The sequence below is a fragment of the Babylonia areolata genome, chromosome 4 (assembly GCF_041734735.1).
Source record: "Babylonia areolata isolate BAREFJ2019XMU chromosome 4, ASM4173473v1, whole genome shotgun sequence".
Taxonomy (NCBI): Eukaryota; Metazoa; Mollusca; class Gastropoda; order Neogastropoda; family Buccinidae; genus Babylonia; species Babylonia areolata.
Window position 1 is genome coordinate 7,244,313 of NC_134879.1, and position 72,089 is coordinate 7,316,401.

The 72,089-nt window shown below is 41.6% G+C and overlaps 2 protein-coding genes across 2 annotated transcripts; one reads left to right on the plus strand and one right to left on the minus strand.

Moving 5' to 3' along the window:
- Positions 1 to 10,782: 10,782 nt before the first annotated feature.
- On the minus strand, positions 10,783 to 20,749 carry LOC143281551 (serine palmitoyltransferase small subunit A-like). The gene is made up of 3 exons (XM_076586769.1): positions 20,622 to 20,749; positions 14,744 to 14,817; positions 10,783 to 12,754 (listed from the first exon to the last, which is right to left on the minus strand). Exon 3 carries the CDS (start codon positions 12,705 to 12,707, stop codon positions 12,450 to 12,452), a length of 258 nt encoding a protein of 85 aa, XP_076442884.1. The 5' UTR covers positions 12,708 to 12,754; positions 14,744 to 14,817; positions 20,622 to 20,749; the 3' UTR covers positions 10,783 to 12,449.
- On the plus strand, positions 16,811 to 24,419 carry LOC143281376 (uncharacterized). The gene is made up of 4 exons (XM_076586581.1): positions 16,811 to 16,957; positions 17,221 to 18,584; positions 20,812 to 20,857; positions 24,300 to 24,419. Exons 1-4 carry the CDS (start codon positions 16,811 to 16,813, stop codon positions 24,417 to 24,419), a joined length of 1,677 nt encoding a protein of 558 aa, XP_076442696.1.
- Positions 24,420 to 72,089: the final 47,670 nt, after the last annotated feature.

The window sequence follows — 72,089 nt, forward strand, 5'->3', positions numbered from 1 at the left end:
CTGAAGTGTTCCCATCGGTCTTGGGCATTTGCAGTGGACGGGCCAGGGAGAGAATCCTCCAACACACGTGCAAACTCCTCCACTTTTCTTTGATCGCATGTTTTGCTGGTGTCGATGCAAGGTCGGCCCTCCTTTCTCGTACGGTGCAGTCTCTTCGCGCAGAGCTTCACACTGCTGCACACCAAAGAGTGGTCAGTGTCATAATCGGTGCTCTGGTAGCTGCGAGTGATCTTGATGCTGGAAAGTTTGACACGTCTGGTGAGGATCAGGTCGAGCTGATGCCAGTGTTTGGATCGCGGGTGTCTCCAGGAGACTCGATGCTGAGGCTTCGTGTTGAAGAAGGTGTTACTGATGCACAACCCATGATGACAACAGAGCTCTAGCAGGCGCTGGCCATTCTCGTTCATTTTCCCAGTGCCGAACTGACCCAAGCAGGTGGGCCAGGAGTTGTGATCGACACCTACTCTGGCGTTGAAATCGCCGGCGTTGAACAGTAGTTCTCTGTCAGGAATTCCCCTTATAGCAGCACTGAGGTCGTCATAAAACTTGTCTTTTGCTTCTGCTGTGGATGCCAAAGCTGGTGCGTAGGCACTGATTAGACTGACTGGTCCTGAGGATGTTTGGAGTCGGAGAGACAGGGTTCGCTCTGTTCCTTCTGCTGGTGGGGTTATGGACCCCAATAATCTGTTTCTAACTGCGAATCCCACGCCGTGTTCTCTGACCTCGTCTGATGGTTTGCCCTGCAAGAACAGGGTGAAGTCTCTCTCCCTCACAGATCCTGTTTCTGGGAGCCTGGTTTCTTGAAGGGCGACGATGCCCATCTGCAGTCTGCTCAGTTCTCTCTATCGATGACGGCTGTCTTGCGAGCATCATTTACATCCTGCACGTCGTCAGAAAAGCCTGGTGTCATTGTCCTTACGTTCCACGTGCTCAATTTCAGGGCGGGAGTTTTCATTTTTCTGTTGCCTGGTGCACAGTTGTCGATCCGCTTGTCGGTTTTCATCCTAAACCCCATGCACCCAGTGAGGCTAACGGCCCCTGGCGGGGCAGCACCTTACTGGCTGGGGACAGCCCAGCTTAAGGCGGGCGGTAGCTGCCCAGTGAGATGCGATGACCTCTCCCACCGTCGGAAGCAGCCCCTGGCGTCTAACTCTACGCCAATTGAGTATGCAGACTTATAACCGGTAAACTGCTACTTCCCGTGTTTTGTCGACGCTGCAAAGCGAAGCTAAAGTGACCTCTCCAGAGCGCAAAGCCTGGGTAAGTAAGTATGGAGGGCAAGCTGTTACCCATGCAGCAGACACCCCCTCTCCACGTCTCTGGAATGGTCCATTGGAAAGGCAAGCGCCGATACACATGGTTCCAGTGCCGTCGCAGGAGTTGCCAGAATGTTGCTGTATACAGCCTCGGGCTGCCTTGGGGACTCCGGCTCCGGATTTTTCCTCAGGGTTGACTCCCGAAGCTTTTCCTATGAGTGGGTATGGCCGCAAGGCAGCGGAAGTTTGAAATCAGAGTTTTCCTTCTCTTAGATGAGCTGTCTTCCCAGACTGATGAGCCTCATATACCCAAAGCACTGGTTTTCAGGCGCCAGGTAACCCGCCTTCGCCCCTTCTCCTATCAGTAGTAGCAGTTCCGCCGGGCTTACATCTAAACCACACGAGCAGTCCAGGAGCAGGACTTAGTTGTCAGAGGCTGTTGGAGACGTGCGCCGTGAGGGGCATTTTATAGACAATGGGAGCTTCTCCCCATTGCCACCTCTCGGCTGTGACAACCTTGGAACCATTGCACAGTGTACCCTCATGTCAGTACTAACAGTACAGGTGAGTATAGTGATGTCAAGACTAAGACTACATGTGTGTATAGTGATGTCAGGACTAACACTACAGGTGTGTGCCATGATCTCAGGATTAACACTTCAGGTGTGTACAGTGATCTCAGACCTAACACTATAGGTGTGTGCACTGATTTCAAGACTAACACTACAGGTGTGTACAGTGATGTCAGTACTAACACTACAGGTGTGTACAGTGATCTCAGGACTAACATTACAGGTGTGTGCACTGATCTCAGGACTAAAACTACAGGTCAGTACAATGATCTCAGGACTAACACTACAGGTGTATGCAATGATCTCAGGACTAACACTACAGGTGTTTACAGTGATCTCAAGACTAACACTACAAGTGTGTGTCGTGATCTCAGGACAAAAAACTACAGGTGTGTACAGTGATGTCAGGACTAACACTACAGGTGTGTGTCGTGATCACATGACTAACACTACAGGTGTGTGTCGTGATCTCAGAACTAACACAACAGGTGTTTTCAGTGATGTCAGGACTAACACTACAGGTGTGTATAGTGATGTGAAGACTAACACTACAAGTGTGTGTCTTGATCTCAGGACTAAAACTACAGGTGTGTACAGTGATGTCAGGACTAACACTACAGTGTCTATCGTGATATCAGGACTAAGACTACAGGTATGTGTCATGATCTCGGGACTAACACTACAGGTGTTTTCAGAGATGTCAGGACTAACACTACAGGTGTGTATAGTTATGTCAGGACTAACACTACAGGTGTGTGCCGCGATCTCAGGACTAACACTACAGGCGTTTTCAGTGATGTCAGAACTAATACTACAGGTGTGTACAGTGATCTCAAGACTAACAATACAGGTGTGTTCAGTGATCTCAGGACTAACACTACAGGTGTGTGAAGTGATCGCAGGACTAACACTACAGGTGTGTACAGTGATGTCAGTACTAACAGTACAGGTCTTTGCAATGTACGGTGATCTCAGAACTAACACTATAGGTGAGTACATTGATGTCAGGACTAACACTACATGTGTGTATAGTGATATCAGGACTACTAACACTACAGGTGTATGCCATGATCTCAGGATTAACACTACAGGTGTGTCCAATGATGTTAGGACTAACACTGCAGGTATGTACCGTGATCTCATGACTAACATTACAGGTGTGTGTCGTCATTTCAGGACTAACACTACAGGTGAGTACAGTGCTGTCAGGAATAACACTGCAGGTGTGTGTCTTGATCTAAGGGCTAACACTACAGGTGTGTACAGTGATGTCAGGAATAACGCTACAGGTGTGTACAGTGATGTGAGGACTAACCCTACAGATTTGTACAATGATCTCAGGACTAACAATACAGTTGTGTGCCATGATCTCATGACCAGTACTACTGATGTCTACAGTGATGTCAGTTCTAGCACCCCAGGTCTATACAGTGATCTGAGGACTAACACCACACCCATGTACAGTGAACTGAGGACTAACACTACAGGTGTGTACAGTGATCTCAGAACTAACACCATATGTTTGTAAAGTCAAGGCTAACACTACAGGTGTGTACAGTGATATCAGAACTAACGCTACAGGTGTGTGACATGATCTCATGACTAACACTGCAGGTGTGTGCCGTGATCTCACGACTAACACTACAGGTGTGTACAGTGATTTCAGGACTAGCACTCCAGGCCTGTACAGTGATCTGAGGATTAACACTAAACGTATGTACAGTCATCTCAGAACTAACGCTGTAGGTTGGTACAGTGATGTGAAGGCTAACACTACAGGAGTGTACAGAGATGTCAGTACTAACACTACAGGTGTGTGCCGTGATCTCAGAACTAACACGACCGGTGTGTAAAGTAATGCCAGGACTAACACTTCAGGTGTATACAGTGATCTCAGGAATAACACTACAGGTGTGTATAGTGATCTCAGGACTAACACTTCCGGTATATACAGTGATGTCAGGACTAACACTACAGGTGTGTACAGTGACGTCAGGACTAACACTACAGATGTGTACAGTGATCTCAGGACTAACACTACAGGTGTGTACAGTGATATCAGGACTAACACTACAGGTGTGTACAGTGATATCAGGACTAACACTACAGATGTGTACAGTGACATCAGGACTAACACTACAGGTGTTTATAGTGATCTCAGGACTAACATTACAGGTGTGTACAGTGATGTCAGGACTAACACTACAGATGTGTACAGTGATCTCAGGACTAACACTACAGGTGTGTACAGTGATATCAGGACTAACACTACAGGTGTGTACAGTGATATCAGGACTAACACTACAGATGTGTACAGTGACATCAGGACTAACACTACAGGTGTTTATAGTGATCTCAGGACTAACATTACAGGTGTGTACAGTGATGTCAGGACTAACACTACAGATGTGTACAGTGATCTCAAGACTAACACTACAGGTGTGTGCAATGATCTCAGGACTAACACTACAGGTGTGTGTGTAGTGATCTCAGGAATAACACTACAGGTGTATACAGTGATGTCAGGACTAACACTACAGGTGTGTACAGTGATGTCATTGCTAACAGTACACGTATGCACAGTGATCTCGGGACTAACACTACTTGTGTGTACATTGATCTCAGAACTAACACTATAGGTGTGTACAGTGATGTCAAGGCTAACACTATAGGTGTGTACAGTGACGTCATTACTAACACTACAAGTGTGTGTCGTGATCTCAGGACTAACACTACAGGTGTGTGCCGTGATCTCAGGAATAAAACTACATATGTGTATAGTGATGTCAGGACTAACACTACAGGCGTGTGCCATGATCTCAGGATTAACACTACAGGTGTGTGCCGTGATCTCAGGACTAACACCACCGCTGTGTACAGTGATGTCAGGACTAACACTACAGGTGTGTACAGTGATCTCAGGACTAACATTACAGGTGTGTATAGTGATCTCAGGACTAACACTACCGGTATGTACAGTGATGTCAGGGCTAACACTACAGATGTGTACAGTGATCTCAAGACTAACACAACAGGTGTGTGCAGTGATCTCAGGACTAACACTACAGGTGTGTGTAGTGATCTCAGAAGTAACACTACAGGTGTTTACAGTGATGTCAGGATTAACACAACAGGTGTGTACAGTGATATGATGTCAAGGCTAATACTATAGTGATGTCAGTACTTACACTACAAGTGTGTATCGTGATCTCAGAACTAACACTACAGGCGTGTGCCAGGATCTCAGGACTAACACTACATGTGCGTATAGTGATGTCAGGACTAACACTACAAGTGTGTGCCATGATCTCAGGATTAACACTACAGGTGTTCACAGTTATCTGAGGATTAACACTATAGGTGTGTGCAATTATGTCAGGAATAAAACTACAGGTGTGTGCAGTGATCTCATGAATAACATTACAGGTGTATGTCCTGATTTCAGGACTAACACTACAGGTGTGTCCAGTACTATCGTGACTAACACTACAGGTGTGTCCAGTACCATCATGACTAACACTACAGGTGTGTGTATTAATCTCAGGACTAACACTACAGGTATGTACGGTGATATCAGGAAGAACGCTACATGTGTACAGTGATGTGAGGACGAACACTACAAGTGTGTGCACTGATGTCAAGGCTAACACTACAGGTGTTTACAATGTACAGGACTAACAATACAGATGTGTACAATGATCTGAGGACTAACACTACATGTGTGTAGAGTGATATCAGAACTAACACTATAGGTGTATACAGTGATGTCAGGACTAGCACTACAGGTGTGCACAGTGATGTGAGGACTAGCACTCCAGGTCTGTAGAATGATCTGAGGACTAACACTACACGTATGTTCAGTGATCTCAGGACTAACGCTACAGGTGTGTACAGTGATCTCAGGACTAAAAATACAGGTATGTACAGTGATGTGAGGACTAACCCTACAGGTGTGTCCAGTGATGTTAGGACTAACACTACAGGTGTTTACAGTGATATCAGGACTAACACTTCAGATTTATACAATGATCTCAGGACTAATAATACAGGTGTGTGCCATGATCTCATGACCAGTACTACTGATGTGAACAGTGATGTCAGATCTAGCACCCCAGGTCCGTACAGTGATCTGAGGACTAACACCACACGCATGTACAGTGATCTGAGGACTAACACTACAGGTGTGTACAGTGATCTCAGAACTAACACTATAGGTTTCTAAAGTGATGTCAAGGCTAACACTACAGGTGTGTACAGTGATGTCAGGACTAACACTACAGATGTGTGCCATGATCTCCTAACTAACACTACAGGCCTGTACAGTGATCTGAGGATTAACACTACACGTATGTCCAGTGATCTCAGAACTAACACTGTAGGTTGATACAGTGATATCAAGGCTAACACTATAGGTGTGTACAGAGCTGTCAGTACTAACACTACAGATGTGCACAGTGATCTCAAGACTAACACTACAGGTGTGTGCAGTGATCTCAGGACTAACACTACAGGTGTGTGTAGTGATCCCAGGAGTAACACTACAGGTGTTTACAGTTTTGTCAGCACTAACACTACAGATGTGTAAAGTTATACCAGTACTAATAGTACACGTATGTACAGTGATGTCAGGACTAACAGTACATGTGTGTACAGTGATCTCTGAACTAACCTATAGGTGTGTACACTGATGTCAAGGCTAACACTATAGGTGTGTACAGTGATGTCAGTACTAACACTACAAATGTGTGTCGTGATCTCAGGACTAACACTACAGGCGTGTGCATGATCACAGGACTAACACTACATTTCTGTATAGTGATGTCAGGACTAACACTATAAGTGTGTGCCATGATCTCAGGATTAACACTACAGGTGTGTAATTATGTCAGGACTAACACTACAGGTGTGTCCAGTACTATCAGGACTAACACTGCAGGTGTGTGTCTTGATCTCAGGACTAACACAACAGGTGTGTACAGTGATATCAGGAATAACGCTACTGGTGTGTACAGTGATGTGAGGACTAACACAAGTGTGTCCACTGATGTCAAGGCTAACACTATAGGTGTTTACAGTGATATGAGGACTAACAATACATGTGTGTAGAGTGATCTCAGAACTAACACTATAGGTGTGTACAGTGATGTCAAGGCTAACGCTACAGGTGTGTGCCATGATCTCAGGTCTAACACTACAGGTGTGTGCCGTGATCACAGGACTAACACTACAGGTGTATACAGTGATGTCAAGACTAGCACTCCAGGCCTGTACAGTGATCTGAGGAGTAACACTACAGGTGTTTATAGTGATCTCAGGACTAACACTACAGGTGTATCGTGATCTCCGAACTAACACTACAGGTGTGTGTCGTGATCTCAGAACTAACACTACCGTGTGTACAGTGACCTCAAGTCTAACACTACAGGTGTGTACAGTGATATCAGGACTAACACTACAGGTGTGTACAGTGATCTCAGGACTAACACTACGGGTGTTTACAGTGATGTCAAGACTAACACTACAGGTGTGTACAGTGACCTCAAGTCTAACACTACAGGTGTTTACAGTGATGTCAAGACTAACACTACAGATGTGTACGGTGATCTCAGGACTAACACTAAAGGTGTGTATAGTGATCACAAGAGTAACACAATATGTGTGTACAGTGATATCAGGAGTAACACTACAGGTGTGTGTAGTGATCTCAGGACTAACAGTACATGTGTGTACAGTGATCTCAGAACTAACACTATAGGTGTGTACAGTGATGTCAAGGCTAACACTATAGGTGTGTACAGTGATGTCAGTACTAACAGTACAAGTGTGTGTCCTGATCTCAGGACTAACACTACAGGCGTGTGCCATGATCTCAGGACTAACACTACATGTGTTTAAAGTGATCTCAGGATTCACACTACAGGTGTGTGCAATTATGTCAGGACTAACACTACAGGTGTGTAAAGTGATCTCATGACTAAGATTACAGGTCTGTGTCGTGATTTCAGGACTAACACTACATGTGTGTACAGTACTATCAGGACTAATACTGCAGGTGTGTGTCTTGATCTCAGGACTAACACTACAGGTATGTACAGTGATATCAGGAATAGCGGTACAGGTGTGTACAGAGATGTGAGGACTTACACTACAAGTGCGTCGACTGATGTCTAGGCTAACACTACAGGTGTTTACACTGATATCAGTAGTAACAATACAGATGTGTACAATGATCTCAGGACTAACAATACATGTGTTTTAATTGATCTCAGAACTAACACTATAGGTGTGTACAGTGATGTCAAGGCTAACACAACAGGTGTGTACAGTGATGTCAGGACTAACACTACAGGTGTGTTCCGTGATCTCAGGTCTAACACTACAGGTGTGTGCTGTGATCAAAGGACTAAAACTACAGGTGTGTACAGTGATGTCAGGACTAGTACTCCAGGCCTGTATTGTGATCTGAGGATTAACGCTACACGTATGTACAGTGATCTCAGAACTAACACTGTAGGTGTGTACAGTGATGTCAAGGCTAACACTACAGGTGTGTACAGTGATGTCATTACTAACACTACAAGTGTGTGTCGTGATCTCAGAACTAACACTACAGGTTTTTACAGTGATGTCAAGACTAACACTGCAGATGTGTACAGTGATCTCAGGACTAACACTCCTGTTGCGTACAGTGATATCAGGACTAACACTACGGGTGTGTGTCGTGATCTCAGGACTAACACTACAGGTTTTTACAGTGATATCAAGACTAACACTACAGATGTGTACAGTGATCTTAGAACTAACACTACAGATGTGTACAGTGATCTCAGGACTAACACTACAGGTGTGTACAGTGATGTCAGGACTAACTCTCTAGGCTTGTACAGTGATGTGAGGACTAACACTGCACGTATGTACAGTGATCTGAGGACTAACACTTTAGGTGTGTACAGTGATGTCAAGGCTAAAACTACAGGTATGCACAGTGATATCAGTATTAACACTACAGGTGTGTACAGTGATCTTAAGACTAACACTACAGGTGCGTATAGGGATCTCAGGACTAACACTACAGGTGTGTACAGTGATGTCAGGACTAACACTACAGGTGTGTGCAGTGATGTCCGGACTAACACTACAGGTGTGTACAGTGATCTCAGGACTAACACTACAGGTGTTTGTCGTGATCTCAGGACTAACACTACAGGTGTGTACAGTGATGTCAGGACTAACACTACATATGTGTACAGTGATCTCAAGACTAACACTACAGGTCTGTACAGTGATCTCAGGACTAACACTACAGGTGTGTACAGTGATCTCAGGACTAACACTACAGGTGTGTACAGCGATGTCAGTACTAACACTACAGGTGTGTACAGTGATCTCAGGACTAACACTACAGGTGTGTACAGTGATGCCAGGACTAACACTCGAGGCCTGTACAGTGATGTGAGGACTAACACTACACGTATGTACAGTGATCTGAGGACTAACACTATAGGTGTGTACAGTGATGTCAAGGCTAACACTACAGGTATGCACAGTGATATCAGTATTAACACTACAGGTGTGTACAGTGATCTCAGGACTAACACTACAGGTGTGTATAGTGATCTCAGGATTAACATACTGGTATGTACAGTGATGTCAGGACTAACACTGCAGGTGTGTAAAGTGATCTCAGGACTAACACTACAGGTGTGTGTCATGATCTCAGGACTAACACTACAGGTGTGTGCCATGATCTCAGGACTACCACTACAGGTGTGTACAGTGATGTCAAGATGAACACTACAGATGTGTACAGTGATCTCAGGACTAACACTACAGGTGTGTACAGTGATGTCAGGACTAACACTAAAGGTGTGTATAGTGATCACAAGAGTAACGCTACAGGTGTGTACAGTGATATCAGGACTAACACTACAGATGTGGACAGTGATCTCAGGACTAACACTACATGTGTGTACAGTGATGTCAGGACTAGTACTACAGGTGTGTACAGTTATCTCAGGACTAACACTACAGGTGTGTGTCATGATCTCAGAACTAACACTACCGTGTGTACAGTGATCTCAGTGTAACAGGTGTGTACAGTGATGTCAGTACTAACACAACAGGTGTGTGCCATGATCTCAGGACTAACATTACCGGTGTGTGCCGTGTTCTCAGGAGAAACACTACAGGTGTGTAAAGTGATGTCAGTACTAACACTACAGATGTGTACAGTGTTGTCAGGACTAACACTACAGGTGTGTACACTGATCTCAGGACTAACACTACAGGTGTGTGTCATGATCTCAGAACTAACACTACAGGTGTGTACAGAGATGTCAGGATGTCAGATTCATGGGGGACTGCTGTTGGACAGATGTGGTGGTGGTCTCCAATCTGTGGGAAACACTCACTCAGTCTGGCTCTGCGACTAAGCCATTATTGTCGTTAGTAGGGGGCTTAGTAGGTGGTGTTCTGGGTACATTAAATCAGAACAGGCACTAGCAAATACCACTGAAGTGATTCAGCAGCAGTGCAGGGTCTCCTCTGGTGTGTGGCCTCCTGGCGACCTAACACTGATGGTTTTCTGTGGACTGCCGGCACTAGGAGTGTGGTAGATGAGCCTGGGTCTGGCTGTGTATGGGAAACTTGGAATGAGCAGCGTGGGAGTAATGCCACTGTAACAGTGCAGATGATGGGGCAATGCAAAAGAATTGTTTTAAAGACACAACAAACAACCAAATTAACATGCTTAAATGCAAATAAAAGCGTTAGACGAGACAGAGCAGAAATCCTGACAAGATAGCATCGACAGCCTGGCCAAAAGGAATAAAACATTGCTTATTACCGTTAATGGCGTTTGATTGTCTAAAGCAATGCATCTTTTCACTGTGTCACCGTGAAATTTGGCCAAACAGAGTAAAACTAGTTTGCATCAGTTTGACATGGTACAGTATGAGAAAAAAGCAACTGATTTTGTCCATATTTTAAAACCAAATTTGGTGTCGACAGAATATTTCCAGAGTAATGAGTTTAACTTTAAGTTTGCCATAGACAAATGCAAGCACACATGCATGCAAGTATACACAGACAACTGAAACACAGGGTTATAGACTCACATTATGTGTAAATACACATGTGAACAAAAAAACTCTAAGAAATACAGAACCACTGGCATGTAAGCATACTCAAGTCATGACATTCACATTAAGACCCCTCATATTAGAATATGATCATAAATATGATTCTGAACCTCCAGATACAACCTGGTTAAGAAAGGAGAAAAAGATTGCAAAGAGAAGAAATATTGGTGCATTTTCAACAGTGAAAAACATGCAGAGTGGTGAATTCTTGTGCAACATACAATAGTACATGTAGATGTATTGCTCTTCATTTCTGCTGCTGTAAAGAGAAAAAAAAGCCAGTTTTTTGTTTGTTTTTTGTTTTTATTGATTGCTGATTCAAATATGCATACTTCTTAAGTGGCACACCCAAGAACACTGTTGGCATTGTGACTGCTGAGGTCTTAGTTATGATAACTGAGAGACATGCAAGATGATATGATGGTTACAGACTATTGCAGATGAAAAACAAAATCCACAATCACATCATGGACAAATAAAACATTGTCAATAATGGCAATGTATTTGAACTGTTGATATGTCTATTTTCCCAGCTGAATTGTATATATCATAGGTACTTCCAGTACTTTCCTATCAACTGTATCATGTACAAGGGTTTGATAACTGACAATAGGTGTCAGACACAAGGTTTCATAGTATTTGTCTCGGAAGATTTGTCCTTGTTGAGATAAAGCCCAAATCCAATCAATAATCCTCCAGTCAAATCCATCAACAGTCTCAATGAACGGACTGTGCAGTCCCATGCAGACACAGAAACAGTAACCTGACCTTTGTTTCAAATACATCTCAAGTTCCAGTATTTAACCTTTTTCTTTCTTTTCTTTTGTTTCCTTTTTATATCAAACAGCTTATCTCAAATTTTAGGGCCTTCACTGCAACTGCCATGGTAGCTTTGAAGCTCATTCTCATTGTGATTTTCTGCTCAATGTAACCCACACAAATCAATGATGCAAACTTTGGTTCTCTCATTGCAAATAACAATAACAACAACAATAACTAAGGAAATCAAAACAGTTGAAAGCAAGAGATCATGATAACATCATCCGAAGAGTGTCCACAATCATCACGTTCATTATTCTGGTCTAAATACATTCAATATATGCATGGGATTATATGGAATTCAAAGAACGGAATTTTTCACTCTTGTTACATTAGTAACATGTAAGCAAAAATAGTAATAAAAACATAATCATAAACCGTTAAAAAAAAAAAAGAGAGAAAAACATAGAGAAAAAAACATAGGGGTGGAGTGGAGGGTGGAGATGCCATCAGGAAAAAAACCCCATCCAAAACGAAATTTCAAAAAAAAGATGGCACTAATATTAACAATAATAGATATAATAATAATCATCAATATAACAATAATAAATATTACAATAATGATGATGCTGTCTGGTTCAAAACTTCCTACTTGTGCCTGAAGCACTGGTCAGCAGAGATTAACCGGCCAGTCATACATCCAGAACTTTTAGAGCTGACGGTTAATTGCTGATTGTCTTCCCACTTGTGTCATAAGGCCTGCTGCCAGATACATGCATCAGAAAATTGCACATCATGGTCAGATGACCTGGCAGGTAAATGATGCTGGTGTAGAGGAAAAGGGAGACAAAGAGGGTGAAGAAAGCATTAAAGGCGTAGCGCTCTACTGGTTCCAACATGACAATAGTGGTGACCAGGGTGTAGTGGAAGTAACAGTAGCGGACGTAGTCTGAAAACCTCTTCCACAGCGACAGAACCATGGTGTCTTTTTCCTTAGTGAGTGTGCAGTGCCTCCGCGATGTCCACTCTGCAATATAATAAGTAGACAGATGTGGTCAATATAAACTGATATTTTCCAATCAGTCCATATCCTAACTTATTTTGTAGTACACTTTCCTCATTCTATCAGTTCTCTGCATAAAGTTCACACTGTTCTTGAGAACAGGTCAATGTGTCCCCAGATCAAAGTGTCCCTGGGTTTGTGTGTCCCCAGGTCTATGTGACCCTCAGGTTTGTAAGTCCCCAAGGTCTGCATGCCCAACCCCCAGGTCTCACCCAGGTCTCAACTCAATTCGTGTGCTTCACTGGACTCTACTCAACTCCACTCATCTCCACTCTTCTCAACTTTGCTCAACTCAGCTCTACTCAACTTTGCTCAACTCAACTGCGCTCAGCTTCGCTCAACTGAATTCTACTCACCTGTGCTCAGTCATGCTAATCTAAACTCCACTCAACTGTGCTCAGTCATGTTCAACTAAACTCTACTCAACTGTGTTCAGCTGTGCTCAACTAAACTCTACTCAACTGTGCTCAGCCGTGCTCAACTAAACTCAACTGTTCTCTCTACTCAACTCAGCAGTGCTAAACTCAACCCTGCTCCAATCTCCCCAACTGAGTTGAGGAAAGAAGAACTGATCAGTGGTGAGTAGACCCGGGTGCAATTGAGTAGAGCTGAGTTGCGCATAGTTGAGTGTAGTAAAGCACAGTTGAGCATAGCTGAGTAGAGTAGTGTAGAGTTAAGGACAATTTTGTTGAGTCAAACACAGTAGCAGAAGTGTGTGTACGCCAGAGAATCGACAGACAGACAGAAAATACAAAAAAACTTAGCCGTATGAAGAGCACAGGAACAGGAGTCATAATGGCTGCCGGAAAAAGAGGGCGCTAGCCAGCGGGACAATGGGGAGGTTACCTACTTCCAGGAGGTTATCGGCCGTAGTTACTTTCGCTTTCTCCGCATAGATGGATAGTAGTTTGCACAGGACAGGAATGTCAGACCCCTGCCGGAGTCTGCACTAGTTGGGTCACGGTTAAGTATGTGTAATTAAAGGGCAATTTTGTTGAGTTAAACACAGTAGTAGAAGTGTGTGTGTATTACATTTGTGTCATGAGACCTCTGTGTGTGTGTGTGTGTGTGTGTGTGTGTGTGTGATATGGGAGACAAGGAATGTAGGTGTGAGTGCATGTGTGTGTGAATGTGTGTGCGTGTGCTTGTGCATGCGTGAGTTCATGTGTTGGGACTTGTGTCTTTTATGTGTAGTGTTGGCCCTGTGCACATTTGTTTGTGGCTTTTGGGTCTGTGACACTGCTAATTGGTGCATATCTTGTGTGTGTGTGTGTGTGTGTGTGTGTGTGTGTGTCTGCATGTGTGTGTGTCTGCAAGTTTGTGTGTCTGTGTGTTTGTGAGCATGCATTTTCAGACTTGGGTTGGTGTATGTGCATGTTAGTAATTCACTGAGTGTAGCCCATTCTCTTTCATATTTCTATCTCAATCTTTTGCACTATATTTTAATCTACTTACCTTTCATTATTATCATTATCACTAATTCATTCATTTATTTATCTATTTATGTATTAATTATCATTATCATTATCTTCTTCCCCCCTCAAAGCATGACTAAGCACATCGGGTAATGCTGCTGAACAGATGTGGTGTAGCATATATGGACTGGTCAAAATGCAGTGACACCTACTTGAGAAATTGAACTGAACTGTATTTGAGTGTCTTCTCCATTTCCTGATTGCTGACAGTCTACCGTGTTCAAATTGTGTGTGAGTGTGATTTTGTTTATTTGCTTTGAAACTATTTATTTTCTCTTAATATTATTCTATTTTTGTCTTTTCTTTTGTGTATGTGGGATGGATAAAAAAAAAGAAAAAAAAAGAAGAAAAAAGTCAATTCTGTTGTGAATTCTTTATCTCTCTGTGAATATGTAGTTATTGACAATACTAATGGAAGATGATGACTATGATAATAATGATTATAATGACTTTACTAAAAAATATTATTCTCACTTACACTTTACAGATATTGTTACTGCTGCTGCTGGTGCTCTTGCCAGTTGTGCTGTTGTTGCTGAACAGACACAGTACCTGTTAACAAACAACTGTGTCAATTCACGTTGTGTACCAACAACAAAGACATTTAAGTAGAGGCGCACAAGCAAAACATTCTCTCAGTAATTTTGTTTGTGTTTTTGGTATACATAATAAAGTACAACATGTGAAACATGTGAAAAGGAAATGAAAAAAGAGCACAAATAATGAAGACCATACCATTGTTATTAATAAAAGTAATATCAATGTACAGAATGCTATTCCAAGAGTTACAACAGTTTGAAGTTGTATATGTACTGATGTTTCTTTTATTTCAAACATACATAACAAAGGGAAGACAACCAACCATACACATACTCAGAGGGGAAGCTAGATAGGGCGAGAGAGAGAGGGAGAGAGAGAGCATATTACAAGATTATTTACATAATGTCATATTACATAAAAAACACATCTCATCATCATTTAGTCGCAGCTTATTGAGAGTCATCCAGTCTGTTAGGTCAGCAACGCACTCCCATGTCTGAGTCACCAGTACATCAATTTGAGCTCTGGAGGCTGACTGATAAAGTCATCAGCAAAGCTCTCATGCTACATCGCATGATGACTGATTAAATATTCTTCACCAATTCTATCAAAACTTTTTCCATACAGGAAACAGGTAAAAAATAAAATGTTGAAAGTCCATTGAGCATTTCAGTTCATATAACTAGGTGTTCATATAATGCAGAAAGGTAAATATGTAAATTTGCAAACCACCTTCTGAATAACAAATAATAAAGAGAGGCAACACTCTCCATGCACAAGGCAACTATGTGTTTGTTATATATTGTCCATACATTATGTGTAGCATATTCAGGATTAAAAGGTTACACCTGTCCTGAATAAAAGCCAATTAATTTGTGTTTGTACATTTCTTCTCTCATTGCTGCTGTGTGCAAATGTCAAATGATCATTATAAGGACAAGCCTGGAGCTTCCTTTTTGAGGAAGTGTCTTGTTTGTACCAATATACCTTACATATTTACCTGTGTGCTAATTGAACTGCCAGCATAAGAAGCATTGACTTGAAGTTGTGTGCCTTGTGCCACTCTTTATTGTTTGTTAATCCTTTACACTCCTGGCCTTATTAATGAGTTCTTTCACCTTCTGAATGGCTTAAAGTACAAATGCCATTTTTTGAAGACATGGGAGAACAGGAAGCAGTGTAAGTGTTAAGGACCTTAGTGTTAAGGACAGAAGATAAGTAAGATGGGAGAGATCCTTCAAACTGGTGAAAGCCAAAATGCCAGTTTTGTACTGAATTCTGTACTGGATGGGTAACCAATTAAGTTGATATAAAAGTTGGAAAACATGCATGATTTTTTTTTTTTTTTTTTTACTTTCTGAAAATGATTCTTGCAGCATTGTTAAAAATGATCTAAAGGCATGACAATAAATCAGAAGACAAACCTACAAGTAGTGAATAACAGTTGTCAGTGCAACAACTTAGGATGAAGGAACAGATGAGCTGAATGGTCACTGAAATAGTTAGATATGGTATATGGTACTGATTTTCCAAAGTTGGAAGTTTGCAGTTTTACATAAATTACTGACATGGTCGTGCATGGACAGAGCTGAATCAAAAACTGAACTCATATTTCTGACAGAACTTTGAAAGTTGATATCTGCAATGCACTTTGCAGATAGTCAAGGTATGGTCTAAAATTCATAAAACTTGGAGTGGGTATGTAACTTTTTGCTACATCTGGTACATATCTGTTAATATGTTGGCGTTTCATTTATCTATCATCAATATCATTATTTTGTTGTTCCAAATCATTGTTATTACAATATTTTTGTGTGTGTGTGTGTGTGTGTGTGTGTGTTTGTGCATCCACGCTCGCGCGCGTGTGTGTGTGAAACCACGTGATGACTCTTGTCTGTGTCAAGTCATGTGATCTCTCCTCGACGGCGGTTGCAAAAAATAGACCCCTGGTGAGTTCGTGACCAAGGCGAGCCACCGAGTTGGAGGATATCGGCTGTGGTCAAGCATGGAGAGGGATGGGCGCCGCCATGCTTCATTTGCCCTGGACACGCCACATGAAGATGACAACCACACCTCAACTCATACCGGATCGGTCGTCGCCCGGGTCACCAAGGGCTGCGCCTTCTGCCACACACCAGGGCAGAGGTGGAAAGTATGCGACTGGTGTGCCAAACAAGATCCGTTCCAGAAACATTACCATTGGCACTTGGAATGTGAGAACACTAAGAGCACCTGGCAGGACAGAAGAAATGGACAGGTACCGTTGGCACATTCTGGGACTCTGTGAAGAACTTCGGAGAAACAACTACCCATGAAGGCCACAAATTTTACTTCAATGGCAGAGAGGACAAAAATGAACAAGGCGTCGGATTTCTTGTTCACAAGGACACCGTGAACACCATCATGGGTTGTCAGCCAATTTCCAGCCGGCTGATGACCATTCGTCTCAGGGCATCCCCTTTCAACATCACAGTAATACAAGCATATGCCCCAACGACAGACTACGACGACGAAGAGATAGAAGACTTCTACAACCAACTTCAAGAAATCCTAGATCAGACACCAAAGAAAGACATCATTGTCGTACAAGGAGACTGGAACGCCAAAGTGGGAGAGGATGCTTGCAAGGACTGGAAAGAAACATGCGGGCGCCACTGCAATGAAGAGTCCAACGAAAGAGGACTGAGGCTCCTGGAGTTCGCCAGTTACAACGACCTCAAACTGATGAACACATTTGGTCCACACAAGGCATCCAGGAGATGGACATGGCACAGCTCAGGAGGTGAACACCACAACCAGATAGACTATATCATGGTTCAACGACGCTTCCAGTCGAGTGTGAACATCGCCAAAACACGGAGTTTTCCAGGGGCCGATATTGGGAGCGACCATGACCTTGTGATGATGACCCTCAGGCTACATCTGAAGAAGATCAGAAAGCAAGGCCACACAAGGATAAAGTTTGACCTTGAAAAGCTGAAGGACCCACAGATAGCAGAAGCCTTCCAAGCAATGATAGGCGGAAAGTTCGCCCCGCTCACTGTCGTTGACGCAGACAGCTCAGACATGGACATGGGTGTGTTGATCGACACATTCAACACAGCTGTGACGGAAACAGCCAAGGAGATCCTGGGAAAACACCGCTCAACCAAGAAGCCCTGGATCACATCTGACATCCTGGATCTGTGTGACAAGCGGAGAGAGCTGAAAAACAAAAAAGGCGAGACAGAAGGAGTGAAGAAGTACAGAGCAGCAAACCAACGAATCAAGAAAAGCATGATAAAGGCAAAAGAGAACTGGATTAAAGAGCAATGCCAGGAAATTGAAGAAAACCTGAAACAAAACAACAGCAAGAAGGCATACCAACTTGTGAAAAAACTGACCAGCACAAAGCAAGAGCGAACCACCACCATCCAGGACAAAACCGGAAAATGCCTCCCTGAAGAACAGGACATTTTGAAGAGGTGGACTGAATACTGCTCCGAGCTGTACGGTCACAGAGCCACGGGAGACCCAGAGGTACTGAATGTCCCTCCAGCAACCAACAACGACAACCACCCCATCCTTCGAGAAGAAGTGGAAGCAGCTGTAAAATCGCTGAAAAAGGGGAAGTCAGTAGGAGTGGATAATATCCCAGCGGAGCTGGTCCAAGCAGGGGGAGAAGCAATGATCACAGCCCTCACAACCATCTGCAACAAGATATGGCAGATAGGGGAGTGGCCAACACCGTGGACCCAGTCACTGATCATCATCCTCCCCAAGAAAGGCAATCTACAACAGTGCCAGAACTACTGCACGATCAGCCTAATAAGCCATCCCAGCAAAGTCATGCTAAAGATCCTGCTAAATAGATTGAAGCCACAAGCGGAGAAGATCATCGCAGAGAAACAAGCAGATTTCAGACCAGGGCGCAGTACAACAGAGCAAATCTTCAACCTCAGGATACTGTGCGGGAGGTACCTCCATCATCAGGAAGACCTCTACCATGTCTTCGTGGATTTCAAGAAGGCGTTTGACCGATTATGGCATGCAGCTTTATGGACCGCCATGAGGTTGTATAACATCAATGCCAACCTGACCCGAGTGATACAGAACCTCTACGACAAAGCCACCAGCGGTCTACTTCAACAGTAACATAGGGGACTGGTTCAGAACCACAGTCGGAGTGAGGCAAGGCTGTTTGCTCTCACCAACTCTCTTCAACATCTTCCTGGAAAGAATCATGACTGATGCACTTGAAGACCACAAAGGAACAGTCAACATCGGAGGCAGAGCAGTCACCAACTTACGTTTCGCCGACGATATTGTTGGCCTAGCTGGAAAAGAAGAGAAGCTAGCTAGCTTAATGGACCACCTTGATAAAACCTCTAGAGCCTATGGCATGCAGATCAGTGCAGAGAAGACCAAACTGATGACCAACAACACCAGTGGCATCAGCACTGACATAAGAGTGGATGGCCAGAAGCTAGAAACTGTCCACAGCTTTAAATACCTGGGAGCAATTGTGACAGATGAGGGATCCAAGCCCGAAGTACTCTCCAGGATTGCACAGGCAACAGCAGCGCTCACAAAACTGAGGTACATCTGGAACGACCGGATTGCACTCGGCTCAAAGATCAGACTGATGCGTACCCTGGTGACATCAATACTCTTGTATGCATGTGAATCATGGACCTTAACAGCTGAAATAGAAAAGAGAATACAGTCCACTGAGATGAGATGCTTTTGAAGACTCCTGGGCATCCCCTACAAAGATCATATCATGAACGAAGAAGTTCAAAACAGAATCAGCAAGTCATTAGGCCCTACAAAGACCTGCTGACCTTGGTCAAGAGACGCAAGTTCAAATGGTATGGCCATGTCATGAGATCATCAGGGCTTGCCAAGACATTCCTGCAGGGCACAGTGCAAGGAGGGAGAAGGAGAGGCAGACAGAGGAAGAGATGGGAGGACATCCCAGAATGGACGGGCTTGAGGTTGAGCGATACAATCAGGTCAGAAAACCGAGAGGATTGGAGGATCCTGGTTGCCAGATCACCTGTGGCGCCCCAACGGTCCACAAGACTACGGGATAGGTGAACGTGAAGGTGAGTTCCGCGGCTATCTTGGATCTTGCGCATGCGCATCTAACTTTTACTCGAAATCGCAAGCAATGCCCAATGCGATCGACATAGGTATAGGCAAAAGCAGCAAACATGCGCTGTCCCCCATTTCTTCAGTTGATAGCCTCTCTTTCTACAACCAAACTCCGTACAATGTATGCGCGATAAAAAAGAAAAAAAAGAAAAAAAAAAGAACAAAATATGAAGCAAAAAGTCGAAGAACGAAGCCTTCTGTTTCGCACGTTCTTGCCCTCTCGATCGCCTTGTTTCTCGAAATTTCTGAGAGCCAATAAACTTCGAGAGCATAGATCATGTGACGCGCCTCTATAAGTCATGTCAGAACGGAACTCTCCAACGCTTTTTATTGTAATGTCAGTTTTACGGAAGAAATTTAGGTGACTTATGAAAACAGACGAAATGACGTGATCTGCAAAATCCTTAATCTTGTCCCCGACCCTCTCCCCAAACTAAAAAATATAACAGAAAGACACTGGTTTCGTTCCATTTTGATCGCAAAACAGCTGGCCCCATATTTCTCGATTTTTATTCATCATCTTGTCCCCGACCCTCTACCTGAACTAAAAATATAACAGAAATACACTGGTTTCGTTCCACTTCGATCGCAAAAAAGCTGGCCCCCATATTTCTCGATTTTCATTTATTTATTTAACAAATCCAAACTACTTCAACATGGAATAACGACCATGTACTTACTGATGTTAATTTTGGCAAAAGGCGGTCTCTCTGATGGCGGCGGGAACAACGCTGGCTTTAAAACCAACGAAGCAAAACAAAGTGTTTGGTAGTCTCGTCGACAACTTCGACCGGAAACATAACAAAGCAAAAGGGGACATAAATGTGAAATATATTGTTTGGGACATTTACGAATTTGTGTCCCTTACAGATGCCAGAGTGGTTTCAAGACGGTCATCTGCCGGGAGTCCGTGAGGGTCTGGGTTCGAATCCCACTCTCGCCCTTTTTCCCAAGTTTGAGTGGAAAATCAAACTCAGTGTCCAGTCATTCGGAGGCGAGACGACAAACCGAGGTCCCGTGTACAGCACGCACTTGGCGCAAGTGAAAAAAAAAAAAAAAAAAAAAAAAAAAAAAAAAGCAGCAAAAAGCCGGTGTAACAGGTCAGATCTTACCCTGGCCAGGTTTACCCCCGTAAGAACTGTCCTAGGCCAGAGTTTACCCCCGTAAGAACTGGCCTGGGCTACATAATACCCGGGGTATAGTTTGGCCTAGGCCAGTTTTTATCCTCTGCGCCTTATAAATATTAGTAGTAGTAGTAGTAGTAGTAATTTTATGTATTTATCTATTTTTAAAATATATATATATTTTTTTTTTTAATTTGGGGGGTTTCTTTTATTTTATTTTATTTTTGTTATTTTACTTTTTTCTTCTTTTTTTTTTCTCAAGGCCTGACTAAGCGCGTTGGGTTATGCTGCCGGTCAGGCATCTGCTTGGCAGATGTGGTGTAGCGTATATAGATTTGACCGAACGCAGTGACGCCTCCTTGAGCTACTGATACTATGATACTATCCTCTGTGCCATTTCTTACCCCCTCTCTTTTTCTCTGGAATACATGAATTGATATTTGAAGAGTGACAAGATTAACAACATTAGAATAAAGCCGGGGTATGCGAACTGCGAGGAGTATATTTCACACAATATTTATTTCCAATGGGCTTTCATTCAAAACTGGAAAATAATCAATGAACTTGTTGCTTGGATAAAACTGTTGTCTTCCGACTTTGCAATTTAAATTTTCGATATGGAACACCTGTTCTAATTGGTATTATCTTTGAACATGAAGTTCGTTCCTAGAGACGTTCAGTCGCTCTATGTTCAGCGATTGCTTTTGATAAATTATGCTTAGTAATCTTGAGTTGGAAATAGAAAGAGGGAGACGTTGTGGCACACCACAAGAGTTGCGGTTATGCAAGGTTTGTAATATGGCTGTGATTGGGGATGAGTTCTATTTTATAATGGAATGCACAAAGTATAATGACTTCCAAAACAAGCATGTGCATGAAAAATAGTCTCCGAAGTCGGTTTTCATTTTTGTTTTTTGTTTGTTTTGTTTTTTGTTCATATAAAGCAGATGGAATTTGTTAGCGATAAGTACGTTTATCAAATTTGCACATTCAAATGGTAATTGCTATTTAAACATATTTGCGTTTTCGTATTAAGTTATAGTGTTGAGTATTTGAATGTATTCTTTTGGGCGTAGAAGTATCCGAGCATCACTTGATAGCAGTATTCCGTAAGCAACTGGAGTGAAAGGATGAATAAAAAATTTTAGATAATGAACATGGAAGAAAGAAGAATAAGAAGAAACTGAGAAGAGAAACAAGAAAGAAAAAGAGGGTATTGAAGAAAGGTATCTCCATTAAAAAATCAAAGACAAAGAACTCTCTCTCTCTCTCTCTCTCTCTCTCTCTCTCTCTCTCTTGTTGTTTCTTAACCTTTCATTCACGGTTTGCATGACATCTGATTCTAATTCTGATTCATACACACACACACACACACACTGGCACGCGCGCGCGCGTGCGCGTGCGCGCGCGCTCCATGAAATGATGGTTTAGCGGTTTATTTTGCAGATAATTTGGGGGGTCAGCTTTATGTTCCTCCAGATCTATGTTCCCCAAAATTTTCCTTCAGCCAGCTACAAGTTCTTACAGGACTATGTTCCCCCAGGTCTATGTTCCCACGGGTCTATGTTCCCCTAAATTTACGTTTTCTGGGTCTTTGTTTCCCCAGGTCTTTGTTCTCCCAGTCTATATTCCCCCAGGTCGATGTTCCCCAAAAAACGTTTTTGGTAGGTCTATGTTCCCCGAGGTCTATATTACTCCAGGTCTATGTTCCCCCAGGTCTGTATTCCCCCCGAGTCTTTGTTACCCTAAACATACGTTTGTTTAATCACACATACACTTCAGGGTGCTTGTCAGCAGTGGTCAGCAGTAGTCAATGGTCAGCAGTCAGTTGTGGTCGGCGGTGGTCACCAGTCAGTGGTGGACAGTGGTCTGTGGCGGTCAGTAGTTGTCAGTCATGCTCAACGGTGGTCAGTAGTATGTAGTGGTCAGCGGTCGTCAACAGTAGTCAGTGATCTGTAGTGGTCAGTGGTGGTCAGCAGTGGTCAGTAGTTGTCCGCGGTTAATGGTGGTCAGTAGTGGTCCGTATATAGTGGTCAGTGGTTCTCAGCGGTGGTAAGTGGTGGTCAATGGTGCTCTGCGATTGGGTCAGCAGTAGTCAGAGGTCAGCAGTGGTCAGTGATGGGCAGTGGTGGTTAGTAGTAGTCAGTGGTGTCAGTGGTTAGCAGGTAAGTGGTCAGTGGTGGTCAGCAGTGGTCAGCGCTGGGCAGCGATGGTCAGTTGTCAGTCGTGGTCAGAAGTGGCCAGCAGTGGTCAGTAGTGGTCAGTGGTCAATAGTTATCAGTGGTAAGTATATAGTGGTCAGTGGTCGGTTCTGATCGGTAAGCGGTTGTAAGTGATCAGTATTGCTAGTGGTCAGTGGTGGTCAGTTGTCAGTAGGGGTCAGTGTTGCTCAACAGTAGTCAGCATTGGTCAGTGTTCAGCAGTGATCAGCGGTTGTCATCAGTGGTCAATAGTGGTCAGTGGTCAGTATATAGACATGCTTCCTTGCACTGCATGTCAACTAGGTCACTGTTAACCTCTTTGATGTCTGAAAGTGAGTATGAGGTGAGTGGGCGTGGCACTGGCAGGCATGGCACGTGTGTGTGTGTGTGTGTGCGTGTGTGTGTGTGTGTGTGTGTGCCTGCGAGCACGCGCGTGTGTGAACATAAACGCTAAGGTCAACAACAGGATCGCCAATGCCAGCGCCGCCTTTGGGAGACTCCGTGAGAACGTCATGGAGTGGGGACGACTCAGCTCTACCATTAAGCTGAAGGTCTACTGTGCAGTGATCCTGACCACCCTCCTTTACGCCAGCGAGACCTGGACTGTCTACAGCAGACACACCAGACAGCTTAACCTGAGCTGTCTCTGCAGACTCCTCCACATCAGGTGGCAGGACAAAGTCCCTGACACGGAAGTCCTGGACGAGCTGGCCTCTGCAGCGTCTAAACCCTCCTGCAGAAAGCCCAAGCCAAGTGGGCTGGACATGTGGTCAGAATGTCAGACAGCCGACTGTCTACTAGTAATCAGCTGGTATAAGGAGAACTGTGTCAGGGCAAGCGCTCCCTTGGAGGACAGAAGAAACGCTACGAAGACTGCCTCAAAGCGTCCCTCAAAGTCCTGGGCGTCAACATCAACACGTGGGAGACACTTGTTCTGGGCCGTCCGGCTTGGCACACCATAATCACCACAGAAGCCCGTGCAGCTGAAGCCAGGCGCATCACCGAAGCGCACCGAAAGCGTGCTGTGCGCAAGGCCCGAGCAGCATCCACAGCAACACCCAATCACTTGTGTCCCATATGTGGGCGAGACTTCAAGGCCCGGACTGGTCTCACCATTCACCTCCGGACCCACAGCCACCGATCTTCCTACTGACTCTTGAAGCCGTGGTCATCTTCGAATCCGAAAGACGAACATCTTCACATCACTTTTTTGACGAACATCATCATCACTTTTTTTTTTGTTTTTGTTTTTTTGCATTAATTGCAAAGTGGCTTGAGTGTTGGAAGGAGTTATATGAATCCCCATTATTAGTATTTATTATTATTATTATTATTACTATTATTATCATCATTATCATCATTAATGTAAATGTGATACAGACTGGTTCGGTGAGCGAAGTGTACACAGGGGGTATATTCCAGCTATGAGGGGTATGAAATGGCCTAGGCTGGTTCTTACCCGGGGTAAGAACCAGCCAGGGATAGGTTTCGGCCTGTTACACCGAGACCCATGACAAGTCTCTAGTTAATTCACTCTCTGTCACAAATTCTGATAGGTTCACAAATATATAAGCATGCACTCAAAGGCCTGAGTAAGTGCGTTGGAGTATGCTGCTGGTCACTGAGGCATCTAGTGATTAGCAGATGTGGCGTAGAGGTCTGTTTTAGGCCCAGTTCTCTTCACACTGTACACTGCACCTCTCGCTGAAATTATTACTACCACAATGTTAGTCATCATTCCTATGCTGATGACGCTCAACTTCAGAACAGTGATACCCCTGAAAAATTGTCCTCGCTCTTGCAAGAAACATCTGAATGCTTCCTGGCCAAAGTTCAAAACTGGATGACACCAGAGTAAGTTACAATTGAACGCAGACAAAACCGAAGCAATGATCATAGGAACTACACAAAAACTCTCTTCCATCACAACTGACAAAATCAACCCTTTTTTTTCAACCTTTTTATTCAAGATTTTCACAAATACAGTGGCAACAATAAGGTGTACAAGAAAGAAAAAAAAGAGGAAAAAAACCACACACAAATTCAGAAGAATACAAAAGAAACACTTTTACATAATTTGCCATATAGTCACATAACCTGTATCTCTCATGCGTGTCCACATCCACACACACTCACACACGCACAAACAAAACAAAAAAACAGAAAAAGAAACACACACACATGCAAAAAAACCCGTATCCAAATCATGCATGCATAGTATATAACCAATGTAATTTATAAAAAAAACAAAAAAAAAAAAAAAACAAAAAAACAGACAAAAAAGAAAAAAAAGAAGAAAAAGTAAAGAAAATGAAAACCAAAACAACAACAACAACAACAACAACAAAACCACACACATTCATTTCCAGAATTTGGATAAGGTGAATCTTCATTAATGTGGATGGTCTTTAATTACAAGGTAATACAAATTAATATATGCTCTCTTTTTTTTTTATTGTATGGCCTATTTATGCTGTGCGGGAGATTTGTTTTGATCTCAAGAACTGCTCTGACTCTACTAATAAAGGATAAATATATACTACTGTACAAGGGTGGATTTATCTTTGGTTGTCTATCAGTGGAATGTAGTAAAACCACTTTATTCTGAATGATGTGTGACACATATTTATGTATGACAAATATTTTTTTTTTATAAGTTGTACCGTGCCTTAATTTGATGCAAAAAGGTTTCCAGTACTGGTGGTGTGAATCTATTCTACATTTATAGATATAAAATTTAGCATACAGGATTAAGAAATCTAGGATATCACGAGATGAAATTGTTACGCAATTACCGAACAGAATCATCTCTTCTGTTAATTCTAAGTTTGAAATATGTTGGTATTTTTTGTTCAAAGTCCGTTCAATAACAGACCAAAAAGAACTTACAATATCACATCTCCAAAACAGATGTTCGATATCCTCACTTTCTAAGTGGCGGAAGCTACTTGTATCATCTTGCCCAATTTTCATTCTTTTCAGTATTTTGTTTGTTGCTATTATCCTGTGAACAAGCCGAACCTGAAACCTCTGGAGTGTAACTTCTTTTTTTTTTCTTTTTTTTTTTCTTTTTCTTTTTTTTATGAAATGTAATATCCCAATTTATATCTGTTCGTAACTTATTGCTCCATCTTATGCAACAGTTTGGCTTCGTATAGTTATCGTTTATTATTTCAAAGTATGCTCCAGTTCCTTTACTGACAGAATAAATAATCTGCAATGATTTTTTTAATATCTAAAGATTTATTTCTTTGTATTCCAAAATCAAACTTATCGCAGTATTTTTTGATAGCCTGGATTCAGCCATGATAAGCAATGAAATGCGTATTTACATCATATATTGTCTTAGATTGATTAAAACTGAGGAAGCTGCCATTATTCTGCATAAGGTGGTGGATAAAATAAATACCCTTTTCTGTCCATCGTTTGAACAATATATGCTTGTTTCCAATCTTAATGTTCTCGTTACAAAAAAATAAGTTCACTTACAAGTTCTTCTGCATTTGCTATTTTCACTTTGCGTTCAAAGATCCCATATGCTACTAAGACATCAACCCCAAAACGATTTACTTTCTCATTTATAGGTAAACAGTTACCATACAGTTTAAGTTGATTAATCATAGGGAACATGTCTGAGATGATATTTTTCCATTTATGACTGGTTTTTCCAAGCTTTCGAATCCAACTAAGTTTTAATCCGTTTATAAATGTTTTTAAGTCAAACATACCTAGACCTCCTTTCTCAATACTTTTTATGATGGTTTTTCTACTTATACAATCTTTCTTTTTATTCTAGATAAATCTGTAACATAGTTTCTGCAAGTTACAAATGAAAGTATCGGGTGGATTTGGCAAAAGTAAACATAGCTGGATAATCTTAGATAGGATCAAAGATTTCAGTACAGCTATTCTTCCAATTGGTGTAATCAGCCTCTTAATCCAAACTCGATATAACATTACAATTTCAGAAAATTTATCATTATAGTTGAGATCTTCAACATTATCTAAGTCGGCTGTCAACCAGATTCCAAGAATCTCAAATTTCTGTGGATTCCATTCCATTTTTAAGTGAGGTAAGTATTTAACTGCTGATGATTGTTTTTACTTCCTAGCCATACAGCTTGCGTTTTTTCAGTGTCCATACATAATCATGATTTGTTCCCAAAGGAGCTTATCGTTTCTATTGTTTCCTGAAAGGATACTGCATCACCTTCTGATGTCATCTGTGTGTCATCAGCAAATTGTGAAATCTTTTGAACATCATTATTAATCATAATCCCTTTAATATTGTCATTTTCTCTTATCATTAATCCAAGAATTTCTACATAAAGCAAAAACAAATAAGGTGATATTGGATCGCCTTGACGGCATCTCTTTCTACTGAAAACCATGAGGAAGTCTGTCCATTTGTAACTACAGTAGATTTTATGCTATTATAAAGAGTTTGAACCCAACGACAAATAGATTGACCAAACCCGAATGCTTTCAAAACTTTCAACATAAAATTCCAATTTACAGAGTCGAAAGCCTTCTGAAAGTCAATACAAAGTAGTAGACCAGGTAACTTATTATGATTTAGATAATGAATAATATCATATATAAGCCGAATATTATCTCCCATATATCTATTTGACATAAAGCCAGTTTGATCTGTGTTGATGAGGGAGGGAAGTACAGATTTAAGACGATTTGCTATACATGCAGAACCAATCTTATAAACAACATTTAAAAGTGTAACGGGCCTCCAGTTTTTAATGTACTCCTTAGGTTTATCTCCTTTAGGAATGCAAATGATTACACCTTCTTTTTGTGTGGAGGATAACTCTCCTTTTTCATAACCACTATATATAGACCTAATGACTAAAGGACCTAACTGTTTCCAAAAAACCTTAAAAAATTCAGCCGAAAAACCATCAGTGTCAGGGCTTTTGTTGTTGCTCATAATCTTAAGAGCATAGCTTGCTTCTTCTAAAGTAATTCTACCTTCCAATTCAATTATTTCTTCGGGTAATAGTTTTGGGATATCAAGTACAGTATCTTCAATTTCAGAATTTTCTACTTCTCTTTTTCTATATAGATTTTCATAAAAAGTTTTAACTTCATTAACAATGTCACTTTGATCAAATAATCCCATTCCTTCATCTGAAATAAGTTTTCTCATAACTTTACTGACATAATGTCGTTTTTCTGAGTTGCAAAAATATTTAGTTATTTTTTCTCCTTGTGATACTTTTTTTTAAAATTCCGAATTTCCATTTGTGTTTCTACGCATTCTTCTAATTGTTTTACTTCTGTGTTTGTTTTATTGGGTTTTCTTTCTAACCTCTGAATTTCTGATTCTATTGCGATCTCTTTTTCGTTCATTTTTCTTTTCTTCATAGTTGCATATGCTATAGTTTTAGACCTGATTTTCATTAAAAGAACATCTAAAAGGATTGTGAATTGAATTTCAGACAAAGGAATGTTATGAATGTCTTCTGGATCATAAACTAACACAGCATCCTCTCCCGTAGTCTGGGTTCAGACCGTTGGGGCACCGCTGCTGACCTGGCCACCACCCCTCTCCACTCTTCACGGTTTTCTGATTTCCTCAGGGCGTCACCGAGCGTCAAGCCTGTCCACCCCCGGATGTTGTCTTCCCATCTCTTCTTCTGCCGTCCTCTCCTTCTGCCTCCTTGTACGGTGCCTTGCAGGAACGTTTTGGCAAGACCAGATGATCGGGAGATGTGTCCATACCACCTAAGTTTGCGTTTTTTCACTATGGACAGAAGGTCTTCGTAGGGTCCAATACTTTGCTTGATTCTGTTCTTCACTTCCGTGTTGGTGATGTGGTCTCTGTAGGAGATGCCAAGTAGTCTACGAAAGCATCTCATCTCGACAGCTTGGATTCTTCTCTCGATGTCTGCAGTCAGGGTCCAAGTCTCGCAGGCGTAGAGCAATATTGATATAACCAGGGAACGCATCAGTCTGATTTTTGAGCTGAGAGCGATGTTTTTGTTGTTCCAGATGGTGTTCAGCTTGTTGAGTGCCATTGTTGTTTGGGCAATTCTCGAGAGTACTTCTGGTTTAGATCCTTCATCTGACACGATTGCTCCCAGATATTTGAAGCTGTGGACTGTTTTAAGCTTTTCGTCGTTGACTTTGATGGCAATGCTGATGCCGTTGGTGTTGTTAGTCATCAGTTTGGTTTTCTCCGCACTGATTTGCATTCCATACGATGTGGAGGCTTTGTCTAGATGTTTGACCAGGCTTGCCAGTTCTTCTTCTTTTCCAGCCAGTCCATCAATGTCGTCGGCAAAACGTAGGTTTGTGATTGTTCTGCCGCCTATGCTGACTGTTCCTACATGCTCTTCCAGTGCGTCAGTCATTATTCTTTCTAAGAAGATGTTGAAGAGTTTTGGGGAGAGTAGACAGCCTTGTCTCACTCCGACTGTGGTTCTGAACCAGTCCCCGATGCTATTGTTGAGGTAGACGGCGCTGGTGGCTTTGTCATAGAGGTGTTGTATCAGTCTGATCAGGTTGGCGTTGATGTTGTACAGATTCATGGTAGCCCACAAAGCTGCATGCCAGACCCTGTCAAATGCCTTCTTAAAATCAATGAAGACGTGGTAGAGGTCTTGTTGGTGTTGATGGTACCTCTCACATAGCAACCTCAAGTTGAAGATTTGTTCAGTTGTGCTCCTTCCTGGTCTGAAACCTGCCTGTTCTTCAGCAATGATGTTTTCTGCTTGTGGTTTCAGTCTGTTAAGCAGGATCTTCAACATGACTTTGCTGGGATGACTAATCAGGCTGATGGTGCGGTAGTTTTGACACTGCTGGAGATTGCCCTTCTTGGGGAGGGTGATGATCAGTGATTGTGTCCACGGTGTGGGCCATTCCCCTGTTTGCCAGATCTTGTTGCAGATTTTCAGTAGCATATTCTTCTTTAAAAAAAGAGTTATTGAATTTCCAAAAGGTGTTCCTTTTAATAATTGTTTTTCCAAATAACAGTTTCAACGAAATCATGGAATGATCTGATCTGTAACCGTATTTAACATCTGCATCTTCTACATACTGGACTAATGATTCTGATACAAGGAAAAAGTCGAGACGACTTTGTTGAAATGGGGTAGCTCGTCTCTATGTGAATCATTTACAGTCAGTGTGGAGTGTGGAGTTCCCTCCATATGTCAGTTAAATCTAAATTTATCATAATGTCCTCAAATTTCTCTTAGCGTCAGGATTGTTCACATGTTTATAATTATAATAATCCATATTAGGATCTAATACCAGATTCCAATCACCTGCCATTACTATATTAGAATAAGTAATTTTCTTAACTTCATTCTCTAAATTTTCATAAAAGACAGGGTTGTTTCTATTAAGGCCATATACATTTATCAATAATAATTCTGTATTTACTGTCACAAGAGATATAAATATATAATTCCCTCCAATGTCCCTATGTACACTTTTCACTTTAAACTCAAAATTGTTGTTAAATAAGATAGCCACGCCCCTTGACTGTGAATTGTTCGATGAAAAGAAACAAGTGTATCCCCATTCAGCTCGAATATAGTTTTCTAATTTGGGTTCAAAATGCGTATCTTGCAAAAAAAATAGAATGGTTTTTTGTTTTGTTTTTAAATATTGAAAGACATCCCTTCTTTTTTTCTAGTTTCCAAGGCCTTGGCAATTTAAAGATACAATGCTTATGGATTCCATTACAAAAATTGTTACATGCACAGACTAAAACTCTTTTTAAAGTAGTATAGGCAACACATGTCAAATACATAAAACCAGAAGTTCTGGGGCGAGCAAATCTGACACGAATACATAACTACACAAAAACAAAAACAACAACAACAGGGATTGAAGAATGGACATACAAAAGCGTTGCGAGATGCCGTTGACAGAACAAACAAAAAGGAAACCACACACACACACACACACACACACACACACAAAACCCAACCTTTTGTTTATATGATTTCCATTTGTCATATCTGTTGTGTACCCAAACCACCAAGACACTGATGTAGTCTGAACATTTGATCACCCAATACAATTTGTTTATATCTTCGAAAACAATTGACATGCACACAAAACATACAAATTTCATACATGCAAAAAGAAACAAGAGAGGCAAGGCCTTCAAGACTCACTTGTGATACACTTTTTTTTTTAAATCTAATCGTTAAAATGTGTTCTGTATTTGTTATTATAAAGCTTCGGGTTAAAAGAAAAAGAAAAAAAAAAGTCCTAACGGCAGATTCGAACTCCGCGTGTTCGGGTGAGGAGAAACTGTCTTGCCCATTACACTATTGTGGCGCCTTAACTGACATTCAAAAATATAATATTTAAACATGCTTTTTTAAAGGGCGATAAATCGATTGCGGTATTCGCGTTGAGAACGCTGTTTAAATCATATTATTCTGGTGTATCTTGGGCATTCAAAAAATCTTTAAGGGCAATTAAAAATTCTTTTTAAGTCCGCGGTAAAGGAGACGTGGCTATCGCCGCAATCACACTGCAACATTTAGCCGTTTTCTCTGGATCTATATAGATGTACAAGTTTCAGTTGGTTACACCCGGTTGACACGGTCGATTCAATTTGTCTTTTGTGTTCATTCTAGTTTTATAGTTTTAACGTTGAAAAAGGAGTATTTTGTTAAACTAATAACACGTAGAGCCAAGTACAAGTACTTCTAAACGTCGTATGAAGTGAAAAGGACTTCATTTTGAGAAAAGTCTAGACTGGAAATTTTTACGTTTCATCAATTCAAGGGTATTAACTCACATGGTTTATTATTTTTAACTGTGACTTCCAACTGATTCTGTGGATATGTTTATGGCAGTTTGGGGCATAATCCGTTAAGTGATGAGGCGTTCACAAATCTTTCTCTGAATAAATATTTAACGGTCTCCTTCTCCAGCTTTCCACCACATGTTATCGTGTATTGTCGATTGAATATAGGATTGAACGGGCAGGTCAACAACTTGAGACAAAATGGCGTCGTTCGCGTTCGCGAAGAATATGAGCACGCGCTTTGAATGTGTATAAATATGTGTACGCAATTGATTTTTGCCCATGACCTTCAGGGCTCAGCCAATAGATCTATAAAGTCCACTCGTTGTATTGATTTTAGTATTTTCCGAAAAGGACCACTTGGGCGAATGAACATAGTGAAAGCCCTGTACACTGAGAGTAAAACACACAAGCTTTTTATGCATTGAGCATAATTTCAAAATGTAATGTTTAAGATGAGAAAGATCAGTTTAAAGCAAATTAAGTCCCCTAGCATTAATTACAGATTAATTTCCTTTTTTTACTATCTGCACCAAAACGTTTGCAAAATAAATATAACTTCCATGCTCAGCAAAAGAAGTTCCTGTTTGAACAAAAAATGATAATAATGACTGCTCTTGTTGTTGTGTCAGAATATCAGATCAAAGTGCCAAGTTTAGAGAATTAAAAAAACAACAACAACATTAAATGCAGTTTGCATATAATTTGGCTTTTTAATCTATTGTTTCAAACAAGATGACTGGAAAGAACTGAATTTTTCCTATTTTTATGCCTAATTTGGTGTCAACTGACAAAGTATTTGCAGAGAAAATGGCAATGTTAAAGTTTATCACGGACACACAGACACACACACACAGAGACAACCGAACACCGGGTTAAAACATGGACACTTTGTTTACACAAGTGAGTCAAAAAAGAGAAGTAAAAAATTACAATCTTCACTTGCACACTGTTCATGGCAATGAACATTACCCAACTGCTGACATGTGCTCCTACGTTTAGTTCAATCAACTGCATGGCTGCACAAAAGGAAATAGGGTCTCTAAGTATCAAAAACAATGAGAGACATAAAGCAAGGCTGAAGACAAGGGGAAGCGGGTGATGGGGGTTCCTTGCCATATTAAAAAGCAAAAAGCAGAAGAATCGGAAAAGGTGACAGTACAATGCCCCTCTAAAGGGCTAGGTATACATGAAAACACTAGGAAAAAAAAAGAGTGAAAACGTTACACTTTTTCAGAGCTATCATCAAATCACCAATGCTTAACAATAACAAGGAGGGAGGGGGGGGGGGGGGGGGCAGAAGACATGTTTGGCAGACAAAAGTTCCATTAAAATTCACAAGTGGTTACCTCAGATGCTATCCTCCATCTTTTCCTTTCAAAAATAAAAAAATTAATTAAAAAAGGTGGGGGGGTTGGGGGGGGGAGGGGGACGGTTGCTACGTCATTTGTCAAAAGCAAGATGCGCATTTCAAGACAAAATCAAACTTGGCAGTCCATCCCTCTTTCCAGCTCAGTCAGTAACCTCGGCGTTGTCCTTGACAACACACTGTCCATGCAAAAATTTATCAGTCAGACATGTCTGACTGTCAATTGCGACGCGGCGGCTTCAGTTCCATTCGGAAATATCTGTCCACCGACGCAACATCTAGACTTGTCGTTTCTCTCATTCTCTCTCACCTTGACTACTGTAACTCTGTTGTCTGGTTTGCCTGCTTCATCCATTCAGTCCCTTCAGCGCATACAAAACTGCTGCCCGACTCGTCCTCAGAAAGAAAAGATCTGAGCACATCACTCCTCTTTTGCAACATCTCCATTGGCTCCCAGTCTCACACAGAATAAAGTATAAGATCAGCACTCTATGTTATAAATATATTCACAAATCTGCCCCTTCAGTTTCTATCTTTGTGGCTGCCTTCACCTCTACCCTCCGTCTCGCTCTCTACGATCGGGGGAGGGGGAGGGAGCGGGGAATGGGGGGGGAGGGAGTTATGGGGGAGTGATTCTGGCCTTATGCCCGTTTTGACCCTTTGACACTTGCCTTCCGACATTTTGATGATTCTCTTCCCCCGTATCTCTCCTCTGTGCTGGAAACGTACGAACCATGTAGAACGCAAAGATCCAGTTCTGAACTGTTAAAATGTGCAGGGAAAGGGTCTTTTAGGGCTCAAGTACCCCATATTTGGAGTTCTTTGCCATCGTCCCTCAGAAACGCTCCTGAGCTCCAGATCTGGAAACGCACCTTTTCCGTAAATATTTCTGTACTCAGCACGATGGATCGTCCAAAGTCTGTTGCCACATGGAGTTTTATGCTAGACATATTTATACTCACTTAATCCTGTTTTAGTGCAGTTGATATATTTAATGTGTGTGGGGGGGCGCGCGCGCGTGCATGTGTGTGTGTGTGTGTGTGTGTGTGTGAGTGAGTGCGCGCGAGTGTGAGTGTGCGCGCGCATGTATGTGTGTGTCTAAAAGTGTGTGTTTTTAAGGAATGTATTTCTTTTTAATCTAAGCATTATTTACTTGATATTTTCATTGTTTGGTGGATCACGCTTTTTCTTTTCTTTTTTTTCTTTCTGTGAACGCATTGGATTGAGCTGTTGTGATGTTTTATGTTATGTTTATATCTGGCTCGATGATGTAAGGCACTTTGAGCAGCATTAGTATTGGATATCGCGCCATAGAAAAGTTATGAATTATTATTATTGTGATAGAGATTAGCTTGACAAGGGCTGTGATTTATCATCAGAGATATCTAAAAGAATTACAACATCCTATGCTCACAGCACCAAGTTGTAATAAGGTACACTTGGTGGTAACGGGCTGTGGTTTAGGGATGGATTTAAACTTGATAAAAGAATTAAAACATTAAAGGGAATAATTTGGATCTGTTTTGTTGTGGCGTGGCGACGCCACTTTTGTAGCCGTGGTATATAAAGGCATGGCACAAAAGACTTAACTAAATATTTGATCTACTGAATTAAAGGATAGACAAGAATTCCCGCGCACAGGCCATGAACATATAGAGGCCAGTCACAATGAGTTTTTCTATTGTTTTATTTACAACAGTTATTAGATGAGAAGAAGAGAGAGAAGAACTAAGAGGTAAGGAGAAGAAGAAAACAGTGCATGTGGTACGTAGCGAGATACTCGTTGGGGCCGCGACACACACTGTGGGTGACACAACAGTCAGTGGTCAGCTAGCTGGCTATCGCCACAAACAGGCTCAGGTGAAAGTGACCAGATAATCACCCACTCCGCCAATTTATGCACGTTAAGCGAACTGCACTGACGCTAGCGTGGCCCGTGAAACAAAAGGTCCCCAATCAGGCAAAGTGTGTTTGTGACAAGGTGTTCAATGATGGATTTCAAAATGATTCCTGAACCGATTTACATCGGATAAGTCGCAAAAGAAAGAGCTCAGCACCTACTTTCTAATGAGTATAAAATGAAGTGTTGATTATTTAAGATGAGTTTATAATCATAATTTAAGTCACCTGAAAAGGGTCAGTTTTAGCGAGCTCATCGTGGAAAATTACAAACTGCGTTAAATAATTTAACGTAGGCAAACGTAAATGGAATAGATTTAAAGATGGGATTGCGACGATTCTGCCAGTATATAATACTTATAGTTTATTGATCCAACGAAAGAGATATTAATTAAATACGGTGGAGCAGAAACACAGATGTCAGCTCACCCAATCGCGTACAGTGACGCTGGTTATGGAGTGGTGTGGCGAGACAAAATTTTAATTACGAAAGCTTAGCGTCAGTTGAAATCCTTAGACTGACGAAGGATTATACTGAAATCAGGTATGCTTCTAACTGATTAAAGTGCGTGTGTAAGCACAACAAATATAATATTGCAGTGAACGAAACAGAGACTTGATTTAATAGGTGTTTGGAGCCTTTGTCTAAAACGGGATTTACATTCAAACCCGGAATGGCGTCACACATTCTGCGCGAGTCGTTGTAGGCTGGCAAGACAGTTGCAAAAACGTCTTCTGCTATAGCTCGTGTGTTAAGCAGTATCTGAAGCCTAAGAGCGCTATCTGAAACAGTATGTGAAGTTAAGCACTTGGCTACATTTTTTAAAATTTTTATTATTATAGTATGTGAAGTTAAGCGCTTGGCTACATTATTATTATTATTAGTTCTGGCCTTGTACTCATATACAATCTACATTCAATGTTCAGTTCTCATAGGGGGGTGGGGGTGGGGGATGGAGTGATTCTGGCCTTATGCCCATTTTGATCCCTCCCCCTCCCAGTAGTTTTTCTTTTAAGGTCAGAGAAGAGAAGTGAATTAATTCTGGCCTTGTACCCTTATAAAATCTACACCCAATGTTCAGTTCTCATAGGGGGTTGGGGGGGGGGGATTCTGGCCCTATGCCGGTTTTAAGCCCCCCCCCCCCCCCCCCCCCCCCCCCACACCCGTATGACTCCAATTCCTCTGTTACCAAAATCAGAGAAGAGAAGCGACCGAACGTTCAGTTCTCATTGGGGGTGTGGGGGTGGGGGATGGGTGGATGGAGTGATTCTGCCCCTATGCCCGCTTCACCCCCTCATCCCCCCCCCTCCCACCACCACCAATTTTCTCAGACTATGTTCAGAAAAGAGAAGGGAATAATTCCTGGCCTTATACCTTAATACACTCCCCTCCAGGCCCCCCACCCCTCAATGTTAAGTTCACATGCATGACTGAGGGGGCAGGGGGTAGGGGGGCGAGTGATGCTTGGCGCCACATCGTCTTTGGCTGTTTCATCCTTTCAGTAACCTCGCTTTGTTGGTTGTTGCCTCTGCTACGTTTGTCAGCCAGTCAGTGATTTGTTCGTCAGTACAGGTGTGATTGGTTGCCAGTGGTTATACATTCTGATTGGTTGCTTCAGCTGCTCTCAGTTGTCAATCATCTGGCTTTGCATCAGCTGGTGACGGACAACAGCCGACTGGGAGGTTAGCAAATGACTTCCAAATCGACAGGCCAGACTGGGATCGCTCCCGATAACCACTGACGCATGGCAGGCTATGACAGGGGGTGGAAATCAGTTTTACAGGTCTCCGAGATCAACATGTATATTGTCCTTTATCAAGATGAATGAATGTCCTACAGTTTTCAAGTTAGCGTCCTCAGTTATTAGTGCCGCACCTATTTAGGCATCGGAAAAAAAATTCGCGTGTTTTGCAATGGAGGCTTTTTTCCTTCTTTTCTTTTTTTTATGAGACATGACATGTTGCGTGCAACAGTCCCAATACAACGCGAAATGACCCATTATAACGTGAACCCGAACCGACACTTGTCGTCTCAAGCCCGCCATCAAGTTTTTTGATTGCATAGAATGAGGGTTTGCTGAACCAAAAACGCCGTTTCCAGGAAAGAGCAAGATGGAGGCACGTTAGTTTAGTCGCTGAATACGTATTCACATGAGTTTGTTTCTTTGTACTGGTGGATTACTTTTCACTTTTCAGTTGACAGTGTAATACAATTACAGGGTAATTTCTTTGTACTACACTTTCTTTCTACTGGCCCTGAGTATTTTCAGTAGACTGATAATGTGATATAGTGTAATATACTTTTCCTACTTGGTTAGCTAAGGCATGTTAAAGAACCCATAGCATGAAAGAGTTCCCTCTGGCAAATTTCTATTGAAAAATATCTCTCATAATTGACTTGTATCACTTTCCACTGCTGCTGACTGGAGGAAACAGCAGAAGAATGCTCCTTCGGCAGATTGATCTGTTTCCCGCTCCTTCCCATGCATTTTTCATGGTCTTATGTCTTCTGGGTATCATTCTGATGACTGTGCAGCTGGAATTTAATGGAAACAGAAACATAAAGGCCAAAATTTTCTACATTGGTGCAAAATGTGGAAAGACATATTCCAGCTTTTCATCGTGAAAAAGGGTCCAAAGGCATATTTGTTCACTGGATATTGGCTTTTTAGTTCATCCCGTTATGACCTAACGTTACACCATCAACATTTATCAGATATGATATAGATGCATACACAATACAGTATAGTGTATGGCTTTGGCTGAATGAACATAATATATGTCTATGAATCATAAACAAATTTTTCATAAGTATCAGCATCATAACTTCTAGTGTCGTGTTCACTAGCTTTCAGTTACAAAAGATTCAAGACTCAAGACTGGCTTATAGTTGAAACACATGTACAGATATTCACTTTTCAATATATGCAAACATCATTTCATTAATTCAACCAAATAAAATGTAATTAACGGGTTAAAGATAAGTTACGGGTAAGTAAAGAAAGTGTGTATACTGAAATATGAATATACACAGACAGACAAACACAGCCATATCACTACCACCACCCCCCCTCCCCCCGTCATGTGAACTTAACATGGGGAGAGTGTACATGGGTATAAGGCCAGGAATTATTCCCTTCGCTTTTCTGGTCATAGTATGAGTTGGAGGGGGGAGGGGGGGGGGGTTGAAACAGGCAAAGGGCCAGAATTACTTACACCCCCCACCCCCACCCCCGTGTAGAATATATTGTTTAGCTATGTCTTGAACAGTTAGTTCCGAAGGCGTGCTGCACAACACGACTGTTATTGCTGATGCCCTGACGACAGGGTCGCTAATTCCCAAGATGTCAGTAGATCAATCTGCTTAGCAACTGGATCCACACATCTTTTCTTTGAAGAGAGCACAATGTCTGTGGAGCTTGATGCCTAGTCTGACGAAAAGAATCTTTAGCAATTATAAAGGTCACTCTTTGACAATTCGTCTTTATGACGTTAAATCCTTAGGCGTAAACAATGATGTTGGGTTTAAAAAAACAAAACAAATAGAGCATAGTAAAACAAAACAATGGCACTGAAACATGAAAACAAAACATGCGAGCGATCGATAGTCTTTCTTTCTTTATATATATGTGATAGAGATTAGCTTGGCGAGGGGCCTATAATTTATATTTAGAGATATTAAAAGAATTAGCACATCATTGCTCACAGCGCCAAGTTGTAACAAGGTACACTTGGTGGTAAAGGGCTGTGGTTTAGGGATGGATTGAATTTGGATACAAGAATTGAATGAAACATTAAAGGGAAAGATTTTGGATTAATCAAGGATCAATATCCTGTCATAAGGATATTTTGAAGGATCTAAATCCTGTCAGCGACGCCACTTTTGTAGCCGAACCGAGTGGTTATTCAAGGGTACGGTACAAAAGAACTAACTAAATGATGATTGAATGTACTAAAGGATAGACAAGAATTCCCACGCACAGGCCAGGAACATATTGAGGCCAGTCACAAATGGGGTTTTCTATTGTTTTATTTACAATAGTTTCGAAGAAGAACAGAAGAAGACATGAGAAGACGACATCAAAAGAGAAAACAGTGCCTGGAATGACACAAACAAATGTCATTAGCACAACATGTCGGCACAAGTGAATGATAAAGCACATGTATACATATTACATGGAAAGACTACCACTTGGTAATGCATATGTGTGAAGACCAAACACTGACATCAAATGACATTTCTAATACATTTAAATAGTGCAGTTAAAGTGATTGAGGCTAAGCTGATTTTGTGAAAGTACACTGACAGTATAGATTAGGTAAAGCTTATACTGTGTCAAAGTGACTCAAATGAATCAGTTTATCATGTAGCACTATACAGGAGTAAGCCGTATAGGAGAGAGCATGATAACTAAATTACAATTAACAGACTGACACATATCAGGTGATTTTAACCAATAACTGATATTAATCCAACACTATCTTGTAATCACAACAGCAGAATACTACACACATCTTAGAGTACTGAGAATCAGTGAAACACTAACCTTCATCAGTGACAGCAAATGAGAAAGAATGCGTCATATGCACTCACTAGAATATTCTCGAACAAACTATCAGTGTCCAGAGAACGTCAATGACTGTGACGTTAAGAAGAATCAAATGGAACACTGATCCAAGCATAAGACGACATGGTGATTATTTAGATCAATCATAGCGGAGCTGTGACTAACATGTCAAAGCAATAACTGAACAAAGCAATAACTGAACATACTCATATGAACACAAGTACTGTGTCGAACAATACAATTTACAAATCAACACATTCTACACACTAGCACTTACAGCGATACGTAGGAAATGTTAGCCGTTGTGAGAACACACACGACACACACTCACACTGCCCGCAACGCAGCAAGAGAGAGAGAGAGAGAGAGAGAGAGAGAGCAGCTCTGGTCAGATGACTGACCAGGTATGAAATGACCACTCATCGACGACTATTGGAGTTTAACGACCTATTGGCGTCTACACCCTTAAGGTCAAGTTTGTTCGGTTGGAGTTGTTTTAATGCGGGTATTTGTTTGTGTGGTTGGGGTTGTATGTATTTGGTGGTGAGGGGGTTGTATGTGTGTGTCACTGGGGTTGTATGACCACTCATCACTCACTGTGCCAATTTATGCAAGTTAAGCGGACTGCAAAGACAGTCACGTGTGCTCCAAGCAGATCGACCCTAATCTGGCTAAATCTGACAATTGTGTTTCTTACAAGGTGTTCAGTGACAGATTTCTAAATGATTCCTGAATCGATTTACGTCGGATAAGTTGCAAAAGAAAGAGCTCAACGCCTACTTTCTAATGAGTATAAAATGAAGTGTTGATTATTTAAGATGAATTTATAATCTTAATTTAAGTCACCTGAATAGGGTCAGTTTTAACGAGCTCGTCACTGAAAATTACAAACTGCGTTAAATCAGTTTAACGTAGGCAAACATAAATGGAATAGACTTAAAGATGAAATTTTGACGATTCTGCCAGTATATAATACTTGTAGTTTACTGATCTGACAAAAGAGATATTAATTAAGTACGGTGAAGCAGAAACACAAGTTTCCGCTCAGCCAATGACGTACCGTGACACTGGTTGAACAGCGAGTGTGTGTGTGGTGAGAAGGACAGAATGACGTAAGCGGCTTTTGCGTTCAAACTGTGGGGAAGGTGTCACACATAATATGCGCGGGCTGTTAGTTGCGAAAACTGTCGTCTGCTATTGTTTGTGCGTGAAGCATTATCTGAAGCCTAAGAGCGCTGTCTGAAGCAGTTTGTAGCTTGAAGCCTAAGAGCGCTGTCTGAAGCAGTCTGTAGCTAAGAGCTTGGCTACATATATATATATATATATATATATATATATATATATATAAGTATTCCTCAATGAATCTCTCTGGGTCGCGCAGATCGCTTTACGCTTTTCTTTGACTCAGGAGCAGCTAGAGCGATCCCCTGAGTCATTGATAACTTGGGTTGTTGGCTGGGAGAGGGAAGCTTCCTCACCAGCTGGCAGTTCCTCCTTACTGTGCTGTTGTCCGGCTGGATGATGAAGGATCTGGTGGTGGTGTGTTTCGGGGTCACTATGTCTTCTTTCTGGAGGTCTGGCACCCACACTTGGTCGCCATCATCGAAGATATCTCCTTTGACAACTTTGTGACGCCTGTCGTAGTTGCCCTTCATCCTTTTCTGTAGTCTCTCTCCTTCTTCAGATCGAGCAGATCAGGGGTTTGGGGAAGATGTTGATCTGGGTGACATGGGATCACCCCATGCTGAGCAGAGCTGGGGAATACCCATTTTGGAGAGGTGTGTTTCTAGATACATGTGTAGACCCAGGTAGTCGTCTTGGAATTTCTTCATCACTGACTTAATAGTTTGGACTGCTCGTTCCACTTCACCATTTGACAGGGGGTAGTGATCGAGGAGATGATGTGATGTGCTCAAAGCCCCATTTCTGAGCAAAGTCAGTGAACTCTTGGGAGGAAAACTGGGGTCCATTGTCAATGACCATCACATCTGGAATGCCAAGACTTTCTTGCACTTTGTAATGGTTTCGGCTATAGTCACCCTCTTGGACATGATGACGATCTCAACATCGCAGGAATAGCAGCCCACTACAATGAAGTAAGTGTTCCCCTTGTACTCGAAAAAATCTGCAGCAACTCTGACATGATTCATGACTTCTTTCAGCATGTTGTCCTTCTTTAGCTCTGCCCTGATCTCCTCCAGTCTGTGGTCTCAGGCAGGCAGAGTTGTCAGTACACTGTTGACGTAGACCTCAGTCAGGCTTGTGAGGTCCTTTGCTGTGCTAGATGCAGGAGGCAGAGCTCTGGATAGGGCATCAGCAGTGTAGAGCTCTTTCCCTGGGACATGCCATATCTTGAATATGTACCATAGCAGCCTCATCCTGAATCGCTGGACTCTGATTGGCAATTCGTCGATCAGTTTTGTGGAAAACAATGGGACCAGTGGCTTGTGGTCTGTTTCGATTTGAAATGGCATTCCTACAAGGAGGTTTGCCCTGTGCTCCAAACTCCATGTCATCGCCAGCACTTCTTTTTGTGCATATCTTCTTTCCGTTTCTGTCAGAGCTCGACTTGCATAAGCAGCTGGTTTCAGTCTGCTATCATCTTGACGTTTAATTAGTACTGCTAGGAGCATAGCTGCTAGCATCTGCTGTCACAACTGTTTCTCGTTCTGGGCTGTAAGCCTACAGAGCAAGTGTTTTAGCAGATGACAGCCTTCTTCAACTGGAGAAAAACTGTTTCTTGCTCTTTACCCTAGACCCATGCATTGTCCTTTTGCAGCAAATCTCTCTGGTTTTGTTTTTTCGGTCAGTCTGGGTAGAAATTTCATTTGTTGGTTGACCATACCAAGAAATCCCCTCACGTCTCCAACATTTTCTGGTGTCTTTCACAACAGATGTAACTTATTTTTAACGTCTTCACTGCTGCTCCTCAATGAGATAAGACAGAGCTTACATGTAGGTCTGGAAGTTGTAGAATCTGGGCGCACCAGTCAGTGGGTTTATCCACAGGTGAGATGACGTCACGAGCAACCATTCGGTTCAGCTCTGCTTCCACTTTCTTCATAAGTGGTACAGGAACTCTTCGTGGCACTGTCTGACAGTAGCTTTTTGCGTTTTCTTTCACTTCTATATGTTCTTCTTTCAGTTGACCTAGCCCCGTGAACAATTCTGGATAGCTCCTTTTCACATCGTCCTCTGTGGCAAATACTACCTGGTCTCCAGGTATGTCAGGCTGAGATTGAGACCGGGTGCGAATAGCTCTTACTGAAAATGCACCTGGTATGTTCTTTATGAAGCCAAGACTACGAATCGCTGGGGCGTCCAAGAGTAATTTTGAGCCATTCACAAGATAGACCTTCTCTGTGATGTGGGAGTGTCCTGATAATAGCTTCATGTTGGCGCTGCCTTTCACTTCCAAAGGTTTGTCACCAGGTCCGAACAGCTTATGATCAGTTGGAAACAAACGATCAGATCGTTTGAATTCATGCACTGGCATCGCAGACACCTCAGCTCCGGTATCAATGCACCAGGTATGTATGTCTTGGCCAACCTGTAGATTGATATGCCAACCTTTGGAATGACGTCTCGTCTTTCTCTGCTCGACGGCTCCTACACAGTCTTCTTCAGGCTCTGAAGAATCATCTCTGTGCAGATCTACAACACGTACACCTGCGGACTTCTGACGACACACAGAAGCAATTAAAATGTCAAATCATCTCGCAAAAGTTGCACTGCGCTTTTGCTGCCGGACAGTATTTCTTTCCTGGTTGGTGTTTCTTGCCACAATAATCACATACTTTGTCACGAGATGCTGGCATAGAAAGATAAGGCTTTGATCTGAAAGTTTGTGTTGATGATGACGTCATGCTCTTGCTCTTCGACCAAACGGCATCGATCATCGACTCTGGCCTCGATTTCGCATCATTCAGCTCTTTCTGAGTCAGTTCCCGGACAGAGAGAAAGTCGATTGTCCTCTGCAAGGTAAGTTTTGGCCCTGTATCGTGCAACTTCAACTTCTCGCACGAAAATAATAGCTTGTCGCGAACCATCTCGTCGATGTTGCCGAATTTGCAATTTTAAGTTTTTCCTTTTACCAGTCTAACCTCTAGAACGAACTAGTCAGGCAGAACCAAAATTTTTCGCAAGGCATGAGTTGGGGAACGCATCTGGAAAAATGTTCATCAAACTTACGTATCACCGTGGCGAAATCGTTTCTGTCCTCAGCAGGAACCACATCCCCGTTTTCATCTTCACTCTCTGCAACAAACACAAAAAAGTGATAGATTTCAATTCCATCAACTCTAACAGTCGAACTTTCACTACATCAGGTTTTGCTGAAGCACCACCACTAGCTTTCAGGAAGGTGTCGAATCTGGTCTTTCACTTTGACCAGCTGTCTGAAGGATTGTGGTGGCCAGCACCTCAGGCGATCAAACGAAAATCGTCGATTCTATATCATATCATATCATATCATATCATATCATATCATATCATATCATATCAAGTGTCACGGCTTTTAGGCTTTATCAGCCTTTTTGCCTGATCAATTAGGACTTTTTATTTATTCCTTTTTTTTAAGCTTTATATAAGAGTACGCAATTACTAATGTTATGGAGAAATTAACTTGGAATCCATGATCCTTCCAGTCTTTATCTAATAAATTCTTAAAACTGTTAAGTGTTCCTGTAGTGACAATGTTACTGGGCAAATTATTCCAGAAGTTAACAACCCTGTTAGTAAAAAAGTGCGCAGTGAAAAAAGGTTTGATTTGGTGAATGTCTTCATTAGTTTTAGTGGGTGTCCCCTGGTATGATTACTGTCCTTTAGAGTGAAAAGATTTTGTATAGTTCTCTTATCATAATGTCCATGTAGAATCTTATATGTCTCAATCATATCACCCCTTAGCCTGTGATATTGCAGGCTTGGGAGTTTCAAACTAGTTAGTCTCTCTTCATAGGACATACTACCTATCCCTATAATTTGTTTGGTAAAACAAAAATGTCTTAATTCTACAGTTTAGCAGACATTTTTATCCCACTTCTGACACCATGTAGAATATATTGTTTAGCTATGTCTTGAACAGTTAGTTCCGAAGGCATGCTGGCACAGCACGACTGTTATTGCTGATGTCCTGACGACAGGGGCGCTAATTCCCAAGATGTAAGTAGATCAATCTGCTCAGTGACTAAATCCACACAACACCCGTAAAGAGAACTGAACTTGGGTTGCTTTTCCTCTCTCGGGAGAATTGAAGGCTGGGGGTGGGGGCAGCTAAACGGGCATAAGACCAGAATCACTCCTCCATTCCCCCCCCCACCCCCCCACCCCCCACCCCCACTCCCCTTTTGAGAACTGAACGTTTGGTGAAGATTGTACACGGGTACAAGGCCAGAATTTATCCACTTCTCTGACCGCAAAAGAAGAATGGCGCGGAGGGGAGGGGGATGGGGGGGGGGAGAGAGATTACAACGGGCATAGGGCCAGAATCACTCTCCCCCCCCACCCCCACCCCCCATGTAAACTTGATATAAGGCCAGGAATTATTATCTGATCATAGTCTAAGAAGATTGAGGGGGAGGGGGTTAACCCTTTCAATTTAGAGTTCGAAATTCCCTTGTGCTATAAACACAGAATTTATGGTGTTTAAGAATAGCTGGGAATTCCCCTTGCGATGTGTAGAAAATATGGCCTATCCTACCACTGAACATAAAGAGCAGTAGATTCATGGATAACAGACCCATGATCCTGTCACCCTTCAGTGACATGAGTCCTCTACCTACCTGCTGCATAAATGCGAGTTTGGCAGTGAAAGGGTTAAAACAGGCATAGGGCCAGAATCACTCCCCCCTTATGAAAACTGCTAACATTCGGTCGCTTCTCTTCTCTGATTTTAGCAATTGAAGAATGGAGCCGGGACGGGGTGGGGTGTTAAAACGGGCATAAGACCGGAATTACTCCTCCCCCCCACCCCCCCTCTTATGAGAACTGAACGGTGTGTCGTTTCTCTTCTCTGATTTTGGCAATAGAAGAATTGGAGTTGGGTTGGGGTGGGGGGTTAAAACGGGCATAGGCCCAGAATCACCCCCCCCCCCCCCCCCCCCCCCCCCCCCCCGCTCTCCAGTGTGAACTGAATATTGTATCACTTCTCTTCTCTGTGTAGCCAAGTTCAATTCACAGCACATGCCGTAAAGCGGACAACAGTTTCACTGCAGTGATGGTGTCCAACTATTGACATGAGGGGGTAACTCCTGTGGCGTAAGGCTATTAAAATAAGAATTTGAACTGAAAGCTGTTGCGCGTCTGCCGGTCACTTTCCCCAGTGCTGCTCTGCGAAGTTGACATTGAGAGCTAGGATCATACAGGGACAAAGGGTTGCATTGACAGTCAGACAGGAATAGTTTAACATGGGAGAAGAGAGAAGACAGTGCAGCAGGTACACAAGTCTACAAAAAAGAAACATCACCCGCATCAAGATGGCTTCAACCGACTTCCTGCCCAAACTCCTGATGCTATCCTGTGAGGAAACCGGCAGTGAGGTCGAAGACTTCATTCAAGAGGCCAGGCTGATTCTTCAGCTGCAGGCCCTGAATGACGCGACAGCCTCTCTCTGGCTGATTTCAGCCCATGTAGGCAGAGCTCGCCAGCAGATTGTCAGGCTGCCAGCAACAGACGTGGACACCCCAGCCAAGATCTTTCACATCATTGAGGAGAACCAGGGAGAGCAGCATGATGCCACAGCCCTTGCTGCTGCCTTCTTCCACAGACAGCAGCAGCCCAAGGAAACGGTGACTGACTACGCATCCCATCTTCAGTACCTCTGGACCAAGGTCAACAAGGCTGAAGATGGGGTGATGCAGGTACCAGTGACCATCCTCCATGATGGTTTCACCAGAGGCCTTCAGCCAGCTGTGCCCAGGCGCGATGTCAGGCGCTACATCCATGACCACCCTGACACCACCATAGAGGCGGCGAAGAAGGAGACCCAGCAATGGGCGTACTATGACACCTGCCCTGGCATAGACAACACTACTGTTGCCCGTGTGGAAGCTCAGCTGGCCACACTCACAGCTGAGGTCACCAGCCTGCGACAACAGCAGCAGCAGTCCCCTACGCCAACACACTGCTCACATCCTCCAGGACCAGCACTGCAACCCCACCACTGTGCTGCTGACTGGGCCCCAGACCCTCCACACTGCATGTGGTGTGACAGACCTGGTCACACAGAAGACCAGTGTCACCACAAGCAGTGCTACCTGAAGGGGGGCAGTTGACCAAAGGCTGAAGATGGACAACAAGCCACAACTAATGGGGGACGACTGACAACACATGCTGTCATCAAGCAGCATGTCACTGCCAACTGCACACCAACAGCACCTGCGACCAAAGTTGCCACCAGAAGAGTTGTGCAGACTTCAGCTGGCTGACCCCACCATTGGGCCAGTCCTGTCTGCATGGCCAGGCACGCCAACCCTCAGCTCCGACTGGCAGACTGCTGTGCTGACCCAGGAAGGGTGTCCTGCATCGACAGTTGATGGACCCTAAGCGTGGGGCGTCTGAGCAGCTGGTGTTTCCCAGCAAGCTCTTTCCCCAGGTCCTGTCATCCAGGGCTTCCAACAGGCTGCATAGATGCTGTGGCCCCTGGTCTACTGGCCTGGCATGTATGGTGATCTGAAAGAAAACCACTCTAGCAGCATCACCACCCAGCCTGCCTCCATCCAAACCTAGTCTGTGGTGAGTATCAAGTCAGTCCCATCTTCTGCGGCAGCACCAAGACGCCACAGTCAGCACAGGCACCAACGCACAAGGAGGCACTCCAGCACCACCAGCACCACCTGCTGTCACGCCAACAGACACGCCTCAACTGCACTGCCAAGACAGCAAGGCATCAGCCTCTGACACTGACAGTGACAGTGGCGTGTCAGGCCCAAACCAAGTTTCAACCCTGCAAGCTGCACTAGAGCCGCCTCCACTACCAGCTCCCACCTCAAGGTGATCCACATGACTGGCAACCAGGACTCCACTATCAGTGTATTGAGACTGGTGGAGAAATATTTTACAGCCAGAACAGTGAGACATTTCAGCAAAAGCAATCATGATGCCAATACCCATGTTTTTATTTTTTCATTCTTGCTGAACTGAAGCAATGCTGACTATGTTTTTTCATGTTATTCCTGTTCATGCTGTAATTGTTTTCATTTCAGATATTTCTGCACAATTCATGTTTTATGTTGTTGTTGTTGTTGTTTTTTGTGTTTTGTTGTTGTTTTTTTGTGTTTTTTTTGTTTTGTTTTGTTTTGTTTTGGGTTGTTTTTTTTTGGGGGGGGGTTGTTTTTTGTTTTGGGTTTTTCTGTGTGGTTTTTTTTCTCTCTTCTTGCTTAACCTGTGATCTAGCTTGTCAGCTGGTTTTAGCAATGCAAAGTATGTCTATGAACATGCTATCATAATTCATATCAGTATAATCTATGTTATTATACATGTATGCTACTCTACATGTATATCTGACAGTGTTGATACCTAGACTGATGGGCACAAAAATGAATGCTTTCCAAATTCATATTTCATTAACCTTTTTGGGACCCCTTTTCAAAATCAAACTATTCAGAGTTAAGTAGGATGCACTGGACTAAGTTCTTAACCTGGTTAATGCCACATTGATTGCAGAAGTAGGGTCTTGTTCCTAAGAATGTTGCGTTCACTCCAAATTTCACTTTGCCATCTGTTATCAGCTAAATTATCTTACTTTACCTACTCAGTAATTCTTGTTTGATGCACAGCTAAGTCTGCTCACAAGAATTACTTTTAATTAAGCACCGTGGACAGTGGATTTCAAAAGATGGGGGGTGGGGGGGTGGATGTAGCCAAGTGCTCACTCAGCTGGCTACTAACCGTAATTCAACTCATAGCACATGGCGTAAAGCGGACGACAGTTTCACTGCAGTGATGGTGTCCAACCATTGACATGAGGAGGTAACTCCTGTGGTGTAAGGCTATCAAAATTGGAATTTGCACTGAAAGCTGTTGCGCGTCCACTGGTCACTTTACGGCGCTGCTCTGCAAAGTTGACATTGAGTGTGTCACACACACAGCCCACTGCCTAACATTCTACTGCATTGTCTTCTCCTCTTCTACTTATCAAATCAAATCAAATCAAATCAAAAACACTTTATTAATCCACATGGAAATTAAGTTGTGCAATCACAGGCTCATTGTAAACACTGGCATAAAATCATGCGCAACATAAGAAGAGATTAAAACTAGTCAAATAAGAATTCCCAATAGCTGACGATATACTAACCCCCCCCCCCCCCCCCCACACACACACACACACACATACTCATGTTAAGACAATAGGGTATTGCACAACAATATTAACAAATGAAAACATCCAACAAAAAAAAAGGGTATAAGATTACTAAAAATGACATGCGCGCACGCACGCACACACACCCACACACACATACACACACATGCACACACACACACACACACACACACACACACACACACACACACACACACACACACACGTTAAGACCATAAGGTATTGTACAACAATACATAAATAAAAACATCAAGGGAATAAATCGTATATATAAGTAAAATGCACACACACACACACACACACACACACACACACACACACACACACACACACACACACACACACACACAACGTATGCATGCACATAACATATGTCACGCCAATAAGATTAGAACATTAACATTAAGATACATGAAATCCAAGTAAAATAAGAAAATATTTAAAAATCACTTCCGATCACACACACACACACAAATGCTTGCTTGCCCGTGCTCACCCGCTCAGTCCCACATGCACGCATAATGTCTGCTCCCATACACTCGTCTGCTGATGAAGTTCAGGTGTTGCTGTGGCGAGGGGGCTTGGGGGGTGGGAGGGTTCACTTAGTGTATTGGATGTTTTGATTGTGTGCGCGAATGGCTGTAGGAATAAATGAATTAATGTATCGAGATGTTCTTGCGCGTGGAGCTCTAAACCTACCACTTATGTCTGACCTTCTGCTATTAATGTCATCATGTAGTGGGTGTCTTACGTCGGTCAAAATTGTTATTAGTCTGTCAGTCAGTTTTCTATTGTGCATGTCGCTAAAGGTGTCTTGTCTTATACCCACCACCCCACCCGCTTTCCTAATGACTTTTTCCAACCTGTCTTCTCTTAATATTGTAATAAAACAGTAGAAAAACCCTTTTGTGACTGGCCTGCTATATGTCCCTGGTCTGCATGTGGATCTTTTCCTTTCATCTGTATACTCTCTAATTTAGTAAATCAGTAATTCTTTTGTACCGTCCCCTTTATAATATACCACTCGGATTAACATGGCTACAAAAGTGGCGTCGCCAATAGGATATTGATCCACAAGAAAATTGATCCCCGAATTAAATCATTCTCTTTTTAATTCCTTAATCCTATTATCAAAATTCATTCCTGATTAAACACCCCCTCAAGCTCAATGGTAAAAAGGGGCATAGGGCCAGAATAACTCCCCCCAACCCCCTTTCTCACAATAACACGATTTCTCTCACTTTAGGAGAAATCGTTGGATTGCGGGAAATCGTGGTTGTTCCCCTCTCACGATTTCTCACACGATTTTTCACACAATGTATGAGAAATGGTGGGAAGTACCCCTTATTTTCATAAACAACATTTCTTTTATCGTCGAAGTTGGTTTCTTGTTTTTCCCCAATGTAAATATGAGAGAAAAATGAGAGACAGAAAAAGAAAAGAGAAAAAGTTGGGCTACGACAACGACGATCATGTTAATGACAATGGCGTTAGCGAATACATCAACAGTAATGACACTGAAACACAACAAATGATTGCATTTCATGTAAGATTGATCACTGCAATGCATCGACCTCAAATTCAACATCGGAATCACTAGCAAACAACGAAATTCAGGCAATGTGTATAACTCAACGGAAATATGATATACATGACATGAAATGATATGATATGATATATTATATTTGATTATATTATATTATATTATATCATATCAGTACAACATAATATATTATATGACCTCAAATTCAACATCGGAATCAATAGCAAACAAAGAAATTCAGGCAATGTGTACAACTCAAACACAAATATAATATAATATAGTAAAATATTATATAATATGATTTAACATAACATAATACGATATAAATTAAACCGAATCTTTCCTGGATGTTGGGAATAACATCAAAATGATTCAACTTTATACATAAATCTGACAGCAAAAAAGGTTTTTCACAATGCTTTTCCCTCACGTAGGGCGCGTGAAAGCTGGACCAGATAGTTTTGAAGATTGTTGAGATGGAATCTTTTCTGTCACATTTATTTAGAATGTTCTTCATTTCATGCTCGCTCATTTGTTCATCTGTTTGTGTCAGCATCCTTTCGCATGCAAGATTGCACTGCAAATAGATTCTCAGTTTCATACAAGACACTTAGAACATGAAAATATTTAAAAACAGAGTGAAAGAAGACCAAATCAACCAGCTAAGTAAACACACATTAGGAAACACACACACACACACACACACACACACACACACACACACACACACACACACACACACACACACACACACACACACACTCACTCACTCACTCACTCAAGTGAAGTGTTTTCTTTGAAGAAGGACGTTGCTGACATTAAACATGAAAATGAACGCTTAAAAGAGGAGAATGACAGTCTGACTGAAAAGGTGTTGAAACTAGAACAAAAGTCCGATGACTTAGAATGTCGTTCCAAACGATATAATGTGTTGTTTTTTTGGTATTCAACGCATAGAGAACGAGACGAAACAGATGTGTGAGAATCTGGTTCAGGACTTCCTGACAGACGCGTTGGAGCTGTCAGACGATATTCAGTTTGACAGGATCCACAGTTTGAACGGAAAGCCAGACTCTCCCATTATTGGTTGTTGTATTTTTTACAGGGACAAAGAAACAATTCTCCGAGCCAGGCATAAGTTGAAGGGATTCAGTATACACATTGGGGAAGATTTTTCTCCACGAGTCAGAGAAATACGCAAAAAACTTGTCCCCCGTTTGAAGTCCGCCAAACAGGAGAATAAAAGGGCCTCAATGGTTTATGATCACCTCATTATTGAGGGGGGAAAGTTGTATTTAGATCATGAATCCAATCTAAAAATGATGACGTAGGGAAACTGCCGGCCTGTTCATGATAAAGTACACCACCATTTGTCTTATGTTTATTTGAGTCAAAAAGTAGATGGGGCCAGAGAAAGGGTGTCACCGCCTCATGCATATGATTACAAAGGGAAAGAATCACACAAGCATTAGTATATCTGTTGACGACTGGTACACACATTTTAAAGAACTTCTTGATAGAGATGTTGATGAATATGAAGAAGATTTCATTGATACAGAAAATAATATTGAATATTTTGATCGCCCAATATCTAAACAGGAGGTGTCATTAGCAATAAATAGATTGAAGGCCAGAAAAGCAGCAGGTCCAGATGGTATAACTGGAGAGTTTTTCAAAAATGCCGGAAATATTGTAACTGACTTTTTTTGTAAAGTTTTTCAATGCACTTTTTGATAAAGGAGTATTTCCTGATGAATGGACAGAAACAATTATTTTACCACTATTTAAGAAAGGGGCGGTGAATGATCCAAGTAACTATGGGGGTATATCATTATGTGATATTAGTTATGAGCTATATAGTTCCATAATGAATTGTAGATTACAGGAATGGGTTCAACAAAATAATATCACTGGTGAATGGCAAGCGGGCTTCAAGAAAGGGTATTCTACTGTCGATCAAATGTTTACACTTTTAGCAATAATACAGAAGCAATTCTCTTTGAATCGTAAATTGTACGTAGCCTTCATCGATTTTGAAAAAGCATTTGATTCAGTCTCAAGAAATCTATTGTGGCCAATACTTCAAAGGAATGGAATTAAAGGTAAGATGTATCGATGCATCAAAAGTATGTATGATAATGTGAAAGCTAGGGTTAGATGTGGTGGAGATTTTACTGATTACATCTTATGTACAAGAGGTGTTAAGCAAGGAGATGCGTGCAGCCCTATCCTGTTTTCACTATTCGTAAATGAATTAGCAACAGAAATAATTGAAAATGGAAGACATGGTATAACATTATCGCCAGATGTTATTGAACTATTCATACTATTATTAGCAGACGGTATTGCCCTGTTATCAGAAACTCTTGTTGGACTCCAGATTCATTTGAATAATTTATGTACTGCTGCCGCTAGGCTTCAACTTAAGATTAATATGGGAAAAGGGTAATATTGTCGTATTTAGAAAAGGTGGGATTTTAGCGGCAAGAGAAAATTGGTTCCTTGGTGGCGATAAAATGACAATCGTTAACTGTTACAAGTACCTAGGTATCTACTTTTCCACTCGCCTTAGTTTTGTAGCAGCTTGTACTGATCTTGCAAGTAGAGCCAAAAATGTGCTGTTGTAAATCCTTAAGCGACTGTATATGCTCAACAATAACTCTCTTGAAGTACTTTTGAAGATTTTTGATGCCCAAGTGCAGCCCATTGCTTTATATGGAGCTGAATTGTGGGGCTTACAGAGTGTTGTGGTACATGTTGAAAAGGTACTTTTATATGCTTTAAAGAAATTTTTAGGTGTCCATATAAAAACTCCCATTGATTTAGTGTATGGAAAGACATGTCGCTTTCCAATTTCCATTAATGCATGTGTCCAATATATGAGATACTGGTTAAAAAATATTACGTATGAACTAAAACCGATTACCGCTTAAAGCGTATAAGATGTTGCTGAATTTAGATTCGCGTGGTAAAAATACATGTGTCTCAGATATTCGTAAGCTACTGTTTCAGACTGGATTTGGGTTTGTGTGGCTAAATCAAGGCGCTGAAAATGTCAAATTATTGAATTCCGTCAAAGACCTGTAGATAATAGATGGCAACAATGAAATGAACACATTGAAGAAAGTGATAGATTTGTATGGTACAGAATAGTTAAAACTTCAAATAAATGTGCAACCTATCTTTCTTTAGATATTGACAGACATGTTAAGAGTTATATGACGAGATTCAGATTTGGAATATCAGATATAGCAGCACATCGCCACCGATGTGATATCATGTCTGATAATACATTGAGGTGCCAGTTATGTGGAAATGCAACAGATGATGAAATACATATTATGTTCCTCTGCCCTGCTCTTAATGATCTGCGTCATGAGTATATTCCTGTGAAATTCCACTCAAATCCAAGTGTGTTTCGTTTGACTATACTGATGACAACTCAACAAAACCACACTGAAGAATTTGTGTATTTACTTGCATAAAGCCTTTAAGAGGCGAGATCATATACTGAGTTAAGAAATGCGGAACTACTAACTATTGCTCATTTATCAGATTGTTTTTTGTTTTTGTTTTATGGATGAGATGTGTCAGTATATTGTACTGTGTAATTATGTTATGAATGGTATTCATATGTGTGGATATGTGCGCATGTTTGGTATTCATATGTATGGATATGTGCCTATGGGTATATATAAGTGTGTGGATGCGTGTTTATATGCGCATATACGCATGTGTGTATGTGTGTGTATGCATATCATTATATCAACAGTGCATGCTGTCATTATTAGTTTCATATTTTTGTATCTCCCTTCAGGAGGGGCCATGGCCTAAACTGAATAAATTTCGTTTCGTTTCGTTTCACTCACTCACTCAATCAATCACTCACTGTCATACACATACATTCACACTTTTTTAAACCAGTACTGTGCCATCACCTTCACCATCTATTGTTGATGTCTTCGCCAACGCCACAGTCATAATCATGATCATCGTTATCGCTTCCCCCATTTCTTGTTTCTTTTTATCTCTCTCATGTTTCTCCTAGATTTGCACTGGTAAAAGACAAGAAACCAACTTCGATGACAAAGGAATTTTTTTTTTAAACAATAAATGGGACTTCCCACGATTTCTCGCAACTGAGAGAAAACGTGGGAGGGGAACGTGGGATTTCGAGAAATCGTGGGGTTACACCCTCTCATTTAAACTTAAGGCCAGGGATTAAACCGGGCATTGGGCCGGAATCACTTCCCCGCCCCCCTCCTCTAATGAACATTCGGTCACTTCTCTGATTTTGGTAATAAAAGGATTGGAGTGGGGGATGGGGGGAGGGGGGTGGTGGTTAAAACAGGCATAGGGTCAGAATCACTCACATATGATTCTGGAACAGGGGTGGAGTGATTCTAGACTGTTTAGGCGCGTGCCCATATCACCCCCCTGGGAGAGGTTTCAGAACAGGGGGTGATTTCAACACATTACACCGGGGGACGCATCAGTGTCCTTAATCGTGCCCCAGGGAACTTGTCAACTTGTCAGTGAGTGTCCTCGATCGTCAGTGTCCTTAAATGTCCCCAACCCCCATGTTGCTTCGGTTACCTACCGACATCATTTGAAAATCCGTCCCAAAATGACCCCATCCCACCCCCGCCTCTTGCGCACACAAACGTTTCTGCTTTTATGTAATATTTTAATAAATTATGTGCGTATTTTGACATGTATGAGCCTTTTTCTGACCTCTTGGAAGGGTTTCACCTCAGACCATTACTGTGTGGTCACTTGTGACCACTGCTGAACATTACCTCAAAGTGTTCCCACTGCGTTATTTTCTCACATCTGTCCATTATTATGTGTACCAAAAAGTGTTCAGATTCCGTCATTTTCTCAGATTTATGCATTAAATGTCTTGACAGGTTTTTGATTGATACATTACCATTGCTGATCACAAGCAGTGTTCACACTGCATTAGTCTGTGACGGTTATAAAGTATTGGGACCGTCAACTGACCACTACTGACTACTGCTGACTAATACAGACCACTGCTTACCCATGTTGACAGCTAACCATAACCCGAAAGTGTTATTTCACGTTTGTGCCTCATTATGACGATTGGCAGGTTTTTAACCGCTAACTTACAAATAATTGTTTTATGGAAATCCGACCTCTGTGGTTATCTGCAATAGAATGGACAATTAGTGCTTGCCGCCAGCTGAAGACGAGGGATATGAATCTAAATCACAATAGATAGAAGACAGCGAGGGTGAGGGAGAGAAGAGAGAAGGGGGAAGAGAGAGAGAGTTTTGTTCTCGTGTTAAAAGATGTTCTTATATTGGAGTAAATCTGAGATTGACACTGACATTGAAATTTCATTTTCAGCCTGAAAGCCCCCTAGACAAGTGGGAAATGATCATTTCAATGACGACTGGGGAAAGAGAGAAAGAGAGAGACAGGTGCATTTGTGTGGGTGTTTCAATCACAGCATTTGAAATATAAATATAAACAAAATGGGAACATAGTGTACTTTAAACACCCTCATTTTCGGCAAGGTTTTTTCAGAGTGCTGTTAATTCTTCGTAGGGAAAAAACTGATTTTGAAAATTCTGGGAATATGAGTTGTTTTGCCTTTGGGCAAAAATGTGTATGCTACGGAAAATAGATATAGAGAACGCGGTAGATTTAATTCCCTGTATCGAGACAAAGTGATTAATTATGTTCATCTGAGTCGCACTCATGTGCAAATAATAGCCTTAACGGACTCGTGCTTGTCTTGAACTCGTTCGTATCCGTTGCATTTACTATTTTACAGATTCTGCTATACTTATTTCAGCTAATTCATGTTCTTTGAAATGTCTTAAAGTCAATAGTGTTGTCCTTTTTTTCCTTGACAGAATGTAATACATTCATTACACTCAATTTAATCCATGTTTTCTCCTGATCTCGTTCTGCACCTCTTTGTCTCCTCTTCTCACCATTCACACACACACACACACACACACACACACACACACACACACACACACACACACACACACACACAGAGAGAGAGAGAGAGAGAGAGAGAGAGAGAGAGAAATCAGAAAGTTTAATGTACATCGGCCTTGGGCCACAATACAATGGGGAAGGGTGGGTCGGTGGGGTTGCATATAACATTGTGTTATCCATAGCAACAACAACAAAAACAAGTACAAACTGAATGAATACATACTTAAACAATGTGCCCATCATATAGATATTTTTTATATGGTATTTCACCATGCTTGATCACTGACTGCAGATTAACTTTTTCCTTGTATTAATAACATGGAAAATATATCTTGATACGTACATTATGTCTGTGATTGAAATTTGTTGCTCCAAGTTACACATGCAAGGGGAGTCTAGCCGATTCTTTTAATATTCTCTTTCTTAAATCTTCATATACGATGCAGTTGAATAAAAAGTGCTGCTCGTTCTCAACTTCATCCCTACAAAATGGGCATGCTCTGTCCTGATCTGAATGACTGTATCGATGTACATTGTTGTTGAGTGGTAGAATGTTGAATCATGTTTGTGTAATAGCAACGCGGAAACAATATGTATCCATATCTAAAATATATCTCTCTTTTTCAAAGACAGTCTTAAACGATCTATAAATTTCATATCTATCACGGTCTCTGACAGCACCAGTCCATTCTTGGATGAACATATCAACAAGTCTCTGTTTAAATAAACCGAGGAACATCTTCACATTCCCTACATCTTGTTGCATCCAAACAATACTAAAACCAGTTGAACATAAAATTTCTCTAACATTTGACACCCAACAGTGTTTTCCTGATCTGTCTAGTTCCAACAGCATTTGATATGCTTTATGTGGTAACCTTTCAATATCCATTTGTAGCAATTTAAACCAGAATCTTAAACATGATACACACGAATTTACGTATAGGGGATACCTGCCCAAATCTCCATATACCATTTTGTTAGGCGTCCTGACCGGAACACCCAGAAATCTTTTACACGCTAACATGTGTACTTTTTTTCTAAGTGTTCCAATCTGTCTAATCCCCACATCTCGGATGAGTATAATAGTATTGGTTTAATTTTGTAATAAAAAACATTTAAAGAAAGTACTCGCAGTCATCTCCTTATACTTTTGAAATGCACTATTAAGTTGTATGACTGCCTTCTTTCCCTTCGTTGCTAGATGTAATGTACCGTTTTTGCACTAACCATGGTTGTAAAATTAAACCCTAAGTAACAATAATTATTTACTACTTCAAGTCTTTTACCATCGTAGAACCACTTCTCATATTTCCCCCAAAACCCTCCCTTTCTGAATACCATAACCTTGGTTTTGTCAATGTTTACATTTAATTTCATATTATTACAGCAATCCTTTAAAACATTCAACTGATTCTGAAGGCCACTAGGTGTTGTTGAAAGCAATGCTACATCGTCGGCAAATAACAAAATAAATAACTCCATAATGTCTGGGAGTACGTGTACCCCGTGTTTTCCCCTTTCACCCATATGAATAGTTAACAGGTTAATGAAAACTGAGAATAGCGTTGGGCTCAACACACTCCCTTGTCTCACACCCAAGGGAGTCTCAAACATATCCGTAAGGTCGTAATTAACACGAATACATGATACCAGTGAATTATACATAGCTTTCAATGATGCAAGGAACTTACCTTTAACGCCTTGGTTTTTAATGCAATGCAATAGTTTATCATGTTTAACAGAATCAAATGCCTTTTTAAAATCAACAAAAGCAACATAAAGTTTTCTACCTTTTTTACTCAAACATTTCTGAACAGCAGCATATAAAGTGAATACTTGATCAACAGTGGAATACTTTTTACGGAATCCTGCTTGACATTCTGAAATTAAGTTATTATTTTCTAACCAAGAGTATAGTCTTACATTCAATATAGTAGTATAGCACTTTGATATGATGCTTAAAAGGGATACTCCTCTATAATTATCTGCATTATCAGGATCACCTTTCTTATATATTGGGATGATAATAGCTTTAGACCATTCCTCTGGATAAATACCTTGATCAAAAATTGAATTAAATAATTTTGTCAGAAACAACTGTACATTTTTACCACCATTTCAGCAGAGATATCATCGATTCCACCAGCCTTGTCATTCTTTAGTTTCCCTATGGCTTGGATAACTTCTTCTTCTGAGAAGGGTTTATTCAATACGCGATCTGTTTCATCTAATCTATCAACTTCAATGTCGTTGTCTTTATTGAGCTCCTCATTTGGACTTTGAAATACTTCCCTGAAATGATTCAACCATTCATTTGTGCTCATGTTATTTGTAATCCTTTCTTTATTACCATAGCCCATACTTTTTAATTCCTTCCAAAACTGTGATGTATTCTCAAAATCGTTTGCTAATACTTCAGCCTTTTGTCGTCTAAAAGTTTGTCTTTTCATTTTTAATAGATGTTTATACTTCTTTCTTGATTCAACATATATTACCCTATCTTCTACTTTTCTTGTTGCCCTGAAGCGATTTAACTTTCCCCTGGTTTCCTTTTTTACTTTGTCACATTCATCGTCAAACCATTCTGACTTTGTCTTTCAGTCGTTACGGCGAAAGTGAAACTGTTTAAACATGCATTCACTAGAATCTTTTAAACACTGTACAAAGACCCCTAGGGCACCATCTACATCCCTATTCAATCTGTTTGTAGCAATCGACGTTCTGTTTTGGATATCACTGCTCTCCCATGTCTCAACAAATTCATTCTCTCGTTCCTTATTCCATTTAAATCTCCCACTTACTTTGCCGTGATTTTGGACTGTTTTTACATACCCACCAGTATCTTTGGTATTAATTTCCACTTTCATAAAAACTGGTAAATGATCGAATTCAATCATATTTCAATCATATAAGCGATGCGATATGGACAGACAAGAACAGGCCAATAGATACAACAAAATAATCTACAACACTTTCGCCAGAAGAGCCAGTGAAAGTGCAGTTATCATCAAAACCTTTTTCACAAAGACCATTTAGTATAATACAATCAAACATTACAAAATTCAATCAATTGATTACCAAAATTATTCATTTGACTGTCCTGAGATTTCCTTGTAAACTGGTTGTGAATGGGAACAGCAGTTGGCTCGAAGTCACTACTATCGCCATTAAAAGAATAATTATTACAAGCAGATCTTGTATTGAGATCCCCACTTAACATAACGTGGAAGTCGTCATACAATGCGTGCAAATCTGCCAAACATTGTTCCAACAATTCAAGGCCATATACATCCTGCTGGGTTTTCCAGAATGAAGAATCACAAGGGGGAATATAGGAACAAATGTTCATTAAATCTTTATCTGTACAAAACAGGGATTTGTTCATCTTTAGAACCACAATATTCTCTTGTTCTATATCAACACGTTCAGCAAAATTGGCAAACGGTTTTCTTACCATTACAATAACACCACCGGAGTATCTTCCTTGGTGGGACAGTTTCTTTGATTTGGATGTAAACAAAACGAAGTCATTAAATAATGGTGATTCAAAATCAAATGCAACAAATGTTTCAGTAATACATACAAAATCATAAGAAGTAAGAACGTTAATGAAATCTGTGTTTTCTAACTTCTGTAAAAGACAATTTACATTGTAATTTAGGAATGAAACTTCAGACTTATTTACATTTTGTGCGTGAGGTTCTGTACTTTTTGGACCACGACCCTTTATTCCACAGGATTTGTTTCCCAGATTTGTGGCCCGGCCGATATCCTATTTCTTGGTGCAAGACGCACCACCTTCTTTGGCTTTGGACATGGGGGACTGGGATTTACCTTTATTCTTTGTCTGGTTACCAGACTCTGTTCTTCTAAAGGAGTCAACGATACTGCTCTGACCTCTCAGTGTTCGACACAGTGTTCTGGTGACCAATTCGCGAACCAAATGCGGCTCGTCTTGGTCGCAGACTATGCGCTGATGACTGGGTCTGTTGGACCGAGTTCATCCCTTCGTCACTTTTGTCACGAGTATGTCTCCTGCGCTGTTTGTCTGTTCGTTTGTCAGCCCTCTTTTCTGGTCTCAGTGACTTGTCTGTGTCAGTCTTGGTTGTCTCGTCATGTGTGTCATTGTTCATGTTCATTTCAGTTTGTTCTGTTATTTCTGTAGCGCCATAAGTGTCGCTATCGTCCTGTTTTTGACCATTAAATGGTTGTTTCGTGTTCAACAACAATATCACTGTTAACAGCAACCGCTTCGCGGTTTTGCATGCTGCCATTGTCATCCATCAGATCATCGTTGTTTGTCTCCATCTAGTCTCTGTCTTTGTTCTGATTGTCAGTCTCATGTTTGTCATCTGTATAAGATATGGGGTTATCAGAGTGAACGTTGTCATCGTCACATAAATGATTTGTCTTGTTCTGATGTTTGTCAGTGTGGTCAATATTGTTAGAGACTTCCTTCACAGCAGGGGTCATAGATTGTCTCATTGTTCTTTGCGGTGGGTCAGAACGTCTGCTCTTTTCCCTGTTTGTTCTTGTATTGTGTGGATTTGACCTGGCAGTAGTATCTTTCATCATAATGATTCTTCTGTGTTGTGAAGTGTTTTGTGTGTGATCATGAGGTTCATACTGTCTTGTCACATCACTGTATGAACGAAAGCCCGGGACAACAGGAATGGAGTCATTTCTGTCACTAACTTGGCTGTTGGAGTTTTCCACGTCACCTGGCCTGTCACCTGGCATCCTGCTGATGTATGAGTTGTTCCCCTCTTGGCTCTGACCTCGCTGGTGCTGGCGGTATGTGCTGGGCCTTTCACGAGAGTATTGAACGTCACTGTCTCGTGGGTAGTCACGACATTGTCTCCCGGACTGTTCTGTGCGCTGGGCCCCGAAGTGCCCTCGGGACTTGTAGTCACTGGATAGCCAGACATCTCTGTTCCTGCTGGATGTTGATCGTGTGTTGGCCTGTACTGGTGGCCAGTCAGAGAGAGAGAGAGAGAGAGAGAGAGAGAGAGAGAGAGAGAATGAATGAATGAATGAATGTTTTATTGCATTCAGGCCATAGGCATCATTGCATTGGGATGCTAGGAAGGGGGATGTGCTGACAATAGCATTCCGTTGACATTCATATGAATATTAGAAATTATCCTATACTCTGAAGTTGCATGTAACAACAACGATTTTGTACAGGACTGGTATAAATAGTCATCATTTTACTGAAATGGATTTTCATACGACATTTACTATCACACACGTATCTAGAAATGTTCTTCTTCATTGATTAGTTATCGCTTCATGTCTGCGCTTAATTGAATGAAAAATATATTTTGCTACAGAACGAGATCGATGTTTATCTACACCGTCCAGCAGAATGTTAATCTGAACTTTGACATGGAAACCAAGAAACTTTTTTCTAAGATCGACATACAAAGGGCATGCATATATAAAAGAGAGAGGGAGAGAGAGAGAGAGAGAGAGAGAGAGAGAGAGAGAGAGAGAATTTAAATCTAACACTTTCGTTGAAAATTTTGTTTCTTTTAGAATAATTTTTAAAGATTTATTTAGCATAGATATGAACCTGTTCGTCACGATAAAAACAGCAGTGGCACGGAATCAAACAAACGATTGTGAACTTCTTTATGAGAGGTGGTGATCTCAAAATAAGTCAGGCCTGACAGTTTCTTTTCAAACCTGGTCTGAGGTGCTGATTTGGAATCAACACAAACAAATATACAATCTGAAGTATAGTTTCCGGAAATGAAATGAGAAAGTTTGATGCCATTACTATTGCTGTGTGTTCAGCAGACTTATCATCTCCAATATGTAATAACTCTACAGTATTCTAACGCATGTAGCATCAGTTCTATTGTTCACAAGAGAGCCGTAAGCAAATATCTTTGGATGATTACCCATAGTCTTCCAATAAATTCCCATATAAGACGACATTGAGTTTATGTTATCCTTTGTCAAATCAGTGTGTGTGTAGGAGGAATTTTTGTTTAATGTCCCGTCACACATATCGGTGATTGAAGACATTTTGTTAAAGTATTTATGAATACATCTGAGTATTATCGGTTAGAAGGGGTGGGAGATGTGGATGAATGGAGGGTTGGGGGAAACTGGGCATATGAGGGTAAAAATGTGGGTGAAATTTGGAAGAAAAAAAAAACACCCTCTAAATACAGTTACAGGAAATTACTTAAAGGACTTCGTAAAAGAGAAGTCGTTAACTCTCTCCATACGAACGGCGAAAGAATCGACGTTTACAGTGTTTCACCCCAATTACCATCATCAAAATATTGCAAGCGGAAGGCTCTTTTACTGAAGAGGTGAATGTTGACAAAGAATATCACAATTCTGACGACGGAAGCTAAAGGTTGGGTCATTCAGACACCCACAGGACATCCGAGGGGTCTGTGTAGAGGAGAAGAGAGGACTGGCCGTACTGAGTGAGTTAAACTGACAAGCGAAACAACTGATAATGAATGCAAAAAGTCAAAAACATCAACGTTCTCAGTCACTTGTGAAGACACTTTCGTGTACAAAAGGCTTCATCAAGCTACAGTGAAAAATTATATGCTCAATTGTCAGGTTACTACAGCATATGCACTGGACATTAGAGCAATACTTGGTCCGTAATGAATTTGATAATAGTCTGAGAGCTAAACTCAGAATTGGTCTGTGAATCGGACCAAAGTCTGAGAGAGTCATCTGACGAGGTTTTAGACTTGAATTCAAGCACCTATAAAAGTCTCTTTCTAGTATATTGCTTATTTCCTTATATGACAATGGGCAGTATACTTTTATACTATCTATATGATTTTTTGCTCCCGTTTTTGCTGCCCTGTCTGCTTGGTCGTTATAACGGAATCCAGTGTGGGATGGTATCCAACAAAAATTAACATTTGTACCATTCACAAATAGGGAGTGCAATAAATACCTAATTTCAAACAATAAATCTTCTCTTTGATTATTCTCAAAAAGGAGCAAACCTTTTAAGACAGATTGAGAATCAACAGTGTGTGTGTGTGTGTGTGTGTGTGTGTGTGTGTGTGTGTGTATGTGTGTGTGTGTGTGTGTGTGTGTGTGTGTGTGTGATGTCTGTTAGTGTAACTGTTTACTTTGACAGTATTTTTTAAAAACGTTTTCTTCTTGTGGCCATCTTCATGCTTGTTATCATCATTTATGTTCGAAGGTGTTCGACCAAATAAACACGAAAAGGAAGAGAGAGAGAGAGAGAGAGAGAGAGAGAGAGAGAGAGAGAGAGAGAGAGAGAGAGAGAGCACTGAACACTGAACACTGAACACTGAAATGTTTAATGTCATTTGCTGAAAAGCTCTGGTGACGTAGTAGGTACTAATCAGATCAAAATGGTGCAAAATAGATAAAAATGGAACAGAAAAAAACAATAACAAAAACAAAAAGAAAACAAAAAGAAAAAAATCAGAATTGAAACAACATAAACTAACAAAAGATTTGCGACATTTTGGCACTTTGTCATTAGCTTAGAGTGCATGTGACAGGGGGGTAATGTGCCTTTTTTCAGTCGTTCATCCAAGGTTTGGACAGTACACAGAAAACAAAGTACAGATAAATCATGGGGGATTTCTTAATGAATTGACAGAAATTTTGTTAATCAATGCTGGTGGTGAATTCTCCGTCATAATCTTGTGCATTGTGATTCCTTTGTTGAACTATAATCTACAGATTAGTGGGAGAATACTTGCTCTTTTCTTTTTCTTTTTTTTTCTTTTTTTTCTTTTTTCTCGGACTTCTTGGGTCGACCACCGTTTTATTTTGTATATAATTTCATTCTAACAATTCAAAATAAATGGAAAAGAAAAGGAAAAAAGAAAGAGAATATTTGCTTTTTTTGTAGTCTGAGTCCGAAAGGGAAGTCTTTTTAGGGTGAACCAGTTTGAGACCCCGTTAATGAAGATTGAGTAATGGTTTCATGGTGTTTGAACTGGCGGAATCCCATAGTGTTGATGCATAATCTATTGTGGACTTAATATATGTTCTGGAAAATAAAATAAAAATCCCGATATTGGAGGTCATGGAAAGGTTTGATTTTGGATAGCTGATAGGTTTTCTTTTTGCTTAGGGAATTATGTGAAAATGCCAAGTGAGATTGTTGTCGATTGCAATTCCCAGAACATTATGACCACTGACTTGTTCAACAGGTTCACTTTTAAGTTCGATGGAAATATATTTGACCGAAGTGTTTTACCTCTTTTGTCTGGTTGTGATAAACATGCATTTTAATTTTTGTGGGTGGAGAAACATGTGGATAAGTTCGGTCCATTTCATTTACTCCCTCTAATTCTTTTGCAAGAGCGTCAATGTCAGTGTAAGATGTGTGGATTGTTGTATCATCCGCAAAGGAGTTCGCACTCGGATTTGACATGGAAAGGTAGGTCATTCGTGTATATTCAGAATAGTAATGGGTCTAAAACTGAGGAATGTTAGAACCAAGTGCTGTTAGTGCGGAGACTGCGAGATGTACCCACTGTCACGCACAGTTGCCAGTTTGTGAGATATGATTTAAGCAAACTAAGAGTATAGGTAAGAGGTTGTGGTCTATCACACCAAATCCTTTTTTGAAGACACTAAACAAAACACCACAGTATCTGGTGTTATCGATATTGGTAAGCCAGTCATCAGAAGACTGATTGATACTGTATGGCATGAATGTTTTTGTCTGAAGCCAGACTGGGCTGGATAGAAAAGACATTGAAGTGATGTGAAATATGTTTATTTATGTGCTTTTCTAGTGGTTTCGAGAGAATTGAAATAATGGAAATTGGCCTACAGTTTGAAGGATCGGAGGTGTCCCCAGATTTATAAATAGGAATAACCTTTGCTTTCTTAAATGCGTTCAGAAAGTGCTTTTTGTCAATACACATGATTAAAGATGTACGCTATGTTAATGTATTCGTGTTAACTGGAGCGGCGATTTCTGTTGTCGATTCCATCCAGTCCGCGGGTTCGTTTGGTTTGGATGAGTAAGGCAACCTTATAAACTTTAAATACTGTTATGGGTGGAATATTTAATCTAATTGAGGGAAAGAGAGAGGCAATGAGAGAGACATAGATAGAGACACAGAAAGAGAGCCTGCCATACCAGTACCACAATAATAATGTGGAAAAACAATAACAGCAGGCTTTCTCGTTTTGTTTGTTGTTGTTGTTGACGTTTTGTAAATGCGCTCGCTGTGAGAGCTCATTTTGACGTAGCAAGATTCTATCTGACTAGTCTTGTACTTCGGGCCTTCACGTATACGGCCGGGTGATAAATGTCACGCGATGCGATGCATCAAATTTGACACGCACACACAATTTATCAGACTGGCATCTGCCCGTACAGCGGGTAACGCATAGATCTGATGACGCGAGGCAGCGATACGCCACAGGAGGGTCATCGGTCAAAGGAGTCGCTTGCCATTTTGTGGGTCGCCATACACCGAATCTGTCGTCTGGGAATTAGGGAAGGAGTCGAGACAAACGGCGGCGGGGAATGTGAAAGCGTGCCAGAGACGAGAGAGATTCGACACGCTTTATGACGGTCTTTCTTCTCTTTCTCTGTTTGTGTCGATCCGGATTGCCTCTCTCTGAGCCACATCATGACCAGTGTGTTACTACTCCGCGTTAACCGACTGCTTTCCTGCGTAAAGACTGCCACAGTTTCATCACTGTTGTGCTCAAGTAGTTTTTGTGTTTAGTGTTCACACACACAGAGAGAGAGAGAGAGAGAGAGAGAGAGAGAGACGGAATTTCTAGTATCACGCTTCAAAGGCAGCCTTTGAAAACTGTTAAGTGCGAGTTTTCTCTTCACATGGCCTGAGACGGAACTGACATATTGGCCTACAGAATGTCCAGAAAGGAATTCGAGCACCCCAAACACTGTCACGGGTTTGAGTTCCTGATTTGCTTCACTACCAATCAATATTTCCCACCCTCACCCTTATAACAGTGCGCTTTTTGCCACTTAAAAACGCTTTACCAAATCATTGTGACAATAGCATAAAGGACTTGAATTAAATTGGTCAGACAGGACGAAAGCGGTTGTGTGGAGCATGGTATTATTTGTGTGCGTATGTGAATGTGTTGGAAGGTACCGGAACGATAAGCCGCAAAAACTGGCCGGCGGACACCCCATTAACACTTGGATCTTTCTCTGGAAGCTCTACTTGGAGAGTCCAGGACTCGCATGAATGCAAGAAAATAAAAACGGCGCGTGTAGGAACTTTACGTTTATTCTAATGCTATTGTCTCTCCACATGAGCTTCAATCTTGCAAGTGCTGCTTCAGTTGTGGTATTGCCAGTACTTGGGTCTTGGACCCTTCTTCAATTATAATGGTGCCATACTTAAACTGCTTTGTTCTTTCCAGTTGTTGTTCATTGACATTGATCTTGGTCTTGACTGTATTCTTCTTGTCAGTGCGGATCTCTGTTCCATATTTGGTTCTTTTTTTCTTCCTTCTTTCTTTGAAGCTTTTTTCTTTATAGTTCCACCAGTTCTTCATTGCCTGCCAGGTCATCAATATCATCAGTAAACAGGAGATTTGTGATGGCACGTGCATCAGTCATTATACATTCCAGGAATATGTTGAAGAATGTAGGTGATAGAAGAAGCCTTGACGCGGACCCCAGCCGACAAGTTCAATCAGTCGCCCACAGTTCCTTGAATGAGGACCGCACTGTACTTTTGGCTTTTACTTACAGCTGACGGATGGTGTTGATCAGTATGCTGTACTTCTTCATGGTTGCCCATAGTGTTTTATGCCACACTACCCGGTAAAATACATTTCTCGAAGTCAATGAAAATGTGGTAGATGTTTTGCGGGTGTTGACTGTATTTCTCACACACAACACAAAGGTCGGGTGATCTGCTTTATGGCGTTTTTTCCACAGCAGAACACCGCTTGTTCTTCTGCAATGACTTTTTCTGCCTATTTGGTCTAAGTCTTTTCAAGATTGCTTTGAGCATCGTTTTGCTGGCTTGGTAGATCGGAAAGGAACAGGACAGTTTTACGATATCCTTTCGTATGATGAAAATAAACTAAAATTACATAAAAGACTGATTGAAAATAAATGGAAAAATGGCCTTTAAGCAGATTCAGAACATACAAGAAAATAGGTTGAAATGATTTGCAATCACAGTAGTTCTTGATTGTTATCAACAAATGTAGTTCTATCATCAAAGGGAATAAAAACATTAAAAAAGGAGGTAGTTTTTACCAAATATATTTTTGGACATGTGTGCACGTAAACAGTATTTGGCAGTGTTTTCAACAGACAGTAAATAGCAGATGTGGAAATAAAATGAATTGTTCATTAAAGGAATCATTGTTATTCTTGGAAATTAAGGACACTATGAGTCTGGCAAAATATATGACTTCATTTTATTGACAGCAAAATTCTATATTCACATATGTGAAATGGATGAAGAAATCCCAAAGTTTTATACATTCAATAAATTTACGAAAACACATTATGATATAAAACATGTGCATTGCTTCCACAGATATAGTGTATGTCAAGTTCCGTTCTTGTTAACATTTTTATAAACCATAATTGAAATTTAAAAAGAAGACAACATAGAACTGACTACGCATAACGATGATAACAACAACATGAACAGCAACAACAATAATGATGATGATGCTGATAATGATACTGATAATAATGTGCATTCATATAGCGGCTACACTGTGACTCGAAGGGCATATGAAAGATACTTGAAAAAAAGTGGAATGAAATTAAACAATAAAGCCATTCATGGTAGCAGCAACCGCATGGTCATCGTCGTCACCATCCATCACATTCCACTTTGAATCCTGTCTGTCTTCAGAGAATGATGGCATTGTATCATAAAGAAATAAAACTAGAATTGAAATAAACCTGAGTTTCAGACAAGATTTCCCACTCCATCACCCTCCCTTTCCCGTCCAGCCACACTCTCTCCGCTTCCTTCCCTATCTTGCCTCATTTTTCTGACACACGTGAAGTGTCGCCCCTTGACAACATGTTTACGACATGGCTCCTCTTCCGCCTGTCAAGTTTATCTCCTTCGCGGCTGTTCCAGTTTCCAGTCAGTAGCTGACGGGCTTGTTTATCCACCGATACGTCCCGCTGGATCCACCTTACACATTACGCCCGCTCCGTGCTAGCAAGGCATTTTAGTGTTCTGTCATCTGACAGAGTGTGGAAATGGATTTATCTGATCAACTCATGTGACTGTTTTCATTTCGTTGTCGCAAGAAAATATTTGTTTACTGAAACAAATTTTATCAGTACAAAGTATAGGTAGAGCTGAGAATGGAGCAAAACATGAGTAAATTTATTTAAACAAAACTCAAATCAACAGTATCAGTAGCTCAGTCAAGCAGGCGTCACTGCGCTCGGACAAATCCATATACGCTACACATCTGCCAAGCAGATGCCTGACCAGCAGCGTAACCCAACGCGCTTAGACTAGTCAGGCCTTGAGAAAAAAAAAGTCTTTTTTCAAAGCTTCTGCCGGAATGTTTCCTAAACTCATAGTTTGGATCGGTTTATGAATGTTTTGAAATAAGTATTACTTGTCCCCAATACTGACTTCATATCATTTCTTATAGTAAAGCAAGTTTAACATTTTCTTGCTTTTGTATTGAGTTATTCAGTATGGGCATTCCAGTTGAACTGCGAAGTGAGGAATATTTCTTTTAAAATAAATCACCATATCTTTATACTGGATTGACTCATTTTCCAATTTTAAATGATTCAGTGTAGCTCATATGGTGCAGAACCACTATTAAGAACATGATGTGTTTTCTATGTAGAGAATGGACAGAGAGAGAGAGAGAGAGAGAGAGAGAGAGAGAGAAACTGGGAAGTTAGTGAGACAAGAAGAGGGGATACACATATACATAGTTTTTCACATAAAAACAAATACTGAATTCACAAATCTTTCCGCGTATACCACAGAGAGAGGGAGAGAGGGAGAGAGAGAGAGCGTAAGGAATGTGTTTCCCCGTGTAGCCGCCAGGTTGTGTTTCGTGTTTACCTCATCCCAGCACACAGTCTGCCACAGACCATAGCCCATGTTAGCCCACACTTTCTCGCAATCCCACGCTTTCACTCACTTTGAGAGAAACCGTGGCGGCGCCCCAACCCGCTCTCTCACTGTTAGAAAAACCGTGGGGTTGCGAGAAAGCGTGGTTGTTCCCCTGCCACGCTTTCTCCGTCAGTGCGAGAATGTGAGAAAGCGTTGGAAGTCGCCCATATCTTTTAAAAATTCATTTCCTTTGTCATTGGGGTTGGCTCCTTGTCTTTTCCCAGCAAACATTTTAAAATAGAAATTTAAGGGGGGGCGGTGGGGGGGGGGGCCGGGGGGGGGGGGGGGGACGGTTAAGTGAAGACTTCGACGGTGATGGCAGGATCGTTTGAAAACTTTTATCTGTGTCTTTGGTTGGTCGATTTGTTTTCCTTTTTTTTTTTTTTTTTTTTGACTTTTTTTCATGTCCTGTGTGCTTTCTCTGAAATCGAGAAGCTAACATCATTGATACGTTTCATGCGAAACAAATGAACATATGAAAAAGCGTGAAAAGAAGTTTCCGCAGTTTCAGTGTGAAGGAGGTGTCAGAGCATGCTAACAGATCAGTTTATGCATTCGCTATATATATACATAGAAAAGAAAAAGCAGATGGTTTATCTTCGCATAAACTCAAACCGCTGATAGGGCCTTCAGAGCCAATCCTAGGTTTGGGTAAAATACAATAAGACAAAAAGAACAAATAAGTAAATACATAGAAATACTAGTACTACGAAAAGAAAGACATGTAGCCGGTAAATGACCAAAATAAAACAAGAACGATATTCTCGCATGCCCATACACCGACAGAAGATGCAGTTACACAAATCCACACACACACACAAGGACGCACATGGAGCAATCTCACAAACATGAAGGCTCAACTCTCAACCAACAAATGTATGCACATTACATAGCCCCCATACTACACAAAAAAGCACACGAATTCACACACGCTCACACTCACGCGTACACACAGACGTGCACACACACACACACACACACACACACACACACACACACACACACATCTTTTACACGGTGTATGTGTGTGTGTGGTTACAAGAAATGAAAAGGATGATGATGATGGAGTCTCCCGTCGGTCCGACGGATGAGTAGGCAGGCAGGCTTATCTGTCGGTGTGTGTCCTTATATGGGAGAAGAGGACAATTCTGGATGCGCAGCACTTCCCACAGGTGTTGCAAGGGAAAACGTATCCAGAAGTTGAGCCCTGCTTCCTTCGCTCACGCTTCTCCTTAATGGCCAGCGTTCTCTTGTCTTCAAACGTCTTTATGCCACTAGAGCACAGCATCCTCCAGCGAGAGCGGTCAAGGGAATCAGTTTCCCAGGAAGCGATGTCTATGTCACAGGCTTTGAGGTTTGTCTTCAAGGTGTCCTTGAAGCGCTTGCAGGGTCTTCCAAGTTCACGGTGGCCTTCCTTCAACTGGCCATATAAAAGCATCTTCGGGATCCTGCTGTCTGTCATGCGGCCAACGTGTCCTGTCCACCGTAGCTGGCACTGGATCAGCAGGCTTTCGATGCTGGACAGGCCGCTCCTCTCTAGGACCTGGAGGTTGGAGAGCCTGTCTTGCCACTTTATGCCGAGGATCTTTCGTAGGCATCTCTGGTGAAACTGCTCAAGTTGCTGAATGTGACGGCGATACGTCGTCCATGTTTCACAGCAGTACAACAAGGTGGTCAGCACAACAGCTCTGTAGGTTTTCATATTGGTGCTGAGCCTGATGCCTTTGTTGTACCACAGCCTGTTGTTGAGTCTGCCAAAGGCGGAGCTGGCCTTGGCGATGCGCAGCGTCACTTCTGCATCAAGGGTTCCGTTGCAGCATAGGGTGCTGCCCATGTAGCAAAACTTGTTGACTGACTTGATCTCTGTGTCATTGATCTTGATTGCAGGTGGGGGGGCGGGGGGGGGGGAAGCACTGGCGTTCTGTGAGCTAGCTGGTTGGTACATGGACTCGGCCTTGCTGAGGCTTATGGTGAGTCCAAAGCACCTGCGGGAGGTTGAGAACCTGTCCATAATGAACTGCATGTCCTCATGGGTGTGTGCAGCAAGCGTGCAGTCATCAGCAAAGAGGAACTCTCTCAACAGTGCCTCAAACACCCTGGGCCTGGCGTGGAGTCGCTGCAAGTTGAAAAGTTTGCCATCTGTGCGAAACTGAATGTAGATGCCCCAGTCACAGTCATGGAAGGCGTCAATCAGCATGGCAGAGAAGAGAATGGAGAACAGTGTGGGTGCCAAGACACAGCCCTGCTTCACTCCA

Excerpts from the sequence above, each read along its gene's own strand:
- LOC143281376 (XM_076586581.1), top strand. The coding sequence starts at position 16,811 with ATGGAGAGGGATGGGCGCCGCCATGCTTCATTTGCCCTGGACACGCCA. Across the intron at positions 18,585-20,811 it reads AAGAAAGGCAATCTACAACA|ATGCCAGAGTGGTTTCAAGA; the intron begins GTGCCAGAACTA and ends TGTCCCTTACAG. Across the intron at positions 20,858-24,299 it reads TCTGCCGGGAGTCCGTGAGG|GCCCGAGCAGCATCCACAGC; the intron begins GTCTGGGTTCGA and ends GCTGTGCGCAAG.
- LOC143281551 (XM_076586769.1), bottom strand. The coding sequence starts at position 12,707 with ATGGTTCTGTCGCTGTGGAAGAGGTTTTCAGACTACGTCCGCTACTGT.